We start from the raw sequence: 72,089 nt of genomic DNA, 5'->3' as shown, positions 1-72,089 counted from the left end.
CCCATTAAATATTCAGGATGAACTTTCATTCCTTGGAAGCTGGCAACTTTCTTATTGTTTTGTTGATTGTCCGGGATTTAGAAAGTGATGAGGAAAAAGTTAATGCTGCAAATTAAATATAAAAGTACGGGCTGTATGTATTTTCCTCCCAGAGAACTGATTGTTAAACATTTACCAACATATCCCTGCCCCAACTGAGTAAAGTAATACTCTAAAACTATGGTACCGGGACCTGAACACGATGCTTCATATGCCCATGGCAGATATAGAAGAAGGGGAAGGAAAGAGAATAAGCATTTATTAAGTGCCTGCTGTATACCAAGCATTTAACAAATATTCTCTCATTGGATCTTCACAATAACTCTAGTAAGGTATGCACTGTTATTATTTTCTATTTTATAGTTAAGGAAACAAGCAAACAACTGGTTTGCTCACTTGCTAAAAAGTATATCTGGTGGGATTTGCACTCAGGACTTCTAAGTCCAGGCCCACTGCTCTATCCACTGCACTACCCAGCTGCCCCTCACTGTGCAGACATTCTGTGGCTGGCTCTGGTCTGCCAAGCGAGTGACTGTCCTGGACTTCATAGGCAGAAGTGGGTCTAGTCAGCCAGGATCTCTGTCCAGTTTCTATACTGCATGGGGGCTAGAACGTGAGCTGCTAAGGGCCTTGGGGCAAGGGAGGGGTCCTCTCTCACCTAGAACCAGCATGAAGCTGTATGTGGATTTGCCCTTGTTTTTTTTCTGTCTGTCTTTCCTTGTGAAGGAGACTGGAAATAGCTGTGAGCTGCAAAGAGAAGGGAAACAAGTCCAGGAAGTCCAGGAAAGGCGTCCGTCCTGGGCTCTCACCTCTCCAGGACTGAGACCCCAAGAGATCACCTCTGGGACACAGTCCAGTAGCTGATCCTCAGTCTTAATTAGTAGTTGCACCATATCTGGATGCAAACCAAAGCTATGTAGCAATTGTGTTAAGTTGGATCCCATTCTCCCCTGGGACCAGGGTAATTTGGGGAGAATATACCCTTAGATTTTAGGGGAAGCTAATATATATGCTCTTCTTTTTCTCTTATCTTACTTGTAAATTTGTTGTTTATTTTTTAGTCATGTCTAACTCTTTGTGACCCTATTTGGGGTTTTCTTGGCAAAGACACTGGAGCAGTTTGCCAGTTCCTTCTCTAATTCATTTTACAGATTAGGAAACTGAAGCAAATAGGTTGAAATGACTTGTCCAGAATCACATCGCTTGTAAAAATGGGAGGCTGGATTTGAACTCATGAAGAGGAGTCCTCCTGATGCCAGGCCCAGGGTTCTATGCACTGTGCCACCTAGTTACCCTTGCTTGTAAATATTAGTTTTAATTAAACATTGATAATAGAATGAGGGCTCAGACTTTACAGAAAAGATATCTGAACCCTTCAGGGGCCTCCTAGAATTCTGAGGAAAAAGTATAGCCAATCCTCCTCTCAATGAATGAGAATTTGTTATTATTATTATGAATAACAAATATTTATTATTATAAACCATTATTTTTGTTGACCATCATTTTCATATTATTATTATTAACTATTATTACTAACATATTCTTATATGCTAGCAAATTATTATGTACAATATTAAATTATATTATTATTAACTATTACATAACATTATTACTTATACTTCAGAATTGTACAGGTATGACTTCCTGACAAAAGCCGCCCATCACTTCTCTTGAGGATCACCTGCTTGAGAATGTGATAGGTGGAAAAGGGCAACATAAAGACTTGGGGAATAGAAATGGATAGCTTGAAGTTAGTTTCAATTCAGTATAAGCTGTCCCTAGGCTCCCTTCCAAGCTGGGTAATTCTTATATACATCTTCTGAGTTTTATCCCTAAACCAGAAGGAAGCACCAGAATACTGGCTACTTAGGAAGAGATCGCTTCCTTACTTGGGACTTTTTAAAGCTTATTTCTTCTAGCCTAGAAGTGTGAGGGTTATTCACAAGCCCAATCCCACTCCCATTATCAATGAAAGTTTTACAACCTGGACTGGCTTGTCCCTCGTTAGACATCCCATTGTTCCTCACGATTATAACATCTTTTCAAGGGTTCACCACATCAGTGATTAGCTGGTCAGCTTAGCCCAGTGCAGCTCAGAAATCCTGAGGTCACGAGATCCACTAGCCTTACCTCTGGTGTCAGGGATTGCAGGTGAGTGCCACAATTCTCAGATCTAGGGGCTCTTATAAATAACTTTCCAAGGTGTTGTAGAAAGATACTGAATTAAAATGTCTGTGGCAGCCCTTTTTATAGTGGCAAGAAACTGGAAACTGAGTGGATGCCCATCAATTGGAGAATGGCTGAATAAGCTATGGTATATGAATATTATGGAATATTATTGTTCTGTAAGAAATGACCAACAGGATGATTTCAGAAAGGCCTGGAGAGACTTACAGGAACTGATGCTGAGTGAAATGAGCAGGACCATGAGATCATTATACACAGCAACAAGAAGATTATGTGATGATCATCTACGATGGACTAGGTTCTTCTCAACAATTAAGTGATTCAGGCCAATTCCAATAGACTTGTGACGGAAAGAGCCACCTGTGTCCAGAGAGAGGATTATGGGTACTACATGTGAATCACAACATATTTTCACCTTTTTGTTGTTTTTGCTTGTTTTTTCTCATTTTTTTGCCCTTTTTGATCTGATTTTTCTTATGCAGCAAGATAATTGTGGAAATAGATATAGAAGAAATTTCACCTGTCTAACATATATTAGATTACTTGCCATCTAGGGTAGGGAGTGGGAAAGAAAAAATTTGCAACACAAGGTTTTGGAAGGGTGAATGTTGAAAATTATCCTTGTGTATGTTTTGAAAATAAAAACTTTAATAAAAAGAAAAAGAAAGATACTGCAGGGGAAGTATCTGGGGGGAGACTTGAATTCAAATTCTAGTTTTATTGCTCATGTAGCATTAAGCAAGGAAGGCATCCTTCTTTTCTGAGCTTCATATTTTTCCTCTTTAAAATGAAAATCTTAGCTTTGATGATCTCTAAGGATTCTTCCAGATTTAAATTCAATGATTTGTCTTATTTTATTTTAAATACCAGCTCTTCCTACTTTCCCCCTTCAAACATCTCCCTAAGTAGCTCACAGCTCACTCTAGAGCATCCTAGGTCTTTGGGAGAGAAGGGAAGAAGGACTAGAGTTCAGTTTGGGATGCTTGGTCTCTTCATTCTCCATCTTCCAGGGCGACTGGGTACATGGGAAGATTTTAAATCTTGGACTGGAGATGTTCACAGGGACTCCCTCCTGCCTGTATCTGTGAGACTATCAGAAGTGAAAATCCAGCCCGCAGCCAGCCAGGCTGCCCATGGGGAGGATGCAGGTCATCTCTGGCTGGGGCTGAAGGAGAGCAGCCCAGCTGGATGGGGCTCAAAGCCCAGCTACGAGAGCCTCCAAGCAAGGAAGGAACTTCTCATTTTTTGGCTCGAGCAGCTCCTAGATTCTGAGGATTGGGGAGGGGGCAGTTCAGTAGCTGGGGAGGATGCAGATGGAGTGAGGGAGCAAGGAGCCAACAGCGGGGAGAGAGGCAGAGCTGGGAAAGGTTGGTGATCTGAATGAACTCTACTCATTAGAAGTGCATTATTCATCAGCGGCTTCTGCTGCTCGCCATCTGTTCCTGCCCATGCAGCTACGCAGGAGCCTCCTGGCAAATGGCGGTGGCAGCGGGACCAGGCAGCCTCAGCCAGAATCTCAGAGCCCAGGCTGTCGGGGAGGGGGAGGTAGACAGGGTGGGGCCCCAGGGATACCAGAGCCATGCCTGGCCTTCCAAGGAACAACACCAGGGGAGAGCAAGATGGAAGGCAGTCAGCTGGCCAAGAGTCTCAGGCCCTGGATCTCTGGGCTGAGCATTCGTGGGGTTATCAGGTCACCATAGAAGGAGAGCCTTCCAACCAAAATTAGCCCCTGAAGATTTGCCAGGGTACAGTGAAAAGCATTCCTGATTTGAATCAGAGAACCAGGATTCGAATCCCAGCTCTGATTCATCCAATAAAGATTTATTAAGCATTTTTATTTAAGTTTTGACAAATGGGCTCAATCAGACTTTAAGAGGAGTCTCTGATGTGATCAGGAGTCATAGAATAAATGAACAAATGAAAAAGCATTTAGTAAGCACTTAGGCTTAGTACTAGGAATATTGAAAAAAAAAGGCAAGAGAGTCCCTGCCTTCAGTGAGCTTACATTCTAATAGAGAAAGGCAGCCCATATAGCAAGTGGTGACTCGAGAAGTCACAGGGACGGTGAACAAAGCCATGGGATAAATAATCAGCGGATCCTTTCCATTAATGATATTGCTTATTTGATGATTATTATCAAAATGAGAGCTAAAAAGCAGAGGGTTAAGAAGGGAGGGATAGAGTGAAGGGGGTCTAAGAGTGATGAGATGGTCTGGTTTGGGCTGGATATGGATAACTCTCATTAATCAGGAGTCTCAAAGATGGAGCACCAGGTTTGAGGCAGAGATGGACGTGGACTGAAGAGGAAGTGGTATGGAATAAGTGACTGGGAACCACTTGAGTTAAATTGGTGCCAGAAAGAGGCAGCCTGTGGTGCAGTGGATAGAGCATTGAATCTAGACCTAGGAAGGTTGAAGTTCAAGTTTGATGTCCAATGCTTACTAGCTCTGTGACCTTGAGTTTAGTCTCTATTTACCTCAGTTTCCTTATCTATAAAATGGGAATAATAATAGCACCTACCTCCTAGGGCTATTTTGAGTATCAAATGAGATAATATTTATAAAGTGCCTGGCACATAGTATATAAAATCTCTTATTATTACTTGTCACTCACTGTCTCATTCTGGCACTGAAATGACACAGCAGAAGAATGATCTACCAATTAGGAAGATTAAAAAAAAATCAAAAGATGAGAAAGGAAATGGCAAAAGATAAAAGCAAAAGATCCTCAATGGGCTTAAGTCAGAAGGTTGGAATGGACTGTGTTCCTGAGCACTGAAAGAATGGACAGGTGTGATTGATGAGCCCTGTCAATGGTCTCTGAAAAAATGGTGATGAATGGAGGCTGGAGTTCTACAAGAAAGACATGTTTTCCCAATTTTTTAAAAAAAGGAGGGGAGAGGATAGCATCTTCAAATTATAGAGTGGCAAACTTCAATTCCCACCCAAAGTTTAGGAACTTTGTGGACATTTAGAGAGGGAAACAACACTCACCAAAAGCCAGGGACATGTAATTCTATTGTTCCTTCACTGATCTTAAACTCTATCCAAGGGTAAATTAATTCCTTTTATTCTCAGACTTCTTCCTTTTGGACGCAGCCTGGAATGATAAATAGAAATACTAGACCTGGAGTCAGGATAACTTGCATGTGAATCATCCCTCAAAATCCTTCTAGCCATGTGACTCCAGACAAATCCCCTCTCAACCTCAGTTTTCTAATCTGTAAAATGGACAATAGCACTTTCTTTCCAGGCTTCTTGTGGAGATCTAATGAGATAATATCTGTATGCAAATCTTAAAATGCTGGTTAAATACTACCATTTTTATTGTACTCATGGCTTCCCCTTGAAGACACTGCATCCCAGTATCTCCCCAGTAGAAGACAAGTTTCTTGAAGGCAGAAATTTTTATCTTTTTCATCCTCAGTCTCTGATGCAGTTTCTGGCACAAACATAATCAGCACATAATAAATGTTTATTGAGACTTGTGATCAAAAATGCCATCCGCATCCAGACAGAACTATGAAGACCGAATGTGGCTTAAAGCATAACATTTTTACCTTTGTTGCTGTTGTTTGCTTGTTTGTTTTTCCTTTCTTGTGTTTTTCCCTTTTGATCTTTTGCATAGCCTAACAAATATGGAAACATGTTGAGAAGAAATGCACATATTTAGCCTGTATCAGATTGTTTGCTTTCTTAGGGAAGGAGGAAGATAAAGAGAATAAAAAAGAAATAAAAGGTTTTGCAAAACTGAATGTTGAATAAAGAGTAGTATTTTAAGCAAATTAGAAGAAAAAAAGGATAGTTTATCTCTCAGATTTGTGGAGAAGAAAGGAATTTTTGGTCAAAGAAGAACTGGAATTCATTATAATTTTTCTTATTCATTTTCATATCATTTTCAATATAATTCATCATAAAATAGATACTTTTGATTATATTAAGTTAAAAAACTTTTTGTACAAACAAAATTAATGCAGACAAGATTATAAGGGAAGCAATAAAATGGGAAAAGATTTTTACACTCAAAGGTTCTGATAAAGGCCTCATTTCTAAAACATATAGAGAACTGACTCAAATTTATAAGAATTCAAGCCATTCTCCAATTGATAAATGTTCAAAGGATATGAACAGACAATTTTCAGATAAAGAAATTAAAACATTTCTAGTCATATTAAAAGGTGCTCCAAATCACTACTGATCAGAGAAATGCAAATTAAGACAACTCTGAGATATCACTACACACCTCTCAGATTGGCTAAGATGACAGGAAAAGATAATGATGAATGTTGGAGGGGATGTGGGAAAACTGGGACACTGATACATTGTTGGCGGAAATATGAACAGATCCAACCATTCTGGAGAGCAATTTGGAATTATGCCCAAAGAGTTATCAAACTGTGCATACCCTTTGAACCAGCAGGATGATTTCAGAACTGATGCTAAGTGAAATGAGCAGAGCTAGGAGATCATTGTAAACAGTAACAACCAAATTATACAATGATCAATTCTGATGGACACAGCTCTTTGATGATGACACAGCTGAATGAGATGATTCAGACCAGTTCCAATGATCTTGTGATGAAGAGAGCCATCTACACCCAGAGAGAGGACTGTGGGAACTGAGTGTGGATCACAACATATTTTCACTCTTTTTGTTGTTGTTTGCTTGCATTTTGCTTTCTTTCTCAATTTTTTTCTTTTTGATCTGATTTTTCTTATGCAGCAAGATGATTGTATAAATATGTATGCATATATTGGATTTAACATAGCTTTACCATGTTTAACATAGATTACTTGCCATTTAGTGGAGGGGCTGGGAGAATGGGGGAAATGGGAATACAAGGTTTTGCAAGGGTTAATGTTAAAAAATTATCCATGCATATGCTTTTTTTTTCCTGAGGCAATTGGAGTTAAGTGACTTGCCCAGAGCCACACAGAATGCATATGTTTTAAAAATTAAAAAGCTTTAATAAAAAAGTGAATGTTGAAACTATCTCTGCATGTATTTGGAAAAATTAAATACTATTAAAATTAAAAAGTGCTATTTGAATGTACAGCTATAGAAGGAATGAATGAATGAAAAACAAGGAAGACTACAGACTAGGGTAGCATATCCTAGCTCTCTTCAGTCTAGGACACATGGAATTTTCTTCCCTAAATCTAGCTTTTTATTAGGAAACAGCATGGTATAGACAAAAAATATTGAATCTGAACCCAGAATTTTATAATGCCATTTATTATGTGACTTTTGATAAACCATTTGTCTGTACTCTTTGAATTACTAATGATGAATGAATGAAAAAAGCATTTATTAACCATTATTATGTGGAAGCCACTATGCATGCACATAGGAAAATAATACAGTCCCTACTCTCAAGGGGCTCATTTTCTAATCTCTCAATTGCTCAGTCCAATGGCCTTTTCTTCAGCTTTCTCCTTCCTGATCTCTCTGTCATTTTTGACTCTGTCTACCATCCTCTCTTCCTGGATACCCACCCCTCTATCAAACAAACAGGCATTTCTTAATTGTCAACTATGTCCCTGACACTGCCCACTCACCAGACATCAATCGGTTCCTAGGATCTTTGGATTTAAAGCTGGAAGAGATCCTTAGAAAAAGATTTGATCTACCCCCTCAATGATTTATCCAATGTCACACAGGTACATAATCAACCCAAGTCTGTGACTCGTGATCACTTATTAGTTCTACCTTAAGCCTGTCATACTTTCTCATTCACATCAGGGAATGGGAGGGAGGCCTTTTTCAGACTCTGCACTAGACACTCTAGTCCCTGCTGCATAAATCAAGCTAGAGCGTGGAAGCCTCCTCACCTTTGGTCCAAACCCAGCAACCCCCTTTCTCTCCCTCTCTGGCCTTCCCTGGTCCAGGTCCTCCTCCCCCCATTTGCCTTTCCTTCTCTGCCCCTGCACTCCTGGGTCTGCCTTGAGTCACATTCCCAATCTCGGCAACAGCTGGCTTCGCTTAATTAAAGCCCTGGGTGCACAGTTCCACCTGGCAAAGAATTAACAACAATTATAAAATAGCAAACATTAGAGGAGGAGGTGTGACTACGCTAGTGTGGCCCGGCCTTTGCCATTTAGGGATGCTCCCATTTCTTCCACTTTGTGGGGCTTGGTAACACTGGTCCCTGAGGTCCTCTTGTCCACATATCTGCCTTTGTCACTGCTCCTGGTCCTAGAACCTGCTGGTAGGGAGAAGAGGTGGTGGCCAATTCTCCAGCCTCTGTGGTTCTCTTCAGAGAAGAAATAACAAAAAAGCGGACCCTGGACCACTTGTGCTGGTATGATGCAGTCGGGTATGTCAGAAGGGAGGGACCTTGGAGACCCTTTCATGTTGGCCTATGGAAGTTGAGACTGATCCCAAAGTCAATCAATTAGTGAGTAACCTTATTAGGGCTAGACTAGGTGCTGGGAAAAGAAGAGGAAAGACATGAGGGAACAACAGGCTTTTTACCTACTTCCCTGGGGAAGCTACAGCCAGTGCTGCATTTGAGATACAGAGGCAGAGGTCAATGAAGTCAGAAGGGATTTGAGAGAATAAGGATATATGGAGATAAGGACTCAAGGCTAGAAGTTCAAAGAATAAAAATAGTCAACAAACATTCATTAAGCGCCTACTATGTGCCAGGCACTGTGCTGAGCACTGGGAATCCAAAGAAAAGCAAAAGCATCCCCAGTCCTTAAGGACCTTACATTCTAATGAGGCTGAGGTGATAGGGAAGCATGATACAAAGCTTGGACATGGAGTCAAAGACCTGCATTTGTAGGTTTGGTTCCCCCATCTATTTGTTGTGTATCCTTTCCTTTCTCTGGACCTCATTCATTTCCTCTGCAAAATGAGGGGATTAGACTGGATGATGGCTAAATTCCTTCCAGCTGGGTTTCATGGGAGATCCAGCTTGAAATTCTCTTCAATTACTTAATAATTGTGTGGCTCAGGGCAAGTCACTCCTTCACCCTCAGTTTATTCATCCATAAAATGGAGATAATAATGGCACCTACTTTATAGGGTCACTACCTGGCTTAAATGAGATAAGGCACTTGGCAAATTGTAAAGGACCATATCCTAGCTCTTCCTTGGAGACTTCCAGTGTTCGGCAGAACTGGGAAGCATCTCAGGAAGATGGTTAATGTGGTGCAAGATGATGCTAGAGGATATGGTTGGACCGAATTAATAAAGCTGCAGTTAGGGGACCATTTTACAGAAGAGATTATGTGACCAGGGATGATCCAAACCAAAGTTATTAGGTGCTCAAGTCTTATACACATCCCGAGTTGTGCCTGGGGCTACATTCAAATCCCATTCTTGTTTATGCTATTTTTAGGGTATTTCCTGGACGACTATTTGGGATTGGTATCAAGTCCCCTCCTTGTGGGCAGGAATCAGGGACTCCAATTCCTTCTTTTGACAGATGAGGAAACTGAGGCACAGAAAGGTATTTGTCACAAATCACATGTTGACAAGCCAGCAACCAGTTGTATTCATCTGAGTCTCAAACTAAGGTTTTGAGGTCAGTGAGCATCCTTGGAGAAAAGGCAGTCACAGAATCTTAGAAGCTCATTCTGGATGGTACTTTACCTCACATTCAGTAACTAACCAGGGGTTCTTAATGTGTAGCCTTAGAATCCTGGGGATCCCCATGACCTTTTCAGGAGTTCCATGAAATCAACACTATTTTTATAATAGTATTAAGATGCTTTTATTTAAAATACAATAAATATCAATGGATATAATCCACCTAAACAAATGCTCTTTTTTTGGTAGGGAGGGGTTTCCTCAATAATTTAAGAATTGCTATTCAAATTCATATTGAAGAGAAATTTCTTCTACATCTCTGAGAAAATGTCATCTTTCCTCTGCCTGAAGACCTCCAGTGATGGGAAATCCAGCACCTCCTGAGGCAGCCCATTCCATATTTTGCCAGCTCTCATTGTGAGGGAGTTTCTCTTTATATTGAGCTGAAATCTGCTTTTTTTCAATTACATCCATTACTTTTAGTTCATCTCCCCGAGGCCAAACAGAACAAATCTCATTCTTCTTCTGTAAGACAGCCAGCTCTTCAAGCATTTGAAGACAGGAATCATGGCTCTCCTAGAGCTTTCCTCTAGGCCAAAAAACTGCCTCAGTTCTTTCAACCAATCTTCAAATGGCACTGAATGGAGGACATTAATAGTGGTGGTAATCACAGAGCCTGAAGAGGCTTTAAAGAGCCCTCTGGTTTGCTACCCTCTCCCTCTAACCCCAATTTTATAGAAGAGAAAAGCTGAGATCCAGAGAAGAGAAATAGTTTGATCCAAGATCCTTTGGGACAGAATCACAGTTTGAACACAGGTGGTGAGAGTCTCTATTCAGAGCTTTTGGACTCATTCAGGGCTGAGTTCAACCCCACTTTTATCTTTCTCATTGACAGACACTTAACTGAGTCTATTTCCTTGTCTATATGATTGGATATAACAACACTTATAATAATACCCTGATTTATAGGATTATCTAATAACTACAAAGTGCTTGCAAGCTTTTAAAGTGTTATCTCAAATGTTAGGGGTTTAATATTATCACTACTACTATTACTACTACTGCTCTGTGCCGATTTCCTGTCTTCTAAAATGATTTCTTCACATTTTTGAGACCCTTTTCTGGTTTATAATGCCTCAATTTCCTCTTAACAACTATGCAAGTTATCTAATACAAGTATTATTCTCATTTTACAAAAGGACAATCTGAAAGAGAATGGATTTGAAGCAAAGTACCAAACTGAGCAGGGTTCTTTCTGATGTACAATATTTCCTTCCACTGAGCCCTAATGTTGGAATGAGATTCAATCCCTCAACCAACAAATATATGAAAGATAAAGAAAAGTAAACTATATAGGGAGCTTACAGTTTAATTGGGTACTCAAGATATACACAAAACAACTAGAAAGCAATGCCTCCCCGAGTATCCCTGACAACATGTACATTTGTAACTCAGAGGAAGGAGAGATCAAAGCAGACTTTCTAAAAGAGGGGACTACAGAAGAGATGTAAGGACTTTGAAGGAAAAAGTTGTTCAATAAATCTGCTCCCAAGAACTCCAGCAGCAACTTAAAGCTGGTGGTCCTATTTCTTAAACTTCATGAAAAGTCTCAATATGATATTCAGCCCTAGAAATAACCAACATTTTCTGGTAGGTAGTCAAGCCTTCATCAGAAAAAGAGTTCTAAGAGTATGGATTTGAATTAGGAGTCAAACATAAAAGTCAAAAGACTAGATCAGCCCACATCAATAATTCTTGGGAATTCTAAAATCAAAAGACTAAAATGTGATGATTTAGGTTAGGAAGTCAATCAGTAGTCTAATACAGGGATGAATGGAAGAGATTTGACTTTTTGGCCAACTCAATCTGTTTCTACATTGTTTTGGACTCTTATGAATACTGAGTATTGTCTAATTAAATTTGGAATTTGAGGACCTGGATCTACATTTTTGGTTCAAAGATGAAAAAAACCTGTATAACTTTGGACAAATCAGTTATGTTGTATGAACATAAATAGCGGCATGAGCTAGGTTGTGTCCTGGGTTGCTCTGCTGTTGGAAGCCTAAATGGGCTATCCATCCACATTGAATGGAACATCTCCAGGTCCCATTTGAAGTACCAAAACTGAGCAGGGTTTAGAGCTGAAAGCAATCTTAGATTTTGTCTCATCCAGCCATCTCATTTTATAAATGTGGAAACTAAACCCCAGAGATAGAGAATGATTTGCCTAAAGTCATAAAGATAGTGTGTACAATATAGAGGGTCTTCATATAGTTTTAAGCTTTAATAGCCTTAAAATGATTTAAATAATAGCTTTAATGATTTATTATTTACAATAATTTACTGGTTACTTATACTTTAATAATAATATAAATATAGCCTTTAAAGCTATTAAAGCTTTAAAAGGCACTAAAACTTTTGGGATACATTATACAGAAAGTAGTAATACAAGGATCTGAACCCAGTGCCTCTGATTCCAAATGCAGTATCTTGGCTGAGCTTCCATTTCTGAGGGCACCCAAAGAATGTAAACAAGATTATTTGCACAACATTTAGTGCTTCTTAGAAATAAAGGTGGATCCACCAAAAAGACTTCTTTCTGGGTCTGTGGTGGGTGAGAGGAAGAAGAAGGGATTATAAAAGTTAGAGGAAAGATCAGGTTCTGGGAATGTGAGAGAACTCAGAAAGAATTGGGTGTAGGTCCTCAAAGTGAATTTTTTTTCTTGATTTCTCAAATATTTCCTTTTTTCCCAATTACATGTAAAAAAAATTTAAACATTTTTTTGAAGTTTTAAAATCTTTCCCCTTTTCCCCTTCTCCTTTCATTTAGATAGCAAATAATTTGATAAAGGTTATACATATGCAATCATGCAAAACACATTTCTATATTAGTCATGTTGTAAAAGAAAACACAGACCAAAACAAACAACTCAAGAAAGATAAACCAAATAAAGTATGCTTCAATCTGCAATCATATTCTATCAGTTTTTTCTTCGGAGAAAGATAGCATTTTAAAAAAATCATTCAATATTGTCTTGGATCATTGTATTGCTAAAGATAGTTAATGATCATTGTACAATAATGCTGTTTTCTTTAGTGTACTGTTTTCTTTGATTCACTTTACTTTGTATCAATTTATACAAGTCTTCCTAGATTTTTATGCATATAGATCCTTTTTCTTTTTTTGGTATACAGATATAATAATGATATTGTTGGGTTAAAGGATATGCACAGTTTTATAGTTCTTTGAGTATAATTCCAAATTGTTTTCCAGAATGGTTGGATCAGTTCACAACTCCACCAACAGTGCATTAGCGTCCCAATTTTCCCACACCATCACCACCATTTTTCATTTTTTTATGTCAAATAATACAATCTAATAAGTGTGATGTGGCACCTCAGTGTTGTTTTAATTTTCATTTATTTAATTAATGGGAGTTTAGAGCATTTTTACATGACTATAGATAGCTTTGATTTCTTTGTCTGAAAACTACCTCTGCATGTTATTTGACCACTTATCAATTGGGGAATGACTCATATTCTTGTCAATTTGACTCAGTTCTCTATATATTTGAGAAATTAGGCCATTATCAGAGAAATTTGTTATAAAAATTTCCCCCAGTTTTCTATTTTCTTTAAAACTTGGCTGCATGGATTTTGTTTGTGCAAAACCTGTTAAGTTGCTATCCATTTTACATCTATAATGCTATCTCTTGTTTGGTCATAAATTCTTTCCTTATTCACAAATCTAATAGGTAAACTATTCTATTTGCTTTTAGTATCATCCTTTAAATCTACATTAGAAATTATTGTTTAGGTCTAAGTTTAATTGTGTGAAAAGTGTTTTGTAAATGTGTTCATATAGTTCCTGGGTTTGTATTGGCAAATAGAAACCCAAGTATTTTATATTGTTGTATTGCCTATAGTTGCTTCAAATGAAATTTCTCTTTCAATCCCTTGCTGCTGAACTTTGTGGTAATACATAGAAATGCTGATGATTTGTGTGTATTTATTTTATATGTAATTTACTAAAGTTAATTGTCTTAACCAGTTTTTTAGTTGATTCTCTAGAATTCTCAAAGTATATCATCATATCACTTGCAAAGAGTAATAACGGTTTCCCCACTGCCTATTCTAATTCCCTCGATTTCTTTTCTTTTTTCTTCTCTTATTGCAATAGCTAGCATTTCTAGTACAATGTTGAATAATAGTGGAGAATATATTTTCCCTCAATGGAACTGAAAGCAACCTGAAAGCACAGTTGGGAGAAAAAACAGTCACTATATCTCCCCCCAATTCCCACTATATCTTCTCCTTCTTATGGTCCAGGGAAGGCATGGCGGCCTCCAGACAGAGGGGTCCAAGTACCATCTAAAGACAGGAAGAGATTATTCAATGGGTAGCAGGAAAGTGTCCTAGATAGAAAACTAAATTAGAAGACTGAGAATGTTTAGCATGGAGAAGAAAAAAAACTTAAGAGAAACATCATATGCTGTCATCAAGTATTTGATGGATTGTCACAGGAGAACATGAAAGTTGGATGGGTCCTCAATGACCATTAAAATGATCTAAATTCATGGTAATGTACCTGACAAGAGGTTCTCCACTTCACAGTGTGAAGACCTCCAAGGAGGAAGAAATTATCATCTCTCCAAGCAGCCCGTTGCATTTGAGGACAACTAATTATCAGGAAGTTTTTTTTCCCTTTCTCCTTGACTATCTAATTGAAGCCCTCTTCTTTACAATTTCTACCCTTTGCTTCTGGTTTGTCCTCTGGGGTCAGACAGAACAAGTATAAACTTTCTCCCACAAGACTCAAATATAGCTATCATGTTTTCAAATACTTGAAAACAGCTATTATGTCAACAAGCTTTTATTAAGCACCTGCTATATGGCAGACACTGAATTAAGCTCTGGAAATATAAATCCAAACAGAAAGATGGTCCCTGTCCTGGAGGAGCTTATATTCTAGTAAAAGCAAGGCAACACTTAAAGGAAGCAGAAAGGGAAGAGGGAAGAAGAAAGAAGGGGGCATGACAAAGAAAATCCAGAGAGTCAGGAATGGAACCTAAAGAGGAATGAGGATATGACTGGTCTGGGCGCTTTCCTTAAAATTAAAGTCCTGACAGGAAATCAGTCAGATAAAAAGGTCTGGGTGGCCTTTTGAGATGTTTAGGGATAGAGTGAAATTCCAGGGCAATAAGGCTTCTGTGGTTGTTGATTGTTTTTGAAGAGGACCAAGGACATCTTGTGATGATGTCTTGACTTGAGTGTGAATTGGATTTAAGTGAGGCACAGCTTTGCAATTGTCAGCCTCACTCTTTCTTCCATAGTCACAGAAATCCAGTGGTAAGACAAAAGTTAGGATAACTGACAATACCCCAGGATGCAGTGGATGATGGGATGCAGTGGAAGATATTGGTCTCTTCAATGCTTGATCAAGCTATAAGTGCTCCATAATGCCTTTCAGCTCTCTTCATGGCCATGAAACAAAATGTACTTCTCTGCCCATTCTCCTGGTAGGGGAAGTCTTCACATACTTAGGGTAAACACACTTCAACTCACTGACAGGTTTCGTGGCCTGTCAATATAGTTTAGCCCAATGCCAAGATGATTTACTGGGCTGTGGCCATTGCTCATGCTACAGTTTCTCAGAACCACAGATAAGAGTTGGGTACAGATGTACACCAAAGGTGGATGAGCAGCTCTGAAAAAGGCTCAGCTAACCATCACACCAGAGGTACTAGTCCTCCTTGAACACCCTTTCACACTGTGGCTTGATAGGGAAAGTCTAAAGAATCAGGGGTAGAACCTGTTCAAGAGAGTCCTCTCTGCAAGTTCTCTACAAACAAAATCTGTCTAGTATCTTCACTATTCTTTACTGGAACCTTTTCAGATTATCAATGTCCTTCTTAGACTGAGGTGCCCAGAAATGAATACAGTATTCAGATGAGGTCTGATGTGGGGAGAGAATATTCAAGTCATTGTCCTTCTGTTACCTGAAGCTCTGCCTCTCTTAATATAGCCCAAGATCCCATTAGCTTTTTTGGCTGCCACAACGCCTTGCTGACTTGTGTTAAACCTGCAGTCCACTAGAAATGCCAGATCTTTTTTCAGATTCACTATTAACAAGTCATATTCCTCCCATATTGTATTTTTTAGATTCATTTTTTCAACCCAAGTGTATGATTTTAGCTTTATCCTTACTGAATTTCACCCAATTTGATTCAATCCAATGATCGAGATCATTTTGAGTCTTGATTGCTATCCAGTATATTAGTTCTTCCACTAATCAATAAATGTTAAGTGCCTGCTATATGCTAGGCATTGTGCTAAACACTAAGCTCTCCCTCCTAGATCAGTGTCATGTGTGAATTTGTTAAATGTGCTTCTCTGCCAAATGCTAAACAGCCCCAGGCTAACTATAGATCCATGGGTGCTACTTCACTGGAGAATTTCTGCCATGTTGACACTGAAAATTATCTTCAATAATAAATAAGTCACTTCTTCTTTGAGTATGGCCTCATAATAAATTCTGAATCCATAAATTGTATTAACATATAATACACATCTTTATTTCTTCCACAAGAATAGTATGATTTTTATCTATCAAAATCTTTGCTAAAAACCTAGGTCAACAATACACAAAGCATTTCTTTCATCTAATAGTTTAGTAATCCTATCAAAGAAGGAAATAAGGCTAGTCTGGCATTATCTGGGTGTTTTTTGTTTTGTTTTGTCTTATAAAGTGAGTTGGTAATCACTACTTCTCTTTCTAATTATTCACTAACCAACCCTTTAATGATCCAATCCAAGATTTTCTAAGGAATCGAAGCCAAATTCACTGGAAGAAGGATCCAAATTCAGCTTGACTCCAGAGAATACAACTAGGAAAAATAGGTAGAAATTGTAAAAGGGGAGTTTGGCTCAATGTCAGAAAGAACTTTTTGCTAATGAAAGGTATTCAAAGATGAAAAGTACATCCTCAGAAAGGAAGGAGGGAGGGAAGTCCTCTCAGTGGAGGTCTTCAAGTAAAAGATGGATGACCACTTGCTGGGGTAAGTCTTCAGGGAATGCCTGCTTGGATATAGTTTTCTTTAAAGAATCTCTGAGGTAATTTCCAGCTTTGAGTTTATATAGGGAGGTAGCTGGGAAGTACCCAGTTCTGATGCTTACTACTTGGAGAAGTCACTAAAACTCTCCAAACCTCAGTTCCATGCTAAAAAAAAAAAAGAATCATAATTATGTGATGATCAACTCTGATGGACTGGCTCTTTTCAACAATGAGGTGATTCAGGCCAATTCCAATGGACTTGTGATGGAGAGAGCCATCTGCGTCCAGAAAGAGCACTGTGGGGATTGGATGTGGATCACAACATAGTGTTTTCATTTTTTTGTTGTTGTTGGCTCACTTGCCTTTTTTTCTTTCTTGTTTTTTTTAATCTCATTTTCTTGTGCCACATGATAAATATAGAAATATGTATAGAAGAATTACACATATTTAACCTATATCAGTACTTTCTGTCTGGGGAATGGAGTTGGGGAAGGAAGGTAGAAAAATTTGGAATACAAGGTTTTGCAATGGTGAATGTTGAAAACTTCCTTTGCATATATTTTGAAAATAAAAAAGCTATTATTTTATTTTTTAAAAAAGGAATCATAAGAGCTGACATTTATATGATGTGTTAAGGTTTGCAAAACACTTTACAAATACTGTATATCATTTTATCCTTGCAACTAACCTGGAAGTAGGTACTAATCTTATTCCCATTTCACAGATGAGGAAACGTGGGCAAACAGAGTTTAGATGAATTTCTCATTTAATTTATTCATGAATCTGTGCTCTTTTCTTGGAAGGAAAAAAATAGTGTTGCTTATTGCCAGGTTTTTTTATTTACTTTTTAGATTTGTGCTGTGAGGTTTAATAATAAAACAGGTTGGGGGTTTGGGGGAAGGGTGGGGAAAAGGATATGGTTTCTGATCCCAGTCCTGCCCCATACCAAGTTGTATGATTTCAAGGGAAACTTGGTTTTTCTCCTCATTAAAATGGAAGAGCTGGATTCCTTGTTCTCTAAGGTCCCTTCCAGCTCTAGGGTCATTTGCAGCTTTGGGTTAAGCCACTGAATGCAAGTAGTGACCAGCCACTAAATCAGGAGGCTCTGCTCAGCTCAGAGCTCCCCTCCTTGGAGACTTGCTCCCAGCATCAGGGAGAGGCGAATCCTATTGGGTGCTTAGAGCTTCTTCCATCTGCCTGCTTGTCTGCCTCTCCCTCCCTTCTTCCCTCTTTCTCCTTCCAATATTATTTCCCTCTTTCTTTCTTTCCTCAGACATATAGCCTCTCTGCAACAACAAAGAAAACAACGAGTGTCAGTCACCTCTTCTCCTCCCATCCCCAGGCTCTCTCTCTGACACACTGGCATCAAAACCTATTTAATAATCTGTCTCTCTCCCTCTCTTTTTCTTTCTTTGCTTCTTTTCTTTATTTCTAGCTTTATGCTCTTTCCTCTCCCCTTCCTCTTTCTTCTTTCTCGTTCCTCCTTCCCTCTTTTCTCCTTCTTTTGGCCTGTCTTTCTTTTTTCCTTTCTCTCCCCCTCCCTCCCACTCTCCCTCTTTCCCTCCCCTTCTCTTTCTCTCTTTCCACCCCACCCCCGCTCTCCTTCTCTCCCTCTCTCCCCTTTCTCTCTTTTCTCCTTCTCTCTATTTCTTTTCCCTTTCTCTCTCCTCCCTCCCACACTCTCTCTTTCCCTCCCCCTCTCTTTCTTTCTTTTTCCCTTTCTCTCCCCCTCTCTCTTCCTCCCCCTCTCTTTCTCTCTCTCCACCCCCACCCCCTCTCGCCTTCCCTCTCTCCCACCCACCCCTCTTTCTCTTTTGAAAGGCAGGAGAAATGGAAGTCAAGATCTTCTCTTGGCGATAATTATTGAAAAGTTCAGTGCAGAGACAGGCAGTGATACTGTGAGGAGGAGCGGAGGGGGAGAGAATATTAAAATGCATGTGCACAGCTTGGCTTTGCAGCAGATGTTGGCATAATTAGAGAGGAAAAAATTATGAAATTAATTTGTGGTTCAATGTAAATTTCAGCAATGGGGGGAAACTCGGCTCCAATCACCTCATGTGCACAGATAGGCAGGCCCACGCGCGCACACACGCACAAGCACACACCAGCTGCCGGAGAAGTGGTAATTGTCAGAAAGTATCCAGGGGGAGAGAGACTAGCAGGGAAAGAGGGAGGGGCAGGGAAGGGGTGCAGAAGCCCCCTTCTTAAAGACACAGGTGCTCACATCAAGTGCAAGGAGACAAATGGCCCAGAGGCTCGGGCTTCTGAAGGGGATGGGAGGCGAGGCGGAGGGAGGTACCCTGGACAGCTCCCTCAGACTCAGAGGCAGAAGCATCAGAGCAGTGGCAGGAGCCCAAGCTTCTGCAGTGTGGGGCCAGCCTCCTGAGGTCCTCCCCAGGATTGTGAGCTGGAGGGGGCCTCAGAGACCACCCTTTGGTCAAACCTATGAACCCCTTTGCAGAATCCTATTTTTAAATAGTTGAAAGACAGGCTAGTTTGTTTTCTTGCTCATTTTCCTCCTTTTTGATCTGATGTTTCTTGTGCAGCATAAGTATATATATATATGTGTGTGTGTGTGTGTAAGTATATATATATATATATATATATATATATATATATATATATATACACATATCCTGAATTTAACTATATTTTTCTTAACATGTTTATTGTGAAAATATGCATAGAAGAATTGCACATGTTTAACATATATTGGATTGTTTCCCATCTAGGGGAGGAGAAGGGGGGAGGGGGAAATTTGGAACACAAGGTTTTGCAAGGGTCAATGTTGAAAAATTATCCATGCATATGTTTTGAAAAAATAATTTTTTTATAAAATAAAATAATAAAAATTAAGAAACATTTTTTAAAAGAAAGGTATGCTAAATTTCAGTGAGGGGTAAGTAAACAAAAAGGTATGAGGTTTTTTCCCTCCTATCCAAGTTCATAACCCCCACTGAAATATATTCATGGATCCCAGGTTAAGAACCTTTGATCTAGGTCAATCCTTCATTTAACAGAGGCAGAAACTGTTTTCCCAAAGGAAGTTAGGTAGGAAATAGCCAAATGGATTCCAGCCTAGGCTTTCTCACTCCAAATTTAGGGCTTTTTCTGATTAAGCCACCCTCTGTCTGTTCTCCCCTATCATAGATATGAGGTTTTTTCCTTTTCTTTTTTTTTATTTCTCCCTTTTCCTTTCCTTTTTTTCCCCTGTTTTCAGCTTATACTGTTTGTTCCTTTCCTTCCCTCCCACGATGTCCTCAAGGTTAAAGAGATTGCTGAAACCTATCACTCAATCAATGAACAAGTATTTCCCAAGTATCTACTGTGTGCCCAGTCTTGGGCTGGACCCTGTGAAGGACAGGCATGTCCTGTCCTCATGAAGCTTACAATATCATCATGAGAGAAACAAGGTTTATGAATCCATGATTTCACTGATTTTGGAGTTTCTGCTCATAACAAGACTTTTAATTCATCCATGCTTGCTCACATTTACGGTTCTTGTCCATGTCTTCCCATACATGTGACCCAGGGCATCTAGAAATGTGCTAGAGCATTCTTTATCTTTTGTTGACATCACTAGCTATCTATCATCCTATCATCCCTCATTCTCACCACATGACCAAGTCAGGTCAAGTCAACAAGCATTAATTAAGGTCCTATTAGGTATCGGGCAGTGTACTTAGTTCTAGAAATACAAAGAAAGTAGGAAAAAACCGAGTCCCTGTTCTTAGGAGTTCAGTCTACTAGTGGAGACAGCATGCAAATAACTATGTATTGGAAATAATCGATAGAGGAAAGACCAACATTAAGGGAGATTGAGAATGGCTTCTTATAGAATATTGGATTTTAACTGGCCTTGAGGGATGCTAGGGAAACCAGGAAGCAGAAATGAGGAAGGAGATAATCCCAGATTTGGAAGGGACCCAATGAAAATGCCCAAAGACAGAGTATCATGTTCAAGGAAGACAAAGGATTTAATGCCAATGGATCACAGAATACATGGAGGGAATTAATTTATAAGAAGCCTGAAAAAGTAAAAGGGAAACAAATTGCAAAGTGCTTTAGTGAAACAGGATTTCATATTAGATCCTAGAAGTAGCTGGGAACTACTAGAGAATATCGAATAAAGAGGTGACATGGTCAGATCTGCTCTTTAGGAAGATCAGTTTTAAAGCTGAGTGGAGAATGGACTACAGTGGGGAGAGATTTTAGTAAACTATTAAAATAGCTCAGACATACTCTGCAACAGGATAATGACAGTATCAGAGGAAAGAAAGGGACAGATAGGGAGTTGTAACAACAGGGGGGGAAATGGAACTTGACACAGATTAAATAATGGTAGGATGAGAGTGAGGAACCAAGAGTGACATCTAGCTTATGATCCTGGGTAAATGGAGAATATTGGTGACCTCAACAATAATAGAGAAGTTAAGAATGTGGATGGAAAAGATAATGACTTCAGTTTTGGTTATATTAAATTTAAGATGTCCAGAAGATATCTAGTTTGATGTCTAATAGACAATCAGAGCTACAAGACTTATGATCAGGAGAGAAGTTAGGACTCAACAAGTAGATCTGAGAAATTTTGATGACAGAGATGATAATGAATTCATGAAGCCAAAAGATCACCAAACAAAATGGCAAGGAGAGGAAGAGAAGAGAGTCCAGAACCAAGTCCTAAGAGATACTCATTGTTAATGGGCACAACCTGAACTTTTGATACGAATGCTCTTAACAAAGTCATCAATAAAAAACAAAACAAAACTATAAAGTAACATGGTGTCAAACACTGAACCCTGGGATATTTCACTGTATTTTAACTATTTTCAAACTGATGTTATACCATTAGTGAGTATGAAGTCAAGCCATGAAACCAGTTGTAAACCTTTGTAAGTACATGATCATCTACATTACATCTTCCACAAGAATAGTATGAGAGACTATTTATTGCTTTGTTAAAACTGAGGTGATCAAATATATCAACAGCATGCCCTTCAGCTACTTAGTCAATAGTACCTCTGTCTAAAAAGGGAATACTGTAACTCTGCCATGAGATGTGGAGGCCATACTAGCTCTTGGTAAATACTGCTTCCTTTTCCCAACATTTCCTTCAAGATCCTTTCTAGGATTTTCCTAAGTCAAGCTCAGTGGTCTATAATATCCAGCTTCTATTCTCTTCCATTCTTTGGAATTCATGTGCTTTCCCCCAGTTTTGTAGTACCTCTCCTGTTCTCCAAAACCTTTTAGGTATCATTCACATTACCAATTCTTTTACATATAAATATATCAAGATGTAGTTTAAATATATAATATATAGTTTTAAATATATAAAGCCACAGTTTATTGGGACCAGGTAACTTGAATTTGTCAAGGACAGTTGAATATTCTCTTAATATCTCCTTACTTATCTTAACTTGCTTTTGTGGTTGAGATATTTCTGTTATGACCGACTCTGCATGACCCCATTTAGGGTTTTCTTGGCAAAGATACTGGAATGGTTTGCCATTTCTTTCTCCAGCTCATTTTATAGATGAGGAATGGAGAATTAAATGATTTGCCCAGGCTATTAAGTATAAGAGGTCACATGTGAACTCAGGTCTTCCTGACTTCAGATTTACCACTCTCTCCACTGCTCACACTTGCCTTAGCTATTCTATTAGCCATTTCTATGCTGTCCTTTCCAGTGCATATCATTACAAGCAGCGATCTTGTCCTTTCTTTGATTCTTTTCTTTCTCCAAAAATAGTTTCAAAAGCTGTTTTTTGTTATTCTTAGTTTTCCAACCATATTATGACACTCTCTCAGACTTGTGACCTATTTCCCAAACTATTTCCTAATATATTGCCTTTTTCTGTCCAGGTGGTCTGTACTTTACTCTGATGGCACCTTTCATCACTGATTTGCAATCAAATGCTGCCCACCATGCTTTCCCCTCTCTGGTTCCTGGATGTTGTCAAATGGGTCTTTGTAATACATAAGGCTATCTATTCATTCCTTTTTTCCTATCTTTTAAAAAAAATGAGGTCTGGCCATTCAGAACCATATTCTAGTGATTTTTTAAAGATTATAGTCTACTTATGGATCTTATCCTAACTAGTTTTAGTGATTCCAATCCAGTGAAATTTGCACATATAATAATAATACCTTATATTTATATAGTGCTGAAGATTTGCTAAGTGCTTTACCTGTATTTCTCATTTGATACTCACAAGAATCCTGAGAAGTGGGTGTTATTGTTATCCCCATTTTATGGATGAGAAAACTGAGGTTGAAAAATGTTAGATGACTTGCTCAGAGTCACACAAAGTAATAAGCATATCTAAGAATTCAAATTTTCTTGACTCCAAATCCAACAATTGTACCGGTTTACTGATCTTTCATTATTGAGTTAGGAATTTAAGACAGATGAGATTAGATTGTACAGTGAAAAGTTAAACTTAATGCCTTCCTCCCATCTCCCAGGATAAAAATATAAATGGATTCAAAGAAGATTGATCCATAGATGCTAGGCCATAGAACTATTATTTTATAGAAAAGGGAACTAAAGGCCAGATTTGTGAAATGACTCATCACTTGTCCAAAATAACACGGGAAATAAGGAGCAGAACCAGAATTTGAACTGTGTATCATGGATCATTAAGGAAAGTTAGCAAATTAGCAACCCTAACTTCTGAGTATTCCAAAAGTCAGTCTTTCTACACTTCCACAAATTTTTTCCATCAATGTAGGGATCTTGAGCCGGACAAGCTATGGATTGGACTCTAGGAGAACAATTGGCCCTCATCTATCAAATGGGGATATCACTTGAAAGGATATAATAACACCCAAGTAGGGGCACAGTAGATAGGCTTGAAGTCAGGAGATGTGAGTTCAAATCTTGCCTCAGACACTTACTAGTTGTATGATCCTGGCTAAGTCATTTAATCCTATTTGTCTCCGTTTCTCTATATGTAAAATGAGGATAATAATAGTATCCACTTCAAGGGACTATTGTGAGGATCAAATGAGGTAATGAATGACAAGTGCTTTGGAAATCCTAAAATAAGTACCTTATAAATACTAGCGATTATTATTGTTATTTCATCACAAAGATAATAGAATAATTCTGTGAGATAAAATTTAAGTATAGTTATAGACAGATGAAACTTCAAATGCCTAAATAAGCAAATAAATCAGAATTTGTTGCTACATTCCCAAGATTGTGCAGGTATTCTGATGCTGCTTCCATTCAAGATGCTCAAAACATTTTGGATACAAACACAGTTGTCCAGCTGCACAGAATAATTGATGTCAGTCCTTTTCTGAGAACAGATAATCAATATAAACCAAGGAGAGTTAGACAGACTGTCCACAGGGGTCAAGGGCTAGAATGCAGGTTTGAGACTAACCCAGCTGAAGCCATCCCATTGGTTTACAGACTTCACTGTGAGGAAATAACCCTAGTCCCTTGAAACTATGGCATGGTTCTTCACCATCTTGACTAATCTGGCTTTGAACCTGCTTCAATGTATCAAGGGCCTTCTTAAAGTATGGGTCCTGAAGACCGAGCACAATATTCTAGATGTGGTATGGTCAAGGAAAAGGACAGACAGCAGAATTATACCCTGTTGGTTTTTTCTGCCATGTTATACTAATTCATATTGAAATTGAAGACCACTATAATCTTCAGATTTTTTCCAACTAATAGTTGTCTAGTCATAGTTCCACTATTTTTCCCTAATAATTTGAATCCACTAAAAAGATTTTACATTTATCTCTATTAAATTTCAGTTTATTAGATGGGGTCATTGTTCTAGCCTGCCAAGATGTCTATCTTGAGTCTATCCTCCAGATCTAAACAGATGATCCTGCCAACCAATTGATATTAAGGGCCTACTCTGTGTCTAGAGCAGCTAGGTGGCAAAGTGGATAAAGTGCCAGCCAGGAAGACTCCTCTTCTTGAGTTCCAATCTGCCTTTTACTAGCTGTGTGACCCTAGACAAGTCACTTAGTCCTGTTTACCTCTATTTCCGCAGAAGAAAATGACAAACAATTCCAATATCTTTACCAAAAAAAAAAAAAAAAAAAAAAAACCCAGAGTGGGTCATGTACAGCTGGACATGATTGAAACAAGTGAACAATAACGTGCTAGATTTTGTGCTAAGTACTGGGATACAAAAGGAGGCCAAAGACAGATGCTACTGTCAAGGAACTCACTATGTAAGGATTCATTTTGCTAGCCATATCTCCTAGTTTTGTGGCAGATTTTAAAGCATATTATTTCTGGTTTTATCCAATATATTGATTGAAACATTTAAGAATGAGACCTCACTTTTTGCAAATGGAGTTCCAGGGTCCAATACAATCCATCTAAACCTCAATAAGAAGGCTGGAGATCCATCCTTCATGACACAAGAGAAGGGAATATGGATTTTTACAGCTCCTACTTTGTGTCAGGTACCATGTAAAATATTTTTTTAACAGATGTTGGTTTCTTTTGATCTTCACATCAACCCTGTGAAGTAGATGCTATTATTATTCCTATTTTACAGTTGAGGAAATTGGGATAAATAGAAGTTAAGTGATTTATAATGTCTTGAGGACAGATCAAATCTTCCTGATTCCAGGCCCAGTGCACAGTTGAACTACTTTGCTGTGTTTACATAGTGAAGGTTACAGCACAAACACAACAATCTGACATTTGTTTACTCTACACCACCCAACAATCAATGCATGCATTGCTCAGCTTTCTCTGGGTTTAGGCTCCTTTAACCTCATCCTTTATCCAATTGCTGGGATCCTAGCATTTTAGTACTCTATTCCAAGTTATCAAAGTGAAGAAGGTTATATAGTGTCATTAATGAACATAGAATTGGGGACCAGAGGACTGAACCTGAGTTTGCATCCTTGCCCTGCCAAATCCCCATGAGACCCTGAGATAGGTCTTGGACCAAGAACCTAATCTGTCTGGGCCTCAGTTTCTCCATTTATAAAATGAGAGCTTAGAGTAGATGACTTCTAAGGATTCCTTCCAATTCTAAATCTATCTCTAGCTTATGTCTAAGTCACCTTACTTCTGTGGGGCATCAGTGCCTATTATCACACTATTAGTAGGACTCAGAAACTCCAGTCGGCAAACCCCAGTGCTCTCTCCAGTAAGCCATTCTGCCCCCTACTATCCCTTTTAGATGATCCAAATCTTATCCATAAGCCAAATTCATGGGGTTGATAGAAAGAAGATGATAAAGTATTTGATATGACCCTACTTTTCTGTAAGCTCACCTCTCAAAGGGAAGTTCAATGTCAGCTCCATGAGGATGATTACTGTTAGGGTCACTGTCCCCCCTCTAGGGAGTCAAGAAAGAACCATCATTCTCTCTTTCCATTGCAGTAATCATATCCTTACTGTCCAGTGCAGATGACAGCAATTTGATTCAAGACTATTGAGAATGTTCTTTGAGTGGGAGTGGGCTGCTGTTCATACTATCTTACCCAATCTTTTTTCTAATCAAGAACACACATACACTGGTTGGGAGAAGGTTGAGAACAGTTGGGACTGTAAAGGACAGTGGAATGGGGGGCTGGAGGGAAACCAAGTAGTTTCTGAGATAATTAAACCCCCATACTTGCCCTCTTATCTACATGATTCCTTAATCAGACACGCTAATTGATGGGCATGTCCCCTCAGACTTCTCACTGCATGCTCTGTCTTGTCTCCTTAGACTGGCAGACCCTGAAATTGGTAAGACTTAAGGTTACCAAGCAGGAAAGAAGGGCTTAACCCATGTAGAATGTTAGAGTTGGGAGAGATCTTGTTGTTGTTCAGTTGATTTTCAATCATGGCTGACTGTTCCTGATCCTATTTGGGGGTTTTCTTGGCAAAGATACTGGAGTAGTTTGCCATTTCCTATTCCAGCTCATTTTATAGATGATGAAACTGAGGCACCAAGGTTAAGTGACTTGCCAGGGTCACACAGTTAATGTTTGAAGCCAGATTTGGATTCAGGAAGATGAAATAACTGACCCAAAGTCATACTGACAATAAATAGGAAATTGAAGGGTGGAGAGTGAGTGAATAGTTGGGGATGTTTAAATGTTCTGTCTTCTAAATGTATAAATATGTATACATATATTGGATTTAACATATACTTTAACATATTTAACATGTATGGGACTACCTGCCCTCTAGGGGAAGGGGTGGAGAGAAAGGGAAAAATTTGGAACAGAAGGTTTTGCAAGGGTCACTGTTGAAAAATTACCCATGCATATGTTTTGTAAATAAAAAGCTATAATAAAAATAATTTTAAAATGTTCTACCTTCAGTGAGGGGCTTGATATGAGAAGAACAGACAATCTGTTTTGAGATGCTCTAATGACTGAGGGAAGGGAAAGTTGTTATTGACATTCTATGCTCCCCTGATTTCTATCATCCTAAGTTGTCTTTGTTTCAGCACCAGGGACAGGATTTGAATCTAGATCTTTGACTTTAGGTCCAATGCTTTTTCTATTATACTGTGCTCTTGATGATGAGTTAGTTCTGAATAGAAGTGTGGTCACTCTTGGATAATAATAATATCAGATAGCACAAGTCCATGGGAGACTCACATGAAACTTGAGTCTGAGATAGAACTCACTCTGCTACCTTCTTATCCAGACTGGAGCCTGAGGATTCTTTCTCTTAGCCTTTTCCCCATCTGACCTTTTGGGCAGAGCCCTATCTTCAGCTGTTGTTCTAGCAAGAAGTGTCATGGGAACTGGGTGTCACCTGTCAATCCATAGCTGTCAGTACCTTGTAAGGGCCTTGTTATGCACAAACAAAGTGAGGGGCCACCACCCAACATGCTGACTTATGTCTGAAATCCCTGTGAAAAAGGACAGAGATAGCCTTTATTGTACACAGTGGAAACTTACACAAAGAAATAAATGACAAAAGTAAGATTCCCATTTCAACTTGTCCTGGCTTCCATCTTCCTAGCTTGGTCTCTGTCTCTGGAGATGAAGTCCAAAGCAATAGCCCCATCTTCTTGGAAGCCCAGCTACCCAATAAGGAGACCCAGGGGGAAGATTCCCATCTCCCTGTAGGGAAACAGTCACACTGGACAGGTCTTCCTTGTGCTCTCCTGACTCTCGTGCTGAAATTTGGACAACCTGGGATGGCAAAGGTCGGGAAAAGAGAATATTGGGGCTAAATGGGTGGGTCCTTCCCTGGGTCACGACAAAGGGCCAATTTGAATCAGATAATCCACTCTTCTCAAGTCCCTCACATCAAAGAGAGAAGATTTCAACGTCCCCAACCTTGCACTCAACACTCGACCAATTCACCCCTCCCCGGAACAGGAGAACAAGCATCTGAAATCAGGATTGTAGCATTGAGTTGATTTCTTTGTTTCGTTTCCATTAAGATGGGAATGGGGTTTTAACAAATCTGGAAGGACTAGTGTACCTAGATCTGTGTATATTTGTGGATCAGTTTGTGACTGTATGTATCATCCGTGTGTGTGAATGTTCTCAGCATGTACATGCTAATGCATGCATGTTTCTGCACACATATGTGTGTTCCTATGTATGTTTTTAAATGTGTGTGTGTGTGTGTGTGTGTTGGGGGTGGGGGCATTTCCAGCATCCCCTCCCTTCCTGGTTCCACTTCCCAGCTCATTAAGGCTCTCCCATTATTCTGACATTTGTGCGCGTCACGTACCGGGAAGAAGTAATTTACTTAGAAGAAATTAAAAGTTCATTTTAATTGAGCGCACACTGCAGTATGCAAATGAGGAGCGCATTATGTACACTGATGCAGAGACAAAGGCTGTAATCAGCGGTTAACCCCCTGTGTGCTGGCCCCCTCCTTGGCTGCTGCCTCAGCCCCAAGAGCCCAGAAGAGATTGCAGACCATAATGGAGATGGCTTCCACTGTGTGAAGAGGGAGGGAAGGCACTGTCGGCAATGGCCAAAAACTCCTCTCCCCTGAGATCATCCCTGGGGGAGCAGTGCCCATCATCTCTCCCCTCCCCTACCACGTAGCCTGAGTCTTGCTCCCAGCTGCCCCAGGAACGGGAGCCAAAGATTTCAAAGTCTGACAGCAGCCAGATGTGCCTGAACCCAGCCCCTGGAAAAAAGCACACACAGGGCCCAGGGAGCCAAGTCTCAGGAGGCCCCATGAATCTCGGAATTCTATTCCAAAGGAAGCAGGAGCAGCCAGGTAGCAGAGGAGTAGAAACTGCGAGAAAGGTCCCTGCATTGGGCCAGAGCTCCGTGGATCCGGGCTAAATACCTTCTCCAACGGTGAGTGGTGGGTCTGAGCACATTTTAGAGAAGCAATACAGGTCAGGAGACAGAAGCAGCAGCAGCTCCAAAGGTAGCAAACCACAAACTCCATAGCCCCAAGTGAGATCCTGATGAAGTCCGAGATAGAAAGAACCGTAAAAACCACATGCCCTCAGCCTAGCCAAGGACTTTACATGACTCCTTTAGCCCTTAGAATAGGAAGTGGCTTATCGTGCTTCTTAGGAATCTTGGAATCACCGGACTTGGTGTCCCCTATAGGTAGGATCCATAATGTTTCATCTGAGGCATCCTTTGAACGCCAGCTCTTCTTCTATCTCATGCTACCAGGTCACCCTGCAAAAAAAGAAGCAACAACATTGGATGCTACTGAGCACTGAAATAGGGTCACACAGCTTAGTGACCTAATCTGAACCCAGATCCTTATTATCCCTCCTCCATTACATCAGGATGCCATTACAGATCCTATGTGTAGGGACAGATGTTGGAATGGGTTTGACTGCAGGGAGAGAACATGCAAACCTCAGAGACTTAACTGGGAATTTTTACATCCCAAACCAAGTCCAGGACAAGTGGTATGAGTTTAGGGTAGGGAGTAAGACAGGCCATCCTAGAGGGACAAGCAGAAACCTGGGACCCAGGCAATATATCTCAACTGGGGAGATGGACATAAGGGATGGGGGAAGCAAGATAGGATAGGAGAAGGGATGTCCCACAAATACTGTCATCACCCTTTACATTTGGTACCCCACCCTAAATACAGCTCTGGTCAGCCCTAAGCCGTGGACCAGGAGAATTTGAAGGTTCCATCAAGAATGGCTTCGGAATTTTCCAACCTGTACCTTTGGTCTCCTTCAGGGAGAGAGCCAGCTTATCAGATTCAGGTCCATAGGCTGTTAGAATTGGAAGGGTCATTAGAAAACCTATCATTTAAAGTTAGAATGGACCTAAAAGTCATCTAATTCCTTGTATAAAGGGAAAAAAAACCTTAGGTACAAAAAGAAAAAAATAGATGTGCTCAAGATGATATAGATAATTAGTAATAGAGTCAGACTATAAATCCAAATTTGATGCCCTCTTTGCTACCCAAAAAGTATCACTTCATCCTTCTCAATTAATCAGCAAGAAGAGAGGGTCTCTATGAGACTGAGGTAAGGAGCGAGTGCATTCCAGGCATAGGAAGCAGACAATGCAAAACCATGGAAGTGACTTCTCCACGAGTAGGGCTGCCTAATGACAGTCACAATTCAAATCCAGATCTTCCAACTTCTCCCTGATGTGAATGTCAAAGTGAATGGCAAATTCAATCATCCTTTCAGGGCTCTCACTACCCCAACATGGGAGCTGGATGGGCTGGAAGCGAGTGAGGTTAACTGCTTCCAAGACTGACAGTGGGTAGCGAGAGTGGAGAGTGGCACTTTGTAAGGTAAAAAAATGGGGACACTGTTTTCTTTGGGATCTAGGATTCCCCCTCCCAGAGAAGAGTCCTACAAATGCCCCTAATGATAGAAAGGGAGATTAGGAGAAAATAAGCATGATGTCAAGCTCAGCTTCAGTATACATCCTCATCACCCTTACAGGGGACCTCTTGAAAGGATTTCTCTGTCCTCACCTCTCCCATGATCTGTTCCCCTCTATGTATAGAGTATAGAACAAATATTCCAACCCCTTCATTTGACAGGGAAGGAACTGAAGATCAAGGACAGACCTGACTTGTCCCAGTTTATTAAGCTATTAAATGTCAGAGTAAAGATTTGAACTCAGTTTCTCTTATGTCAAATCTAGTCTGCTTTTCACTTTATACTATACTGCCATTTCTCCTAAGTCTCCCTAACCCTATTGTCTCCTGAACCTGGGATCAATGCTTTTAGATGGATTGTTGTAGGTGCCAGAGTTGTTCTTAAGTTTGTGTGTGTGTGTGTGTGTGTGTGTGTGTGTGTGTGTGTGTGTGTGTGTGTTTACTACCTGTCAGACCTGGGATTTTTTAATGACCGTGAAAATGAAACTAGTTCGCAGATGTGAGATGACAGCCAGCTGCAGGAGACAGACAAATTACCTCCAAACCCAGTTCATGACGCCCACAGATTCCAAACAAAGGGAGTCATCTCAGCTCACTTGGATGAGCAGGAGACAGCGGGGAGCCCGGCAGCAAGCTGTTCAGAGCCCTCCTCGGGAGCAGCGAGGCAGCCGGCCTGGAACCAGGGGCGGGCCACAGAGCCACCACCCGCACCAAGGATCTCCAATAACTTCTTCCCCAATCTTGCCCCTTAACTCACTCCCAGAATTCCAAGCCAGCCTCAGCCATAGAGGGCCACCCACAGCACGCCCTCACATCTGGCCAGAAGTTTACACTTTTAAGAACACAGGATTTCTGGTTGGAAGGGACCTCAGAGTCCAAAGACCTCATTTGCAGATGAGGAAAATTAGACTCTGGAAAACAAACAGATTTGGTTTAGCCAAGGTCACTAGTAAGTAGCAAAGGCAGGATTTGAATTCCTGACCCATGCAGTGCTTTTAGCAGTCGGTTAGCCAAGATTTATTAATGTACCAGGCACTGTGCTACTCCCTGGAGATACAAAGAAAGGCAAAGCCAGTCCCTGCCCTGAAGGAGCTCCTGGGGAGCTAATGGGGAAACAACATGCAAACAATTATAAACAGACAAGATGTACACCAAAGGCACTGCCCCACTTTGGGGGCCATGTTCTAATCTTACTTTCCCAACAACCCATTGAGGTTGATGGCAGAAGCATTGTCATTTCCAGCATCTAGATTAGGGAACAGAAACATAGAAACCCGTCCAAGCCTTAGTCATGGCCAGAAAGTTGGCAGCATGGAGAGAGTGCTGAATTTGGATTTGGGAACTGAATTCAAATTCTGGCTCTGCTTCTCACTACCCAAGTGCTCCAGAGCTATCATTTGCCCCTTTTGTTCCATGCCATTGTTTCATCCATAAAATGAGGAGGTTAGACTGGATGACCTCTTAGTTCCCTTACAACTCTGGATCTCTGATCTTCCAACACAGGGTTCCAAATTCTGGTCCAATGAGTATTCTTAGTCACAGATTTTTTTTGTAAGGCAAAGCCTTTGTTCTATGGTCAAAAAAATACCCTGTGACTTATTGGTGCAAAAGAAAACCTTTATAGTGGCCCTCTATCTACCTCTCATATTTTTATTATCTCATTACAAGAGGACGGAAGACAAAGGAAGAGGCAAAGAGGGGGTTGGTCCAGACTAAGAATTTGGAGCTAGAGTTGGGGAAAAAAAGACAGAGGAAAAGAAGGAGCCACAGAGTCACAATGCCAAATATGGATTTCCTTGAGGTTTCCCTGGACTTCTCTCCCACCAATGCCTCCCCCCATGGCTTAAGACCAGCCCTGAGACACAGTGAGACACTCCAAGAGGAGCCTTCTAGGACAGCAGTATCATCTCTCTGTGTGTGTCTGGTGCTTCCTGGATCTGGTAAGCACTTTCCTGCAGCAGCAGCAGCAGCAGCAGCAGCATTCACTCAAGATCTACAAGCTTTTTGACTATCCCTGGTTTCTGGACACTCTGCACAGCCACCCTTCACCACAGCTGTGGATCCCTCAGAAATCACTCCAAGACTACCAGTGGTACTGTATTTTAAGACCACATTGATTTAAGGAAGAGAGGCAATCAATAGCTCCATTAATTAAAAAAAAAACCACCACCACTCCATCCCATCCCATCCTATCCCATCTAAATCAATCCTGAATTTAATAAACATCCCTTGTGAGTCACTGAGCACCACAAGTTGGTCACTGAAAAAAGTACCATATTTAAATAAGACAGTCCCTCTACAAAAACAAATACATAATAGGGTATGTAAATACCCTAAGAGAAGTGGGAAGATATAATTTCCTTCACCAACGCAGACTGCAAACCATCTGTGGCTGAGTAGATAAATCCTAAGAAGCTATATGATTGGTCATACATCTGGTGTCAGAAATGAGATTTGAACTCAGGTCTTTCTCCCTTGAAGCATTCCATCCATGATGTCTTATTTAACGTTCAAATTCTAACTATAATATATTAAGTGATAAATTCCTAATAGAGGTGCAAAGGATTTGCTATGTGAGGTGTCTGTAGAAAGAGACGTAGCAAAGTACCATGAGCAAAGAAGACTTGGAGGTTGGAAAACATAGAACAGGTATGGAAGATGGTGAGTTTTAACTGAATCAGAGAGCACATGTAAGAGAGTAATATGATAAAAGGCTGAAAAGGCTTAATGGAGAATTTTGAATGGCAAGCTCATATTTGAAATGTACTCATGGATAATAAAGACAATAGAATCATAAATTTGGAGCTGAGAAGCCATTAAGTCCTACCCCTTTACCCCATTATTCAGGTGAGGAAACTGAAGCACAGAAAAGCTAAATGATTTTGAAGCAGAATTTGAACGAAGCTAAATCAAGAAGTAAACATCAGATAAGGTAAGGTCAGCAACAGAAGAAACATCGGGTTATAAGAAGACATGGATAATGTGAGTGAAGGGTTCAAGTCCAAGAGCTATCCCCAAACTCCTGGCAAGGAAATTCATGGCATGAGTGCAAGGTTGTCCCTTTCTCTGTAACTTTGAGTTTTGGAGCATCATCTGGCAACCACATCCCTTGTATCAGCTTTCTTACTGCTTACTACTGAAACAGTAATGATAGTCTGGTCTATTAGGGCAGGGTTATAAGAGTTAGCTAATATGAAGAATAGACTTTCCTGTTGTTAGCCCAGCAAAAGTCCTCTCCAATTCTAAGGTATGCTGTATCTAACAGATCCTGTCGAAATAAAAACCTACAAAAACCTTTGGTTTTTGGTTCCTTTGGACAATCTATAATTGTGTGGGTGGGGTTCATAAAACCGCCATGGTTCCTAAATTCGTGGCATTGGTTTTGGATTGTGGCACTGACAAATTCCCTACAGTGGAAATATATTCCACAATTTCAACTTGTCTAGGATCACGAAGCCAGTATTAGAGATGAAACTTGAACACAGCTCTTCCTGGCTTCACTCTCTCAATTTTTTTTAACTGGGAGTCTTAAGATTTAATGAAACACAGCAATGGCCATTGGAAAAGAAGGAGTCCGGAGACCCACTTTCTAATTGTGATTGCCATGAATTTCCCATGTGATTACTTCCTTAACTCAATTCTCTTTTCAATAAAGTGAGGAAGTTAAAGACTTGGGCTGATCTCCAGGTCTTGGTACTTACTAGTTATGTTCCTTTGAGCAAATGGAAGAGGTAAAAGTCTACCTCAACAACTCTGTTTCCTCATCTGTGATACAAAGAATCCAGAATATATAGTATTACCAAGATAAAAATTGTACTAGCAATTGTTGCCTCAACTCTGTTGGAGTGAAAGCATTAAAATTGTATCCTCTCCAGGAAGTGGTGAGATGGTAGGAGCAGAATAGTGTATGATAAGATAGGGAGGAATTCAGCCACTGGGGAAATGAAAGGAATCATCTGGTAACTCCCAATTTAAATTTCATATTCTTGTAACTGGGTCTATGTTGTAGGAAGCCTACAAATATTATCAGTATCCTCTACATTTTGGCAAAGTACTGCTCACTGTGCTTTAGTTACACTCTAAAGTTTCTTCCAGCAATGGTATTCTATGTTGAAACGGCAATTCAACTCTAAAATGTCATGATTCTACTTGGCCTGATCCCTGGGGCTGTTTCCTCCTCTGGGTCTTTTTATGGTTCCTGTGGGATGTAGGTCTGTCTTTTTAGATCTAGGTGCTTGAGGAGAAATTGAAAACTGAGAGGCAGGAGTAGGAGAGTATAGGGGCAGGGGAGCAGCAGAAGCTCTGGACATTCCCAAGGATTTGGTCAGCATCAAAATAAGTCACTGTATCTTCAAAGAGACTTCATAGGCTGTCACCTTGTCCCAAAAGGAAATGTACCATCACCCCCAAATCCAGGTAAGCTTCATGCTTAGGACCTTTTCTCTGCTGAACATTCCCATGAAGCCTTTAGAGATGACCTGTATCGTAAAATCCCATTGTGGAAATTCCCTTACCTCATCATCAACGATTATGCAATTCATGATTTTAGAGGTGCCTGAAACACTGATTTGCCTAGAGTCACAGAGCCAGGGTATGTCAGAGGCAAGAATAGAAACCAATGTTTTGTGACTCCAAGGTTGACCCTCTATCTATGCTTTCTTAGTGAATTCACTTTACCTTCAAAACCTTCAAAAGTTCAAAATCTAGAGGTGGGCAAAACTTAGCTTTCAACTAATTTAAATCCCTCAATTTTACAGGTGGGTAAAATGAGGCCCAAGGTGATGAAGTTGTATGGATATATAAAATCTCAGTAAAACATTTTCAACTAAAAATACTTTAAAAGAGTCATGGTTCCATTGGCACTGGCACTCTCCATCCTGGGCCACAACCTTTCCAGGCCATAGTAGAAAATCTTCAGTTTGGGGGATTAAAACTAACTGGTCCCAACCTGCTAGTGATGAACTGCATCACCATATTTAGCTAGTCTGGTCCTCAGAGGACAAATAGACCATCTGATATTAATAGGAGTCTCTAAGTTTTTCCAGCCTCCAACCATACCTTCATCACTTCTGTCACTCACTGTAACTAGGGTGGACTTTGGCCCAGGACACCAAACTGTAGAGGGAAAACAAGGTTATTGCTTTTTCTCTACCGGCATAGCCTTTAAGACCCCAGAGTCACTTCCATGCTCATGATCAATCAATTAATAAGGACAATGGGAAAAAGTACCAGCCCTGAAATCCAGGGACATGAGTTCAAACCCTACCTGTATCATTTATATCTATATGATCTTAGGCACATAAATTAACGTCTCTGAAAATATCAGTTTCCTCATCTGCCAAGTGAGATGATGGGATTACATGGCCTCCAGCACTAGCTCTTATGATCTTAGACATGTGCCAGACATTGTATGGGTGCAGCAGAGGATCTTCATGGAGGCTGCCATTGTATTTGACTAAACTCGATACTTCTAGCAAAAGCTCTATCAGGAGCCCCTTGCCCACCCAATATAACACGGATTCTCTGAGAAAGACATGTTTCCCAGTTCTTTTCTTTCCCTTCCCCTCAGGCTCCCACCCAGAGCTTTCTTTCTAAGAATACCTTCCATTCACATTGTATAGATCTTCAATGAACACCATTTTCTGAGTGTTGTCTTCCTCCATTAGAACGTCAACTCTCTGAAGACAAGAATCGTTCTTGCCTTTCCTTTGCCTGGGAAATAGCAAGACCCTAACAAAGGCTTGTTGACTGACTGACATCCATCATTCCAATTTGCTGTCTTTCCCAGGAAAAGTACTCATCATCAATTCACAGAATAACTTTACAGAAACCGTGGGCTCATCCTTTTAAAATTGGAAGGACATTCATCTAGTCCAGTCCACTTACTTTACAAACAAGGAAACTCTAGGGTCTTTTCCAGCTCTGGCCTTCTGTTTTCTAGGATATTACCAGACCCTAACAACCTGTATTTTGACAGAATCTTGCATGGAGTTCATTACCTCAACTCCATCCCCTTCAGTCCTCTCAGGAGGCAGTATTGTCCTTGAGTCACACTAGTGTCTAGAGAATGCAAGGGAAGGCAGTTGGGATGGGACCTAGAAGTGTGGGGTGGGGGTGGGGGAAGGGCAGACAGACGATCACAGACAAAGCCTTTGGGGGCCAAACAAAGAGAATTTTGGAATTGGGCCCTTCCCCCACCTCTCTATCCATCAAAATCCAAGCTATTCTTCAAAGCCCAGCTTAGACACCACCTCTTCTATGAAGTCTTCTCTGATTCTCCCAGATTCTTCTCTCCCTGATTCTTCTGTGCTCCAAATTACCATAGCATTCACATGGTTCTGATTCAGAGAGGATCTGTGATTTCATCAGGTGGGTAAGCCAGGCAGTAAGTTCAATGTGTGGGAACTCTGTCCATCAGGGCAGAAGTGGGACTGAGAGGCTGCTTCTAGTACAGACAGGTTAAGGGTCCGAGTCTCATCTGAACCCAGGTATTCCCGAATTGAAGCTTATCACTCTTCCCCTCGGTTTGATGCTGCTTTTTCAGAGAATCACATAGATCTGGGGCTGGAAGGGAACTTAAATATTGCCTCCAATCTCCTCGTTTTACAGATGAGGAAACTGAGATCCGGTGAGGTTTAAATGATTTTCTCAAAGTCACACAAGTATTTAGAGAGACAGACCAACAGATAGATACATATATAGACATATCATGTGTACATAGATTTATATGTGTACATAATGCTGCCTTATGTGGGTACATATTTTATCTGTCCCAAAACTAAGGACTGATTCCTGGGTATATTTCAATTTACTGACAGTACCAAGGACAGATGTTAATGAGGAGCCACTGAATAAATATTTGTAGAATGAAAAATAAAACTAATGTGGCACTAGAACCCAACGTCTGGCCTCTAGGTGTGCGAGACCAGTTCTGGTCTCGTCCTCTTCAAGCTCACACTCACGAATACTTTTGATTTGGGTCACATATTTCAGAGGAGTCGATGTCTGCTAGAATCGAAGCCGACTGTTGCATCCCTCAGCACTGGCTGCCAGCCAGCGGGGCTCATCACCTCACTGTCCGGCACCGTGGGTGGTCCCCGGCCAAGGCCACAGCTTGGACACTGGCTGAGTCCTAGGGCCAGGGTCAGGGCAGACCACTCAAAGGCCTGCTGGGCGGAGGCGCCATTTCCCATGCCATGCCCAGCTCCCGAGCCACACACAGCTCCAGATGGCGGGCCTGAAAGAGTTAAGTCCTCTGTGATCAACAGCAAGAAGCGAGTGGTAAACAATTTTTCTCTCCCTCTGCTAAATTAATATGCAAATTCCTAAGCCCCCCTCCACTCTTTTCCCCTGCCTTGAAATTAGCGAGGTAGAATGCTTGGGCTAATTATGCATTCAAACGAGCAGGCTTCGTTAATGTGGCACTAAGAGGATGCTGAAAATGATTGTGAGGAGATGAAATTGAAATTCGAGCGTGGCACTCCTGATGCATCTGGAACTGCTCTTGCATGGCCTAGCAGATGTAACCCGACAGTGACCGCCAAGCCTCGAGCCAGCGCCGGGGGCGGAGCTAATCTGGCTGCACAGAACCGAGACCCTGCTAGAACCCTGACCTGACGGGGCTGGGAGAAGCCGAGACCTGCCATAACCCAACCCTGTTAAAGAATGGGCAGCAGGCTCCCCCTAAGAAGAGCCCCCTGAGAAGACCTTGGGTGGGCTCCCAATCACCCCCTTGAAGAAGGGAGACCCCACTCCCTGCTGCTGCTACCCTGTAAAGTCTCAAAGGTTTGCATGGGGAGCAGCCATCACTCATTAGTTCTTGGGTGGGGTAAGTGGGCAGTGGTGATGGCGAAGCACACAATGGCTGCCTGGATGGCACAGGTGATGGCAAGCCAGTCACCAAGAGAAGAAAGAAATTCCAGGAAAATTTAAAGAACCAAAGAAAGGAAATCAACCTAGGCACCTTAGCTTTCTCTTTCCAAACAATCCCATTTCCCTTGATATAAAAGACCAAGTCAAAGGATTTCAGAGGTGGAAATAATATTAGAGATGGCTTAATCAAATCTCCTTTTATAGGTGAGGAAACTGAGCCCCAAGAGAAGGGGAGCGGCTTGGACTCCTTCCTTTCTTCATTCGGCTATATGGTGCCCCCTAAAATTATACCATATTTATTTTGAATATGGATTTTGTAATTGGAGGATTAGTAGAGAGGAGGAAGAGCTGGCTTTGTAGCCAGGAAAATCTGGATTTTACTCTTTGACCCAGCTTGGCTGTGGGACCCTAGGCTGCTAAATTGCAGAAGAGATGCTGTTTTCTATACCAACAAAATCTACAGATTCAGTTTAAAAAAAAAAAAAAAGGTATTGTTTTTGGTATTAACTGGTTTTCTACCTCTCCCTTGACTCAGTAGAATAAAACATCTTAGAGAGAAGCAACTCTTTTCCTTTGGTTTTATCATTGTTGGTGACACAGTAAATGCCAGACCTGGATTCATAAAGATTTATTTTCTGGAGTTTAATCTGAGTTTGTATCTTGGCTTAATCCCTATCTGATCTTGAATGGAGCCTTTCTGCTCTTCCAGCCTCACTTTCCTCAATTGTAAAATGAGATTAGACTCTATGATTCCTTCCAAGTCACTTAATCCTGTTTGCCTCAGTTTCCTCATCTGTAAAATGAACTGGAAAAGGAAATGGAAAGCTACTCCCATATTTTTGCCAAGAATTCAAATTCATTATATACCTACTACTTGCATGGAGTGATAGTAGGTCCTAGTCAACTGAACAATAACAATAGCTAGGACCTACTATCATGTCAGGCACATAGTAGGTATTTAATGAATTGGAATTGAGGTGCCTGTTATCACACAGAAATCAACCTTGTGCAAATGATGTTCTTTTTATTCCATGCCAAAACACCTTAGTCTGACATTCCGAGCCATTTATAATGAGGCCCCCAACTTTCATTTCCAACCTTATCTGCTTCCCTAGCTGACCTCTCTCCTTCAGTTTTTCTTTGTGGCCCCTTCATTGCCATGGTGCCTTTGCTCATAGCATTCTCTCTATCAGACATACTCTCCCACTTCCTCATCTTGAGTTAATTCCTACTCACTACTTAAGACTGATTTACTTCCTTCGTGTTCTTCTCCTGATATCTCAAACCCTCAGAAAAATCTTTCTCTCCCATGAATTCATGCATCCTCTAACATCTGAATCTTCAGCAGCTTTGGAGCACTTGGAGCTTGGTCTGACATCAACAAACCCCAGGCCATCCACTGAATCCTGGGCCAACACCAGTTCTCTTGACTTTTGTCTTGCCACGGGACTTCAAGGACCTTTCAAGGGAAAATGAGGCTGACAACTTTGTGCAACCCTGTCTCTCTCTCTAAGTCTAATTCACACACAAGTCAAGATAGCACCTGTTATGTCACTGGTCCTCTTTGTAATGAAGGATGAACAACAATAATATCTGGGCTTCTCATTTGACACTGCATGTACCTGGCTTCCCCGGCGTCTACTACATTGATAATTAGTTACTGTGTACATAGTTCATTTCTTCCACTCGATTTCAAACTTCCTGAGAGCAAGGAATTGTGTCCCACACTTTTATCCTCCCCATGATATGGGGCTGAGCATTTAGTAGATGCTTAATACACATTTACTAAATAAATGGTCGGCAGACATCCTTGGGCAGCTGCTATCTTGCTTGAAACTTGAATGTCGCTATCAAAAGGCAACAGGGAGGCTGCCTGAAATGTTTGTGGAAGGGTCTGTTCTAGGAGCTAAGCAAACACCTCTGGGGAAAGGAGTTAGGAGAGGGAACAATCTCCTAGTTTGGCCCAACAGTGCAGAACACTGGATCTGTGATCAGAAACTGGGTGTGAATCTTGGCTCAGCTTCCTATCTGAGCTTGAGTAAATCTTTTCCTCTTGAGCCTCATTTTTCCACATTTGTAAAGTGAGATTAGACTACATGATCTATATGATTCCTTCCAGCTCTAAATACTTTTCCCACTGGTGCTGACTGATATGGCTTCCTGGATCTGAGCCACACAATAGAGTCCAGACCGCCGGTAAAGTGTCAGAAAGCAGGGGAGAGGGCCGCCTCTTCCAAGTAGAGGGCTTGGACCATGGAAGAAGTAACTCTTAAAGGATGGGTAAGAATTAAATTAAGAAGAGGAAGTGGGGGCATATGTCTCATACTATGAGCAAAAGTACCATGGCAATAATGAGGTAGACATCTACAGGGGCCCCAAAGAAAAACTGAGTAGAGAAGTCAGCTGGGGAAACAGATAAGATTGGAAATGGAAGTTGGAGTCCCATTATAGATGGCTCTGAAAGTCAGACTGAGGTGTTTGGGCATGGAATGATATAGAAAGAACACTAGTTGCCCAGGGTTGATTTCTGTGTGCCTGCCATCTATTTCCTCTCTTTCCATTCTTACCCAGTTCAACCCAAACCAATTCAGTATGGGCTTATATTCAGTGCTCCACGATCATTCTGTGTTCTAAGGTCCCTTCCAGCACTGATGGGCTTATATTCACTGCTCCACGATCCTTCTGTGTTCTAAGGTCCCTTCCAGCACTGATGGGCTTATAATGTCTCTGATTCTCCCAGTCTAGATATTAATTAGCTCCTCTTGCTTCAGATTGTTCTGAAATATAATGGCAGCCGAGGCTGGTGGAGAATACTTGTTCAACCTGGGAAAGATTTGGAAAGTGAATGCCTTCTCTGTGCCCAGTCCCATACTCTTGACCAGGAGAGGCAAGAGTTCTTTTCCTCTGCTCCTCTACTTCTAGCATCTTCCATATCCATTGTATGGGTTCTGTATGGATATACCTTATTGATTGTCTTATTTCCCCCTTTAGAATATAAATTGCTCAAAATCAGGGACAATATTTTTGTCTTTCTTTGTTCCTCTCAGTAGTTAATGCTTAAATAAATGCTTATTGATTAACTAATTTTACCCAGAAATAGAAATAGGGCTAAAGTCTGAGTAAAGTGAGCCACAGAATTCCATGTTCTTGGGGTTCCATTGTTTGGAGCCTTGTCCCAAGTGTCGCTGGATCAATAAGAGGAACCTCCCGATCCCTTCTAGGTAGAAGACCACAGAGGTGAGAAAATCATTAGAAGGCCAAGGCTTTGCTTTCCAGAGCCTGGGGTGAATCCTGCCCAAGGAAACCTACCTCCATGCTATGGATTCTATAAAATGGCAGAAAGATGACTTCTCCCTCCCTTCCCCCTTCACCCTGCAAAGCTGATAGTTGAGCAGCTACGTGGGACAAAACAAGATTTTGATGTTGCTTTTTTAAAATGTGTGTGTTTAAAGTGCCATAAAATCCCACTCTCCACAGAACAGATGTGTTTCTCAAGTCACAGGCGTTCTAGTGAAGGCTCAAAGTCCCCACTTTCCAAATCTTGCCCAGGTTACACAGGTATTTTTCACCAGCTTCTGCTGCCGTTATATTTCAGAACACTAATCTGAGCCAAAAAGAGCTAATATCTACCCTGGGCAAATCATGGAACTGAGAAGACAGAATATTATGCTGGAAGAGACTTTAGAACACAGAATATCAGCTCCAGGAGGATCCTTAGAGTATTGAATATAAGCCCAGGAAGGGACCTTAGGACACAGAATGTCAGTTCTAGAATCCTTAGAACATTGAATGTTAGCCCAAAAAGGAATCTTAAAGCACAGAGTGCCCAAACCTACAGAGAATCTTGACTATAGAATATTAAAACTGTGACCTTAGAGAATATGTCAGAGATGAAATGGACCCAAGAAAATAGAATGAATATAGACTATCAGAGCTGGAAAGGACCTTAAGTGAACATCCACAAAGTCCGCCCTCCTTCCTTTACAGATGAAGAATCTGTGGCTCAGAAAGAGCTGGTTTCTTACAGTAAAAATGTCATGAGACTAGGAGACAAGAGAAATGGCTTCCACTCTTGAATCTGCCATTAATTGGCAAAGCCTCTTCTCCAGGCTTTATTCTGTCCTTTTTTTTTTTCTTTTTTCTTTTTTTGCTGCAATAATTGGGGTTAAATGACTTTCCCAGGATCACACAGACAGGAAGTGTTAAGTGTCTGAGAACAGATTTGAACTCAGGTCTTTCTGATTTCAGGGCTGGTGCTCTATTCAATGGGCCACCTAGCTGCCCTCATTTTGTCCTTAATAAAAAGAGGAGGTTAGATTAGGAAGATCTGTGAGGTCCTTTCTAGCTCTAAACTTAGGGAATTCCTCATTCTAGGGGAGTGACTTGACCCAAGATATTTAAATAGTAACAAATCTGAGACTAAACCGCCAAGCTCCCTCCTCCTTCCCTCTCCCAGGACCCCTTTATCACATGGTGGGAATTCAAGAACGAGAGGGGGCAGTGGGGGATGAGTGACCATTATGGACATGAGGTTATTTAGGGGCCATCAATGCACTTCTGCCTCTGGTTTGGGGGAAGGGACTAGCAGCACTTTCTTCCCCTTTATCAGTCTTGAATGTATTGGATTCTGGCTTATCCAGGCAGCTGTGTGTGAATGCAGAGCACCAGCCCCAGGCAGGGGCTTCGCTGAGCCCTGGCTGGCCCTGACCGTGGCAGTGATGGCTCGAGGGCAGAAGGAAGCCTTCTGGAATTCCCAGGGCATGGGGGTGGGGTAGGCCCGAACTGCTGTGGCCAGCTGTACAGACATCTCCCTGGTGGTTCTTGTAAGTCAGTCATGAGATCCACTTCCTTTCTCAAGAAAAAGAAAACATGGATATTTCAAGGAACTTATAGCCCTTTTCACACCAGATTCTCTTGCATAGTAATGTGACCAGCTGTTTCCCATGTCCAGTGAGACCAGAGCAAGATGGAATGGACTTAAGTTACATACAAGCCAGAGGAATGAGGCTGGAGAGTCTTAGACTGGGCTAAAATCAAGGAAGCTGCTGAAGAGTTCTCTTCATTAAACAATTGGAGGAAAATGGATGATAATTTAGATGACCATGTGTATGGTCATGTGTAACTGCAAAGTTTTTACATGAACAAAATCAATGCAGCTAAGAGAACCTTACATGGGGGGGGGGAATATCTTTGCTTCAAAGGTATCTAAATAAGAATCTAATAGCCCAGATAGTATAATTATCACAAATATAAGTCTGAGAGCTATTATTCAATGCACAAATTGTCAAGTTCTCAAAAGACATGCAAACTATTAACAATCATATAAATGATTGTGCCAAATAACAGAAATTCAGAGATATTGAAATCAGAACAACTAAGTTTTCACCTTGACCCTAGCAAATTAATAAAGTTTACATTGATTCCTTGAAGCTAGAGGCTGTCTTTTGCTTTTTGGTGTGTCCTAAGTGTTTAGCACAGGGCACATCACATAGTAAGTACTTAATAAATGTTTTTGTAGAATTGTTTGGAAATATTCTATGTTGGAAGAGTTGCAAGAAGAAAGATACACTAAGGCAGTGCCCAGAACACTTAATCAATGCTTGTTGGCTGACTGATATGGGTCCTGCCCTACTATCTCAAAATCTGCTGCTTGTACACACTTTGTCATTATCCTCATCTCTCCAGCCTCTGAAATCTTGGACTCTTCCCCTAGGAATAGGAGGAAAGATGGTCATGACTTTATCTTGACTAGAACCAGTCCCTTAAAGTACTTCTTGTCACCTCTACACCAAACCCTGCCTTCCTTCCTTATTTCCAGTTTCATATCCCTGTTTATATGTTGAATTCCCCAATAAAATGTAAGCTCTTTGAGGGCAGGATCTATTTTTTTTTTTGCTTGTATTTGTATTCCTAATACCTGACACCTGGTCAAATCAATACCTTTTCTCTCTCTCTCTCTCTCTCTCTCTCTCTCTCTCTCTCTCTCTCTCTCTCTCTCTCTCTCTCTCTCTCTCTCTCTCTCTCTGTCTCTACATTCCATGGTTCGATCCATAATCCATCACTGGGGGCCCACAGCGAACATTTTCCAGACACGGGCCTCAGTTTCCTAATCTGTAAAATGGGAGGCTTGGAATAAATCACCTTTTAGGTCCCTTCCAGCTTGAAATTCTTCAAGTCCTGCTCTAGAGCCCATTTCAAAGAAAGGGAAATTGAGGTACAGAAAAAAATCTAATTCTTACAGAAAGGCAGGGCAGAAGCAGAGGCTAGGGGCAAAACTTCTAGTTTGATTCAGCAGGCACAATATTTCTTCCAAGCCTCTGGCAACTGAGCTTAAGATGTATCACAGGATTTTGAAGCATTCTGCAGCTTCTGGGAACCTTTCTGAATTAGGATGTGAGGGCTCTTTGGCCATTCATCCCTTCCTCTCCCCTCTCTACACCCATTCTCACACTAGTTGAGAACAAGGGAGACAAATCACACCACACCTGCTCTCCTAGAAGCCCACCCAGGCAACCCCTACCCCTCAGCCAGGAAGGAAAAGAGTCCAGCTTTCCAAAAGGAAAAGGGTCAAGAGGTCAAGTGGAAGCAAACAAACCCAAAGCCTAGCAACCGTTGACATAGATGGATGGGTTATGTTAAATATTCATCAGACAGGAGGAATTTACTGGAATGGTCCATAAAGATGTAATGTGTAATTTGAAGCATTCTCCTAGCACCTAGGGCATGGAGTTGTCAGCTGAACGGATGGAAGGCAGCAGAAGGAAGATGGATCGCCCCAGAGAAGCGGGAGATCTAGAAGCCACCAATGTCTACTGATCAATATGGATCCACAGACTCTGAGCGGCTCGATAGTCAGTAATAAATAGAAGAAATAAGTAGACAGGCAGATTAATTAGCCTCTGCGTGGAGAGCTTTAGCTTTGAGAGAGGCCAAGGATGATGACCAGAAGGAGGGATTGATAGAACTGGAGGTCAAGAGGAACGATCAAGTCCAGACAGGGGTTCAAAACGAAATCTAGGGGGAAAGTCATACAGTTCCACCCACTGAAGCCAAGCAGATACAGTGTCCAACTGGCCAGGACAAGGAGTAGGGGTCCAGGAAAGAGTCCCTGTCACAGCCACAGGTCCTTCTTGTCCCATAGCCAAGGACGACCGATGAAATGGCGACTACCTCGCCCTTCCTTCCCACAAGAAATAGCAAGAGCCTTGGATTTCCAGGCGGGGGACCTGGCTTCAAATCCCACCTCTGCCATTTACTACCTGTGGGACTCTGGACGAGTCACCTCCGTTCTCTGTGCCTCAATTTCCTCCGAGGAGATGGAGGTAGATTCCTTTCCGCTCTAAAACGGGTGATTCTATGCGAGTGGCCATAGGGCAGAGACACCTGGCAGATCCCAGAGGTGAGATCCGAGCCCCGAACCTGGTAGTGTGTGGGGGAGGGGGAGGTGCATGAGAAGGGATAGCCATTCTTTCCTGAGCCAGCCCTCTTCCCGACCCCCCCCACCCGCTGGGAGACACCCAGCTCCCCGAGTTTCAGGTTCCATGGGTTCTCTCCCCCCCACGCCCCCACCCCCACCTCCCCCTCCGCCGCGAAGTGTTTTTGTCTCTCTGACTATGATGCATGGCGGTGCTAATTCGCCGTGTGCTGCCATTAATTCTAGCACAGCTGCTGCTCGCTCCCTCAAGGCATTTCGCTAATACTCGGCTTCAGAGCTGCTCGGCAAATTAACACCATTTGTTCTGCAGAACATGTTTTATTTCTACACTACATGCATAGCTTATTATTCTGCGAGCAGCGCGGGGAGAGAGGGAAGAGAGGCTGCTGGGACCCGGGGAGCTGGCTCCCAGGCCGGGGACGGAGGGGCGGCGGTGGAGACGCGCCCCACTCATTGTGCGGGCTCCAGCCGCGGTCCGACCCCGGCCTGAGCCCGAGCTGAAGGAGGACGACGGGAAGATGGAGCCGTTCAGCTGGCGGGTCTCCCTTTATACCGCCTGCCGAGTTCTTTAGACATTAGCCTAAAAGGCTCCTGTCTACTGGCCATCTCCTTGGGATTGATCATAGTGAGCACCGGCTTCCGGCCCTTATTCCCTGCTCCAATGGCCTCCCAAATGGTCTCCTTCCCTTCATCTCATCCCTCTCCAATCCATCCCCCACCAGATTGCTGCCCTAAAAACCCCTATCTGACCAGTCACCCTCATCTCCCATTGAAAAATCTTCAGGGGCTCCCCATTGCTCAGTATTTAAAGTCCTCCCTATTCTGGCTCTCGGCTACCTTTCTTGTCTTATTTATGTTTTTCCCCTTCATGCACCTGCTGTTCTAATCAATCTAGCCGGCTAACTTTTCCCCTGCAGGACATTCCATGACCTGCCTCTGTGCTTTGCAGAAATGGTCCCCAAAGTCTGGAATACTCCTTCACCACGGAGCAGAATCCCCAGCTTCCTTAGAAACACAGCTCAGATGCCATATCCATAAGTCCTGTAAATGTCTCTCTTTTAAGTTGCTTTGGACGGCCTTTGTATACTTTGAATTTAGTTACCCATAAACATGACCAGCACAGAATGTAAATTTCTCAAAAATGGGAATTTTGTTGTCCCTGTTGTTCCCTCAGCATCCAGTACAGTTCTTTGCCCATAGCAAGCTCTTAATACAAGTTGGTTGGATTGAATTGATCAGTGGAACAGGTTGCCAGGCAGATGCCAGGACTGATAGAGGAAGCAGTAGTTAGCATTATTGTGAAGAGTTTCTGGGTCTACTATGATTGGATTAGATTAGTTCTGATGTTTCTTCCAACTCTAAGTACCCTGTGATTCTAAAGAGGGCTGTGTCTCATCTGGGAGTCTCTTCCATGATAGTGGTGGGGAGTGGGAGCTGGGGAAGATAGTATAGGAAGGAAAAACCCCAGGGCAAGAGTGGGTCTGACTCTGAAGAACTGGGAATAGGGTGACCTCACTTAGGAGCTAAGGAAAGACACTCCAAGAGGGTAGTGGAAAGCACAAGGCAGGGAATTCATTCAAGTCTTAATAATTGAGATGAGTTTTGCCCAAGAGAGCAAACACATGATCACTTTTCCTCCTCTATGTTTTGTGTTCAGAACTTTGGTCCTGTCTACAGCTAAGGACTATTTCCAGCTGATGCTCATGAGAGGCTTTCTATACTATATTCTTCCATTATTCACTTCTCTCAGTCTCCACTGAACATTATACCTTTTCTCTTCATTCCATTCAGTCTTTGTTTTTATGGTCTTCCCTTCCATCTTGATTAACTCTTCTCTATCCCTTACTATCTAACCGAATTCTCCTCCATCCTCCAATATCATTCAACCTCTTCTCCATCTCCACAATAGTCCAGCCTCCCTTCTATTTCCCACTGTCCAAAAATCTCTTCTCCATTGTCCACCCAAACTTTCCTCTACATTTACCCAACTTTCTGTCAATTTTTTTTTGTAAGGTAATTGAGGTTAAATGACTTGCCCAGGATCACACAGCTAAAGTGTTAAGTGTCTGAGTCCTGGATTTGAACTCAGGTCCTTCCGATTCCAGAGAAGATAGTCTATTCACTCCACTATCTAGCTGCCCCCTTCAGTTGCCCTTTCTTCATTTCACACTGTTTGCCCTAGTCTTAAGTGAGAACAAGAGGAACAAATGATGAGCAGTTAAAAATGCCCATTCCCTGGAAGGGATGTACTATCATAAGGAAAAGGATACCATTCATCACCGATAGACTAAATCTGTCCTTCCTTCCTTCCCTTTTCCTTTCCTTTCTTTCCTTCCTCTTTTCCTTCCTCCCTTACTCTCTACTTTTCTTCCATCCTTTTTTCTTCCTCATTTCCTTCCTTCTCTTCCTCATTTCCTTCTTCCCTCCTTCCTTCACTCTTTCTCTCCTCCTTCCTTCTCTTCTTTCCTTCCCTCCCTCTTTTCTTGCCTTCTTGCCTTTTTCCTCCCTTCCTTCCCTTCTTCCCTTTCTCCTCCTTTTCCTTTCTCCCTCCTTCTTTCCCTTCCCTTCCTCCTTCTTTCTCCTTCCTTTCTTCTTTCCTTCATTCCTTCACCCCTCTTTGCTTCCTCCCTTCCTTATTGTCTTCTTTTCTTCCTTCTTTCTTGTCTTCTCTTCTTTTCATTTTCCCATTTATACAATATACCATTTGTTCATCTAACAATAAGTTGGAATCAAGCCAATCTCCAATTGATAAATGGTCAAAGGATATGAATAGATAATTCTCAGATAAAGAAATTGAAACTATTTCTAGCCATATGAAAAGATGCTCCAAATCATTAATAATCAGAGAAATGCAAATTAAGACAACTCCGAGATACCACTACACACTTGTCAGATTGGCTAGAATGACAGGGAAAGGTAATGCAGAATATTGGAGGGGATGTGGGAAAACAGGGACACTGATACATTGTTGGTGGAACTGAGAATACATCCAGCCATTCTGGAGAGCAATTTGGAATTATGCTCAAAAAGTTATCAAACTGTGCATACCCTTTGATCCAGCAGTGTTGCTACTGGGCTTATATCCCAAAGAGATCTTAAAGAAGGGAAAGGGACCTCTATATGCAAGAATGTTTGTGGCAGCTCTCTTTGTAGCGGCCAGAAACTGGAAACTATCAGGATGCCCATCAATTGGAGATTGGCTGAATAAATTGTGGCATATGAATATTATGGAATATTATTGTTCTGTAAGAAATGACCAACAGGATGATTTCAGAAAGGCCTGGAGAGACTTACATGAACTGATGCTGAGTGAAATGAGCAGGACCAGGAGATCATTATATACCTCAACAACAATACTATATGATGATCAATTCTGATGGACGCGGCCCTCTCCAACAATGAGATGAACCAAATCAGTTCCAATAGAGCAGTAATGAACTGAACCAGCTACACCCAGCGAAAGAATTCTGGGAGATGACTATGAACCACTACATAGAATTCCCAATCCCTCTAATTTTGTCCGCCTGCATTTTGGATTTCCTTCACAGGCTAATTGTACACTATTTCAAAGTCCGATTCTTTTTGATCAGCAAAACAACTGTCAGGTCATGTATACATATATTGTATTTAATTTATACTCTAACATATTTAACATGTATTGGTCAATCTGCCATGGGGGGGAGGGGAAAAATTGGAACAAATGGTTTGGCAACTGTCAATGCTGTAAAATTACCCATGCAAATATCTGGCAAATAAAAACTATTTTAAAAAAACCAATAAGTTGGTACTATGTGCCTAGCTCTGTTCTGGGTCCAAGGAGGATCACAGAATCATAGATCCAGAGCTGGAATTGATTTTAAAAAGCCACCCAGTCCAATCCTCTCAATTTTATAGACAATAAAGATACAGGAACACATAATAAATAGAACTTGCCTTTTCAGAGATCATAACTGGTTGGGAAGGTTGGGATAGAAAAATAACCTGCAATTTAAAATAGCCCAAGATAAAGACCAAATTGGATGGAACAAGTAGTCCTAACCTACAGGTTCACATGACAACTACAGCTGTTATCTTCAGCAGCCACAGACCCAAAGGGGAGGCTTCTTCGTCAGGTTCTAGAAGCATTCAAGGCAAGCTGTAATGATTCACTCTTGGGGAGGGAAGACCATAGTTTTTGATTCCATTGTCCTGCCCCCTGGGATGGCTGAACAAATGAAAATGAGATGTTGCTTGGTGTTGGGAAGGGAAGAGGTTGTCTGTCCCAAGGCAGTTATCCACAGTCTCCACATACCCTCAGATCACTCCTTGGTAGCAGCTTAGCAAGTGAAATTGTGAAATGAGGAAGAAAAATCCATCCTAAATCAAGAGAATATATGGACACAAAAAGGAAGGCCATTCAGGTTCTTTAAAAAAAAAAAAAGGGTAGATCTTCTTCCATTGCTGTTGGTGCCCTACCCATGACAGGATTCTCCAACCCAAGGTCACCACAATTGCAAAATCAAGGGGGCTAGTGTTAGCTTTCATTCACTATTGATTTCCTGATCCAATAGGCAGGGTTAAGTTCAAATCATCTGGAAAGGGAAATTGCTCTCCATGCTTCTCTGCCTGAGATTGATAAGAGTCATGGGCAAAACCAGTTGGGGTTTTCCCTGTGACTTCCTCTCAGAGACCTTTCAAAGAATCAAAGCAGTCAGACTCCTTGAAGCTAGGGTAAGAATTAAATTCAATAAAAAATAAATGATACAATCCAATTCAAGAAAATTAATGGGTGTTGTGGAATTCAAAAATGGAAGAGATGGGAGAGATCACCTTTTCTGCTCTCCTCCTTTATTTGATAAGCAAGGAAATAGTGGACTGGAAAAGTTAATAATTTGCTCACATAGGTTTTAAGCATTTGAGGTGGGTTTTAAACCAAGATCCTTAACTTGGAGAGGAAATGCACTGAACCAAGACCTAGACTTTAATTCAAGCCCCAAATAGGGCACTGTACTATTGTTGTATGACCTTGGCCAAGCAATTTCCCTTCTCTAGGTGTGAATTTCCTCATACATCAAATGATCTCTGGAGTCTCTTTCAGTTGTGTTAGTGATCTTCAGTAAATCACTTTATCTTACTGGGCCTCAGTTTCCTCATCTGCACAAATAAGGAGATTGGACTAGACAGTCTCTGAGTTATCTTTAAGCCCTACATCTCCATCGTATGCCTCTATGATTCCAAATCCATTACCCAATTATTATCTAATATATTATATCTTTATCTGTCAAATGGTCACTGTGTACTAGACACTAAGCTAGGTACAGATATGGCAAGCTTCCCCTCTTCCATCCCACACACAATCAGCTACTTTCGCCTCAGCACAATCTGTTATTTAAAACACTCTTGCAAATAAAACAATCAACCTTCTCAAAGCAATGGGAAGATGAATGAGTATCTTTACTTGTTGTTGGGTATAGATTGTCCTTCATCCTAAGCAAGTAAGCAAGTGACTTACTTGGGTAAATAGGTCAATTCTCCATTGCCTCTAATTAAGGGTGTAATACTGGCAGGGCCCCAGCCCAATATGTTGACACCAGTATCCTCACTATTAATAGGTAACTTGAACCAATGAGAGAATGACCAGATCTCAGAGGATAAAGGAGTTTTATATATATATATATATGTGTGTGTGTGTGTGTATACATGTAACATACATACATATACATATAGAAATATATAGACACATATGTATACATACACATATAGAAATATACATTATATATATATATATATATATATATATATGAAATAGCAAATGTGAGATTTAAGAGGGATATCAGAGATCACTTAATCCATCTCTCACATCACTAAAAATCCTTTATTTAGCATCTCCCCCAAAATGGTCATTTAGCCCATACTTGGAAACTTCCAGTAATAGGGAACTCACTACCTCCCAAGACAGGCCATTTTGGACCACTTTCATTGTGAAGAATCTTTGTTTCTAGAAGATCTCCCCAGTCTTGCATTTCTAACTACCTATTGATATCTTGAACCAAATGTCTCTCAGACATCTTAACTGAACATGTCCAAACAACTCATTCCCATGAGTTCCCTTTTCTTGATTTTCTTATTACTACTGAGGGTACCACTATCCTCCTCATCACATGGGCTGTCAACCTAGAAATAACTCATTTCTTTATCCCTCCCTCCTCCATTTGTATCCAATCATTTGGCAAGCGCTATTGTTTTTATGTAGCAGCATCCCTCAAATTTTCATGCATTTCCCCTCATGCCAAAACTACTGCAACAATTGATTGTCTTCCCAATCAAGTCTCTCCAATCCCAGTCCATCTTCCACTCAGCTGATAAACTGTAAAAACACAACCACACCATGCCCCTATTCAGTAAATATCAGTGGGTCCCTATTATATCCAGGATCAAATGTAAAATCCTTTGCATAGTTTTTCTTTTTCTTTTTCTGAGGCTGGGGTTAAGTGACTTAACCAGGATCACATAGCTAGGAAGTGTTAAGTGTGCTCTATCCACTGCGCCACCTAGCTGCCCCCTTTGCATAGTTTTTAATGCCCTTCATACCCTGGTCTCTCCCTACCTTTCTGGTCTTTTTACACTTTAAATCCCATATGTACTCTGAAATCCAGAAACATCAGACTCCTTTCTGTTCCTCGAACATGATAACCCCTCTCCCATCTCTGGGTATTTTCGCCAAATTTCCTCCATCCCTAGGACCTCCTCCCTTTCCATTTGGGTATCTTGACTTCCTTTGGTTTCCTTCTGGTCTCAGTTAGTCTCACCTTTTGCAGTAAACCTTTCCCAACCTGAATATGTCTTGCTTGTCCATACATGTTTGCCTGTTGTCTTCCTCCATTCGACAGTGAGCTTCTTGAGGACAAAAGCTCTCTTTTTGTCCTCCTTTGTATTTCTAGTGCTTAGCATACAGTAGGCATTTAATAAATGCTTATTGATCAAATAACAACTTTCCTATATTTGGAAACATTTACTATGTCTAAGTCTTCTCTTCTCCAGTTTAAACATTGTCCAAGAAAGTCTTGCCCAACACCTTGTTCACCCTATCTTGGACATACCCTAATATCTTAATGTCTTTTCTAAAATATGATGTCTAGCTCTGAAAATAATATTGCACATGGGATCTGATCAGGGTAGAGGACACCTATTTCACCATCTCTCTAATTTTTAGTTGACGTTCTTCACTGTAAATTGATTTTGAAACTTTTTTCAATGCCCCCAAAATTCAGATCTTTTGCACATGAACTATTCTCTAATCACACATTCCCATGTTGTACTTATGAAGTTGATTTTCTGTACCTATACAGAGGACTTTACAAGCATCTATATTAAATTTCAATTAATTAGATTTGGCTCATCATTCTAGTCAATTGAGAAATATTTGGCTTCCTAGGAAGCTAACCCTCCTAGTTTTGTGTCATCAGTTAATCTGATAAACAAGCTATCAGTGCCTTCACAAAAGATCCTTTTAAACAAACTTCAATTAATAGACGTAGTAAACTGAGGCAAAGGGAGCAGGGCAGTCTCTCTGTACCTTAATTAATAAGTATGTGGATTCTGTCCTATAATATATATCATGTCTATATAATATAAATACTACAATATTTGATTCACTCCATATAATAATAAATTAAGTGGCTAGGAATCCTTGTCCCTGGCCAGTTCAGTTTCACTTATCCATTCTTCTGTTCTTTTAATTATTAAAAAATCCAGCTGTGTTGGTTCCCCATTGAAGTCAAGAAGGAAGGATGAGCAAGGAGAGCCATATGGCCCATTGGAAAAAGATCTGGCCCTTGAGTCAAAGAACGTGAGTTTTTAGTTTTTGCCATCTATAATTTCATGTGACATTGGGAAAGTTACATCATCCCTCTAGCCTTGGTTTTCTCATCTTTAAAATGAAGGGATTCTACTATCCGCATCTTAAAATTTTATGATTTGGCCAATATTGAAGCGTTGGTTCCTAGTAAATTCCCAATATATGTTTGCTGAGTAACTGATTAGAAGAAATGCATTGTTTCAGGAGTCACAGGTTGTTGGTCTTATTGTTTGGTTGCTTTTAGTCATGTCCAATTCTATGTGATCCCATTTGGAATTTTCTTGGCAAAGATATAGAAGTGGTTTATCATTTCCTTCTCCAGCTCCTTACACATGAGAAAATTGAGGCAAACAGGTATAAGTAACTTGCACAGGATCTCATAGCTAGGAAATGTCTGAGGCTAGATTTGAACTGTATCCACTACAGCTCCATCTGAATTCTTGAATTCAAATCCTAGCCTTCCTGCTTTTTTGCTATCTGTGTTGTGAGTTCTTGAATAAATCACTTAATTTCCCTGGGCCTCAGTCTCCTCATCTGTAAAAAGAGTGGATTAGAATGTATGGTCCATTTTATCCTTATGATTCATAGATTCTATGGTCAAGGGTCCAAGAATTGTCACCTGTGAATCAACCCTATGATCACATAGGATTTAGAGTTAATGGGGACCTAGAAGATCATTTAGTCAGTCATTTACAGAGGGAAAATCTGAGACCCAAAAGGGTAAGAAACTGGATCCCAGCCTCCACATCCAAAGTTCGCTCTACTACACACCATGTCTTAGCTCCAGAATTTCCTGCTGACTTTTCTCTTTGAGTGTTCTGGCCTAACAATCTTGTCTTGTTTCAGATAACCTCAGAATCTCAGGTAGTTGAATTAAACTAGTGTGTGTGTGTGTGTGTGTGTGTGTGTGTGTGTGTGTGTGTATGTGTGTGTGTGTGTGTGTTTATGTGTATGTGTGTGTATGTAGAGGAAAGGAGGAGAGGGGGGGAGACAAAGAAACAGAGACACAGAGATAGATACAAAAACAGAAAGAGAGGGAAGAAGGAGGGAGAAGGAAAAGGAGGTAAGAAGGAAGGAAGGAAGAGGAAAAAGAGGAGAAGCAGAAGAGGAGGAGGAGTGGAGAAGAGAGAGAAGAGGAGAAGAGAAGAAAAGAGAAGAGAAGGAGAAGAGAGAAGAAAGGAATAATGAAGAAAGGAGAGCAGAGGGGAGGGAAGGGGAGGGAATAGAAGAAAAGGAAGGAGAAGGGAGAGAAAGAAATAAGAGGGAAATAGAGGGGAGGGGAAGGGAAAGAAGGAGAGGGAAGGAGAAGGGCAGCAGAGAGGAGGAAGGACAGAAGAGGGAGGGAACAGGAAGAGAGGGAAAAGGGGAGAAGAGAGGGATAGGGAAAAGAAAGTAGGAGAGGAAGAAGGAAAGGGAGAGGAGGAGAGTAAAAGAAGAAGAAGGAAAGAGAGAGGAGAGTGGAGAGCAGGAAAGGGGAGCGAAATGGAGAAGAGAAGAGGGGAGGAAAGGAGAGGAGTGGAGAAAAGAGGAGGGAAGTCAGATTTTTATTGCTGAAACTTTTCCCAGGGTAGTGGCAGGTAAGGAAGGTGCAGGGAAGGTAAGGGCGGGCAGTGGATTCCAGGACTCTCCTGCAGCTGGAAGGAGGGAAAGGTGGGCTAAAGCAGGTCCAGGTCAAGGATAAGACTTAGGAGTCAGGCAGTTCCTGGGGCTTTGTCAGAGTGCTGGGCACCCGGGCCTGGTTTCCATGGTTTAGAAAGCTGCAGAAGGCTTTCATGTCAAAAGGCAGAAAGACTCTATGAATATTTCATTAGGAAAGCAATGTGCTGTGCTGCGGGGAACATCTGGCTGGAGTCTCCAGGGACCTCTGGCTCAGTGCAGGAAGCAAGGACTGTGAAATGTGGAAAGAGAAGAGAAGAGGAGGAGAAAGAGCAGGAAAAGGAGGAAGAGAGAGACAGACAAATGGAGACAGAGAGATAAACAGAGAGGGGAGGGAAGAGAGAGGAAGGGAAGGAGAGAAAAGAGAGAGGGAGGGAGGGAAAGAGAGGAGAGAGGAAGAAGGAAGGGAGGGAGAAAGGAGGAAGAGAAAGAGAGAGGGGGAGGAGGAGAGGGAAGGAGAGGGAGGAAGAAAGAGAGAGAGGGAAAGAAGGAGAGAGAGGGAGGGAGCCAGAAAGAGAAGGAAGGAGGGATAGGGGGAGGAAGGGAGGGAAGATGGAGGGAGAGAGAAAGAAAGAGAGAGAGAGGAGAGAGAGTGAGTTAAGAGATGTACATGGAGAAGGAAAGGCCCTATGCATAGGAACCGCATCTCCTGCTGCTTGGACACAATACTATTGCTCTCAATTCAATTCACTTACATTCAATAAGCATTAATTAAGTGCCTACTGTGTGCCAGGCCCTGGTGATACAGAGACAAACACACAACCCACTAATTCTATCTGTCCCCATGGAACTAACAGTATGCATAGAGTGGGAGGGACATTCTCTGACAGTGCACCAGTCAAGCACCAGACTCTGGCAGCACAATGGGATCATGGGGATAAGGCCGCTATCAATGACTCTAGAGGAAGATTACTTCTGTTGAGAGACGTAGGGAAGCACTGGCCAGGAAGCTGGCATCCGAACTAGGAAGACCTGGATTCAAGTTCCATTTCGCACTCTATCTGGATGACCTGAGGAGGGTACTTGACTCCTCAGGATTCTAGGTCCCATAGTCTAGGCAGCTCTAATTCATACATTGTAGAGAAAATACCAAGCCCAATCAGAAGAAGGTCCCAACACCAATGAAATCTCAGCTCCTGTCTATCTTCTGTCACATGATTTTCTCTGGGTAGGACTCCTGCAGGACTCTAGGGAGCACAGGCCCACTGAAGAGAATGAGAGAGAGCGTGGGGGTAGAACACAGATGGGGGCACCCATAGGAGGACCCCAAAATGGCAGCATAACAATGGTGTACATCACTATAGAGCTTTATGGTTTACAGCATTTTTCTCACAATGCATGCATGCGCGCGTGCACGCACACACACACACACACACACACACACACACACACACCCCGCTTGGCAGCCTGGATTTGGCAAAGGATGACTGCATTGTTCTCTTCATTTTCTTGTAAGGGCAGACAAGGAAGAAAGAGATAAGAGATAAGAGGAGAAGAGGAGAGGAGGGGGTCAGACAGGTGATTTGCCCAGTCATACTGCAAATGAATAGTTATAGGGAAAGGAAAGAAGGAAGGAAGGAAGGAAGGAAGGAAGGAAGGAAGGAAGGAAGGAAGGAAGGAAGGAAGGAAGGAAGGAAGGAAGGAAGGAAGGAAGGAAGGAAGGAAGGAAGGAAGGAAGGAAGGAAGGAAGGAAGGAAGGAAGGAAAAGAGAAGGACAAAGGGAAAAAGGAAAGGGAAAGGAGAAAGGAAAGGGGAAAGGAAAGGAAAGGGATGGGGAGGATGGAAGGGAGAAAGGGAAGAGAAAAGGGAAGGGGAGAAAGAAAAAAGAAAGGGAAACAGAAAGAAAGAAGAAAGAGAGAAAGAGACAGAGAGAGAAAGAAAGACAGAAAGAGAGAAAGAAAGAAAGAAAGAAAGAAAGAAAGAAAGAAAGAAAGAAAGAAAGAAAGAAAGAAAGAAAGAAAGAAAGAAAGAAAGAAAGAAAGAAAGAAAGAAAAGAAAAGAAAAGAAAAAGAAGAAAGGCAGAGGAAGGGAGGGAGAAATCATCATGGTTTAATGGAAAGGATGGTGATTCTGCTGTCAGAGGCATGAGGTTCAGATCCTAGACCCATCACTGGGCTGTATGATCTCAAGCAAGGAACTGTTCTAAAATTTCATTTTCTTTTCTTTTCTTTTCTTTCTTTTTCTTTTTCTTTTTCTTTCTTTTTTTCTTTTTCTTTTTTTTTTTTTACTGAATTTACACAGTATATAGAGGGCTAAATTTTAAATAAGAAAATCCTGAATTCAAATCTGACCTCAGACACTTACTAACTGCATGATCCTGGGAAAGTCATTTAACTTTGCCTTAGTTTCCTCATCTGTAAAATGAGGATCCTAACAGCACCCACCTCCCAGGGTCGTTTATTGTGAGGATCAGTGAGAAAACATAAATAAAATGCTTTGACAATCTTAAAGAGCTAAATAAATGTTGGTTATAATTATTCCCCCCCACGAAAAAAAGGGCACTTGCATATACATGGAACAGGAAAAGAAATTGCAGATTCATTCCACAAAGCAATAACATAGTCACCCAGTAACCTTCAAAACTCTCCTGCTTGTCTATGCTTATTTGGGGCACTCTAGACCTCGGTTTCTCCATCTGTAAAGTGAGCTGTTGGACTAGATGCCTTTAAGTTCAATTCCATGTGTAAAATTCTCTGGAATGGGCAGCCTTGGTCAGGCAGCAGGATAGCAGAAGGGAGAATGGGGAGGCTGGAAGTTTGACTCCTAGCTGCTCTTTCTAATTTGCCCCCTGTTCTTTTCCAGGTCCCCCAACCTCTCCTGGGTTCCTTATCATTTTTTCTGAAGCCTCCAGGGTAGAGGATGAGGCAGGAATCAGGACCAGACCAGAGATGTAAAAACTACTGGACTCTAGAGTGAGCAAGTGGGATCTGCTCTAGAGACATCCACAGAAAGTAAGTGAGGAAGCAAAGTTGGCAGTGAGCTCCTTAGCGGAAGCCTTACTCACCCTGGACCAGCAAAGTCGAGGGTACCTGTTGCTTCCTGCTGAACTCTGGGTAGGTGGGGTGCCCAGGAAGCTCATTGTCAGGGCTTTTAAATCTCGCAGGGCTGGAGCAGTGAGCATCTTGTGTGAGCTGCAGTTTTCATTAAATTTAAGGTTCCCAATCCTTGTTGACAGAGTACCATAGTTTTCCTCTACCTCCTTCCTCCCCCATCCCTTCCAAATCCCTCTTGGAGTTAGGGGCTAGTCTGCCAGGGGCTTATACCTGATCCAGAAAGTCCCATAGCCAGACTTGACATGGATCGAGGTACTTCCATCAACCTATCTATCCCACTGGAGGCCTGACAGATGGGCACAACCAGGCTATCCAAAGTGTTGTACTGGGGGCTCAGGTTTTCCTATCAAGAATGCCCCACTGGAGATATAACAGGAGACAAAAACAGAAGGTGCAGAGAACCAGATACTTCACAAAGTTATGTATGGAAAGAGATGAAGATTGTCCGGTGATCAAAAGGCAGAGGTGGAGTCTGGGGGAGGCTAAAACTCAAGCTTCGAGGTAGTGCTGTAGATAGAGTGCTGGACCTGAGTTCAAATCACCACAATGAAAACCAGGGAGGATGCTTATCATGGGCTTTTCCTGCTAGATGGAGCCTAGTAGCACATACTGAAAGCAAAGGATCCTGGTTTTCAAGAGAGGAATCTGAAGTTCAGGCTTCCTGAAGTCAGGAAGGGGATTTGGAATGAGCTTGAGGTCACACCTCCCCCCCCTCACACACACACACAGCTTCCATGTTCCTTCCATTCTGGAATCCATCAGCCCCCATACCCACAGGGCTATCTTTGTCCCATCCCATAAGCTTTCTCATGTGCGCCATCTTGAATGAGAGCAGCGAGAGGTTATATGGTCTCAGAGAAGGAGCTTTGAGATCAAATGAAATCAGGGTTCAAATGTCCCGACTGACACTTACCAGTTGGATGGCCTCAGACAATTTGCTTATATCCTGTCTCTAAAATGAGGATAATGATATTTGTAACGGTCGCCTTCCAAGGTTGTGTTAAGGATCGAGATAATACATATGCAATATAGACACATTTGACCTATTCTCATAGACCCCAGACAACGACGCACTGTTCCTGTATATGAAACCTCTGACGTTCTTTCTGTGTCTTTTCTACCCAAAAGAACTCTGGAACCTTTGTCTGATTGAGTATCTGCTCAATGCCCGTCTCCCAGCTAGGTCTCCCTCTTTCCTTCTCTTCCAGTCTTGGATTTCCAAGTTAGAGTCCCTTATCTCTCCCTCCCCATTGAGGTTCTGCTCAGAGGACCTTGGGGGCTGTATGAGAAATCGGTACCCCAGTAAGCCTCTATAATCCCATCTACCTCTAAAGCGACAATCCTATGATCTCTGGGATCCCTTTTCCCCCTTTCCCACTGTGAGCATGGTCATAGTTCTGCTCCAAATTCCGCCTGCTAGGCTGAAAGAGCACATCCCAGCTCCTTCCTGGCACAGCTACCCACACGGGCCACGCTCCTCCCGACTTCCCATTGGAACGCAGGTCCCTACCTGAGGCAGATGAGGTAGGGCCTCTGTTGATGCTTTTTTACCAGTTCTTGGCCCCAATCTGAAATGCAATCCGGCTTCTCTAGAAAAGAGTTGACTATCCTTTGAAACTAACAGGGGCAAAGGGAAAACCTTATTTCCAATCTGTCCTTGCATCCTCCCTCAGGGAAGGGCATATCAATGTCAACCTGGCGAATAGTCTGTTCCATTCATTTCAGCAGCTTCTAGGCTTGTCCTTCATAATCTGTCTTGACTATAGCATAAGGACCTTTGTCAAAATCCTGCCTTGGCTAGCGGCAGTGAGTCCACAGGATTTGTGGGTTTGGTTGAGGATTCCCTTTGGAGGAAAGTGCCTCAATGTACCCCCAGCCCATCAGAAGCCACATACTCGCTAGCGGAGAGATGATGACTTGGACACCTGGTCCCCAAGCCAAAGTCTGGACCAGTAATACTAGTTTGGGATCCCTTCTCTTCTATAGCCACTAAAAAAAAAAAACATGTTATCTGCGGGATTCACGCTTCTGCGGCAAAGGAGAGCCCGCATCCTGTGGCCCCAGCCCCAGTCTTGCCTGCTGTACCACTTCCCACTTGCAGAACAGCCTCAGCCCCAGAAGGATGATGCCCAGTTCGTTCCAGCTGCCCCTGGCGGGGTTGGGGTGGGGGGGAAGGATACATTATCCTCAGAGCAAAAGGGATGGCCTGCCAAGTCAGAGACTAGTCCCTTCCTAAGCAGCAGCCTGGCTCCTGGGCACACCGATATTTGAGATTTGTTCCTTTGCCCGCAATACTTGGCTGTGATCCCATCACTTTGCACATAGGGACCCCCAGTGCAGAACCAGGGCTGAGAGGAGGAGACATGGGGTAGGGGGTGAAGGGAAGGAATCATGTCATGGGGTCTGACTTCCCAGACCTTCCAGGCTCCTCTCAGACCCCTCCTCTCCCAATACATACACTTCCCAGGCTTGGCAACCTGTCCTTGGCAGGCAGAGGCAGTGGGAAGGAATAGACTGGCATTCAAGGAAGGCTTTGCAGGAAGTCCCCAAAGAGAAGGGAGAACAGACTTCAATGTCTGGGAAGTAGGGAAGGGGCTAAAAATGATGAACTGATGGGGAAAACAAGGAAGGACATCTGTTTAGGAGGGGTGATGCCCAAGAACTGATTCTTCCTAAGATGGGTGGGGCACTCGGCAGATGGAGCTGAAGATGGTCGCCATGCTAGGGTCTGCAGAGCCAATTCATGCGCTTGGTCTCGGGCTCCTGTCTGCTCAATCCCCGCACCCCTCCCCCTATTTCTCGCCTTCTGCCTCTGCCTGGGCAGTGCCAGCTCCCAGAGCCTTGACATATCCCAGTGGGAATGGATAGGGTCAGCACCCTGCCACCTGGAGTCCTCACACCTCTCAGCCAAGTTTGGCCCCAATCAAGAGGCCCCAACAGCACAGGGCTGATTCCATGCACGGGAGCTGATGCCAGCCGATACACCCAGGAGGTCAGGAGGGCACCCCCACACGCGGGCAGAGGCACGGGCACGGTCAATCATGCTCATGGACCTCACCTCTCCCCGCCAATTTGCCAGTCCCATTCAGCCCTGGCACTATCTCCCCAACCCTCCCAACCCCATTCATTGGGTCCCCAACATGGAAGTGCCAGAGACCAGCCGGCCACCCATTACCTGCACTGCATATGTCGCCACATCTCTCCCCGGCTTGCTTGCTCACTCTCCGGGTTCGCCTGCATGCTGCAGCCTTGTCCTCCATGGCACCTCTGCCAACTCAGACGCCGCCTGCTTCAGGAGGAGTTGCCAGCTATTTGTTGTGGGTTTTGTTTTGTTGGTTTTTTTTTTTTTTTTTGGCCCCATGCTGCCTGCTGGCACTTTGGCAGCAAGAGCCTTGTCGCTCCATCGATGGCATGTGTCCATTTCTCCTCCCTTCCCAAATCACCCTCCCTCACCTCTTCCTTCTCTATGCCTCTGGAGTCCCCTGCAGTGCCAGCTCCGAGGGAAATTGGCAGGAACTAAACCGGAGAGATCCTCTCAGCAGCTGATTGTAGCCACGTTTTTTTTTTTTTTTTTTTTTTGGTTTTTTTTTTTTTTTTTGGTATTTAAAACACACACACACATACACACACACACACACACGCACATACAACCCCCCCCCCCCCAACAAACAGGCAGTCCTTCTGTCAGGAACAGACCCTAGCCAAGTGAGCCAAGAAGAGGGGCATGCAGCAGGGAGAGAGAGATGGGCTCCTTTGAGTGGGCTAGTAACTCTCTCCAGCCAATGACTCCATTTCTTCCTCTCTCCCCATCTCTCTCTCTCTTACGCAAACCAACGAAAAAAAAAAAAAAAAGGAAACTCAAATTCATGTCACATTTCTGAGCTTCCTGATTGGTTACACCTTTTTTTACTAGCCTGGTCCTTAAAAGCTCAGTTCTACTTCTCCCTACCACGCCATTTCCACTTTACAGTCTGCTTCTCTACTACCCTCCTGATGGGCTCTTGGGTTTGGTGGGCTCTTGGGAACCTTCTACATGCAGCCAATTTTGTCATCCAGACCCCCACTCCACTCAGACCCACTTTTCCACTCACCAGAGACAGATCTTTTCTTGGAAAGCCTCCTCCTACAAGGACTGTTTCTTGGATCCCTTGGCTACCATTATGACCCATTCCTAAAGGTGGAGATCAGATTACTAGGGTCTTGAAATTCAAGCTGTGGTCCTCCTTAGTTTCCACAACCTCCCTTCCAGGACTCCATGGTCATGACATCAAAAATGCCCACGTCATTACAGCCAAAACTGATTCTTGGGACTCAAGCACAAGACCTTCCATTGCTCTCATAGCATCATTGAGTGAGCTGAAAGAGCTTCTGGGAGGGAGGGGAGGGGAGGCCATCTATTTCAGCACCTCCCTTCTACATCGGCAGACACCTCAAAGACGTGGAATGATTTGTCCAATGTCAAACAAGGAACAATAGCAGGTCTTCACTCAGCACTCTTTCCAATAGACCATCCTGTCTCTCAATTTGGAATTAAAAAAAGGTTTAGGAAATTTCTAATCCAATATCCTTATTTAACAGATAAGGGAAAAAAACTAGGGATACGATGTGATTTGCTTAAAGGATGCATAGGTGATGGGCTGGATTCAAACCTAGTGTTGTTTCCATTACTCCATGCAATATTTTCACATCAGTCCCTACTTTTTACCATTATCTCCTTTTCCCTTCCCTCTTTCCCCCTCCCCTACTCCATTCCTTCTTTGCCTTGCATAATTCCCTGTTAAAGGTTAACTTTTGTATTCTAATTCTGTTTCAACAATACTCGATGGCATATGACTTTGAACAAGATTTTTTCCATTTAATTTGAATCTGCAGTTTTCCTATCTACAAAATGAGGATTTTGGATCAGAGCTGGAGTTCTTGACTATTAATGGTATCCTAGACATCTTGAGGAGCCTATGGAGCCACCCTCAGAACCATGTTTTTAAATGCACAAAATAAAATTGATGGGAGCAAAGGAAACGAATTTAATTGAAATACAGTTATCAAAATGTTTTTTAAACCAGTTTCAGGCACTCTGGGGTTAAGAACCGAGATTAGATGAATTCTTTTTTCTTTACCGAACTCATTTCTTATGACCTTTCTCCTCCTCCCCCTCTTAACTAGACACAGAGAAGGCCATACTTTTGATTTTTTTAAACTCAAAAGTATTTCATGTCCATATTCAAGAACTCTAGTGTTCCTTTATCCAATCATAATCTGTTATCATTCCTTTCTCTCTGCCTAATAACCATAACCCTGTTTTTAATCCTTCTGATGACCTCCCATTCCTCTGAAGGGAATTTTACAACCCTTGCATGGATTACACTCTAATGCCTTTCCTATCTTGACTCCTTGAGAAAACAACTCAACTTCATGTTTTCCTTTTCTCTTGGGTCCTATTGCTAATCTTGCCATATCAAGACCCAACTCCCATCATCTACTCCCAACATCTACTGCTTCTACTTTCAAAATACTAAATGAAGCTGAAGAAAATCACAAAACCTTTCTAACCAGATCTCCTACAATATGTTTCTTAATCTCAACTGAGTCCTTGCTGTGTCATGGCAATTCTTTCACACCTTCCTTATTGATTCACTCTCCCACTCACCAGAACATCTTTTTAAAAATCTCTTTCTCCCCCCTCAAACTTTCCATGGTTCCCCTTCCTCTCTTACAGAACCTTCCTCACATTTACTGAAAAATAATGAAGGCTGTTTGCATATTTCAGCAAAATCTGGAAAGACTCAAATGAACCAATGCTGAGAGAAGTATGCAGAACCAGAAGAACATTGTATATAGTAACAGCAACATTGTGCAATGATCAACTGTGATAAGACTTAGCTCTTCCCAGCAATGCAATGATTCAAGACAATTCTAAAGGACTTGTGATGGGAAATGCTATCCACATCCAGATTCTGAGTGCAGATCAAAGCATACTAGTTTTACTTTTTTCCCTTTCTTGTGTTTTTTTTTCCTTTTGTTCTGAATCTTCATTCACAAGATGGCTTATGTGGAAATATGTTTAACATGATTGAACATGTATAATCTGTATCAGATGCCTTGGTGGGGGAAGAGAGGGAGAAAAATTTGGAGCTCAAAATCTTACAAAGATGAATGTTGAAAACTATTTTTATAGGTAATTGGAAAAAATAAAATATTACTAAGAAAAAAATAAATAAATTTACAGCAAGCAATGAGAGTCTGAATTAGTCTGAATCTAAAGATAAATAAAGGCCATTTGACAAATGCTTTCTTTTTCCCTCCTCATCTTCTGTCATTCAAATGCCTTTCCCCATATTCACCTTCTTCATCTGTGATCACATGAAGAGATAGTCCTTCTTGGCAAGGTAAACATCTCGACATGCCGAAGGGCTCCCATCACATTCCATCTTCTCTAGCACATTGACTTCTCCATCATCTTTACCCTCTCACTAATCTTTATTTTCTCATCTAAGCTATTTTTCTACAGCCTACAAAAAAGCCTATGTCTCCCAGTCCTCAAAAACCCCTTATTGGAACAGTCTTTTCCCACTAGCTATCATCCCCATATCTCTCCTCTTCTTTGTGACTAAACTCCTCAAGAGAGCCATCTACAATCAATGTTGTCATTTCTTTTCTTCTCTATCTCTTCTTAATTTTTTGGCTTCTGACCTCATCATTCAATTGAAACTGTTCTCTCCAAAGTTACTGATGATCTCTGAATTGTCAAACCTTAATGGTCTTTTCTTAATCTCATCCTTTTTGACTTCCCCGAATACTTATGCTTTTCTCTCTAGATTTTCATGACACTGCTCTTTCCTTGTTCTCTTTCTCACTCGTCTGATTGCCCCTTCTCTTTTGTTTGATCTTAAGCCAGGTCACTCCAGTTAAAGTGGTTAAAAATTATTCCCACCAAGTTCTGTACTATGCCGCCTTCTTCTTCTTCTTCTTCTTCTTCTTCTTCTTCTTCTTCTTCTTCTTCTTCTTCTTCTTCTTCTTCTTCTTCTTCTTCTTTCTCTCTCTCTCTCTCTCTCTCTCTCTCTCTCTCTCTCTCTCTCTCTCTCTCTCTCTCTCTCTCTCTCTCTCTTCTCTTCTTCTCCCTTCTTCTTCTTCTTCATCTTTTTTGTAGATGACTCATAGATCTAATTATTCCATTCCTAACTCTCAACTTCCAGGCTCATGTTTTCAACTGCTTATTGGACATTTCAGATATCTTAAGCACAAAATGTCCAAAACTCAACTCTTTCTCTTTCCTCTCAAACTTCTCCTTTTCCTCGTGAAAGTACGCCCATGCCCTGAGACACCCAGCTTCTTACTCACTTCTCTTGTGCAATCTATTGACAAGTCCTGTCAATTCCACCTTCAAAACCTTCTCAAAAGCATATCTCCTAGCTTCTCTCTTAAGACAGAATACTCCTATGAGAGAACTCAGGAACACTGAGTTGACAAGTCCCATGGCTTATGAGGAAGGCTCAAAGTCCCCAGTGGACAGAATTTCAAAGTATGTCTTGGTACAAAGCCCTCATCACCTATACCTCAACTATTACAATAACCTACTGATGGTATCTCAAGTCTCTTTTCCACTCCATTACATACTCTTAACTGTCAAAGTAATATCCCTAAAGTGTAGACCTGACCATGTCACACACATGCACACCTACACACATACACACACACACGCACACACATACACACACGCATGCCCTTTCAATAAACTCCAGTGGCTCCCTATTAGCTCCAAGATCAAATACAAATTCTTCTGTTTGTCTTTTAAAACCCTTCATAATCTGACTCCCTCCCACTTTTCCAGTTTTTTCACTCCTTATTCAAGTTCATATACTCTTCAGTCCCATAATTATGACTCTCTGTTGATCCTTAAACAAGGCATATCATTTGCAGACTTCATGCATTTTCACCAGTTGTTCCCCATGCCTGGGAAGTCCCTTAATCTTCAACAACATTTCTAGGCTTCTCTAGCTGCTTTAATGCCCAGTTCTGCCTTTTGGAAGAAGCCCTTTCTTAGGGACCCACATGTGCAAAAATGTTTATGGCAGCCCTCTTTGTAGTGGCAAGAAACGGGAAATTGAATGAATGAATAAATTATGATATATGAATATTATGGAATATTATTGTTCTGTAAGAAATGACCAGCAGGATGATTTCAGAAAGGCCTAGAGAGACTTACATGAACTGCTGCTAAGTGAAGTGAGCAGTACCAGGAAATCATTGTACACAGCAACAACAATGTTAAACGATGATCAACTCTGATGAACGTGGCTCTCTTCAACAATGAGATGATTCAGTCCAGTTTCAATGATCTTGTGATAAAGAGAGCCATTTCCACCCAGAGAGAGGACTGTGGAAACTGAGTGTGGATCACGCATAGCATTTTCACTTTTTTTGTTATTGTTTCTTTGCATTTTGTTTTCTTATTCATTTTCTTTCCTTTTTGATCTGTTCTTTCTTGTGCAGCAAGATAATTGTACAAATATGTTTACAAATATTGGATTTAACATATATTTTAACATGCGTAACATATTTTGGATTACCTGCCATCTAGGGGAGGGAGTGGGAGGAAGGAGGAGAAAATTTGGAACACAAAGTTTTGCAAGGATCAATGTTGAAAAATTATCTGTGCATATGTTTTGAAAATAAAAGCTTTAATAATAAAAAGAAGCCGTTTCCCAATCCCCCTTACCACTAATTATATCCTCTGTGATTATCTTCCATTTATCCTGTCTATTCATGTTGCCTTTTCCATTAGATTGTGAACTCCTCGAGGACAGGGACTCTTTTTGCCATTCTTGCTTTCCTACCATGTCATGATATCACCTCCTTATGTCATGATCCTTTTCGAGAACAAAGAACAAAGAAGAAAAATCCCTACCATTTACCACAGACATAGTAAGCACTTAATAGATGCTTATTGTCTTGAGTTAATTTTCTATGTTGTGTCCTACAATCTCTTTACCCTGAAAGAATCCGTATTTTGAGGTTTCTTCCATCTGGGACATTCTCCATTCTTAAGTTTGTCCTAGCTCAGATATTCTATTTTCTAAGACATACAGAAGATTATAACAATACAAGGCAACATATAATAAGTTCTAGAGGAAAAACACATAGTTAGAACTGTGATTTATTCCTAGATTTCACTATCAACTAATCCCAGGGAACAGAAAAGGGGTTTTTCAAGACCCAGGAAGGACCAGTAAACACTCCTTTAAATCTCTCCCTTTTCCTCCTAGCCTTTTCAGTGTCTCTCCTCTCCACCCCTCCCCTCCCACCTCGTTCCCAGGCTCCACTTAGGACTTCACCTGTCATCTCTGATAGATCGTCAGAGTCAAGGGACACCCAGCTGGGGTCACCTCCCTGCTGCCTTAGGGGAATGTACATCTCATCTATCACCTTGGGGCGGCAGACAGGGTCAGCTGGAGGCAGCTCCCTGGAGCCAACCCACTGACACATACCTTCAGAAGCCACTAGCCCGGAATGTTAAGTACCTCCCTGCTGCCCCTCCCCCTTCTCTGCCCCTCCTGAGGTGGGGGAGGGGAGAAGAAAGAGTGAGGAGGAAGGAGGAAACCCTTCTCTCTGCTACTAGGAAGGGGCAAAGTCACCCCTTGCCTGACCCAAGGAATTTGGGCTCTTACCCAATAAACATTTACAGTGTTCCAGGTACCAACTTCCCATCCTAGAGTTCTAGCCCCTCAGCCTAAATAATTTCCCACTGAGGGCTACCTTCTTCCTTTAGAAGGGTGCCTTTGCTGCTTTCTGGTGTGATTGGCTGCTTGGGGTTTCCCACAAGCCCAGAGGGAAGGAGACTCAAAAAAAATGGAGAGGATATAGAGTTAATGGAAGCCATTCCTCTCATCCATCCATATCTACAGTAAACAGCAGTGTTGGACTATGTGAGTGTATGGACAGTGTGAGTGAAAAACAGTGGAAGGAATACTGAGTTGACAAGTCCCATGGGCTATGAGGAAGGCTCAAGTACCCATGGACAGAATTTCAAAGTGTCTTGGTCAGAAGTCTGTTACATCAGAGAGGAGGCTGGTTTTGGAAGGGATTAGCTTTGAATCCTGGCTTTGTTATTTATTACATCCATGAGGTAAATCAACTCCACCTTTCTGGCCTCAGTTTCCTCATTTGTAAAATCAGGATCTTGGACTTAAAAGTTGCTTCCAGCTATGAATCTTGATCCTATGAATCCTTGCTCTTCACTCGTCTGGACTCTATTAACTTCCTCGTGACTTTAAACAAATCACTGTAGCTCTGTTTGGACTAGATCAGTGGTTCTCAAAGTGTGCTCTGGGAACTCCTGGGAGGTTCCCAAGACCCTTGCAGGGAATCCAAGCAGTCAAAACTTTTCACATTAATAGTGATGTTTTTATTTCTCATATGGTAAATATCAATAGCTATAACCCCCATAAACAAAAGTACTTGGGGTGGGGATGGGAGATGGGGGTCCTCCACAATTTGTAAGAGGGTATTTTGGTATTGAGATCAGAAGGTCTAAAACCCCTTGATCTCCAAGACCTCCCACTGTTTCTTCTTCTGTCAAATAAGGATGTTAGACTTCATCAAATCATTTCATAATTTTAATTATATAATTAATAATATAAACAATTATATAATTAATAAATAAATGATTTCATTTTACTATTCTGTGTGTGCATGTACCATTCTGCATTAGAGTGTAAGCTTCTTGAAAATAGGGATTTTGTTCTCTGCACATATTTCTCTAGAGTCTAGCATGGACAATGGCATTTAAGAATCCCTTCATAAATAGTTACTGATTGATTGCTGGGTACCTCCTTCACTGGATCCTGGATTCAGAGTGAAAAGGGAACTTTGGAAGATGTCTAGCCCAAGGAAACTGAAGCTCAGTAAAACTGAGGGACCTGCCAAAATGGAGCAGAAAATGGAGGTAGGACTGGAGTTTAAATCCAGGTGCTCTGATTTACATTGAGGGTCTGGTCTCTTGCACTGCACATGCTGCCTCTCGACTAGAGGGAAGGAGAGGGGTGACCCTAGAGGATGAAAAGAGCCATCTTTCCTCTGTATGAGGAACAGAACCATGAATGTTAGAATTGGATGAGCTTCAGAGGATGTGTATTCCAACCCCCTCTCTTTACAGAAGAGGAAAAAGACGAAACAAAGGTTATGTCACTGACCCCCCAACCACACAATGAGCAGCAATGCTGGCACCTCAAGCCAGTTCTCCATGTGGCAATCTTGGTGCCTTTTGCTTTCACCATATTGGTTTTTTTTTAATTTTGTTTTTATTAATTTTTATAATTATAACATTTTCTTTGACAGTACATATGCATAGGTAAATTTTTTTTTACAACATTATCCCTTGTACTCCCTTCTGTTCCGAGTTTTTCCTCTCCTTCCCTCCACCCCCTCCCTTAGATGTCAGGCATTCCCATACATATTAAATATGTTATAATATATCCTAGGTACAATATATATGCTTTCACCATATTGTAAAGCAAATAGAGGAATGGAGTCAGGAGGACCTGAGTTCAAATCTAGACTTAGATACTTACTAACTGTATGACCTTGGGCAAGGCTTAGTTCTCTTACTGTAAAATGGGTATCATAAGAGCAAATGCTCCAGGATTGTGAGGATTAAAAGAGATAATATTTTAAGTACTTTGTAAACCTTATTTGCTATGAAAATACTAGTTATTTTGTAAACCTTAAAGTGTTGAGGTATGCATTATTATATATCTAATGTGTGCGTGTGTAAGTATACAAAAACTCCGCTCTATTAGCATTCTGGGAAAACCTCTTCAGTCCCTTTCATAAGACCTAGGTCCTTCGATTACTTAAAAGGATGTTGACTACCCTTTTTATTGTGACAAAAGGCTAAAACGAAGTAGCTGTCCACTGATCAGAGAATAAATAAATTGTGGCACTTGATTGTAATAAATTGTTTCTTTAGTGTAAGAAATAATCACTATGAAGAATTCAAAGCATCAGAAAATGGATTTGAGCAGATACAGAATGAAGGAACCATACCCAGGAAAAAGACCTACACAATAACTGTAATAGGATTGATATATGGAATGACATCATATCATATCATTTATGATATCATGATATAACACCATATTATATAATATAATTCATTTCATGGCATGAAATCTTATCACATGATATGACATGACAAAATAATATGATATAATATACCTTACACTATAATATAATTAAAATATCATATCATATCATATGACTTGATATAATACCATATGCTATATAAAATTAATAGATGACATGTCATAATATCATATCATGATATAGTGACTTAATATAATAGGATATATATAATGATTACTAAAGGACATCATGTCATATGACATTACAATATAATATAGAATAATATAAATATACATATGAAAAGAATAAACACCAAATCACTCCTACCTCCCTACCCACCAACCTTGAAGTTGATAATATGTAACCATAATGTTCAAGTCTGACCCTGAAGAAGAAAGGAGAAAACAGATCTCCTTTCTTTCTTTGCAGTGGTGGGGAACTGTGGGTGAGGAACACTATACATAAAATCAGACTCAGTTGATTTGTTGGTTAGTTTTGTGGTTGTTTTCTTTTCTCAGTGCTTTATTTGTTTTATTTTTATTTATATTTATAGTATTACATTTGTTTATAAAGTGCTTTATAAAAGTTAGCTCATTTGATCATCACAACAGCCCTGGGAGGTAAGTATTATGATACAAACTAACGTTTCAGGAGTCTTAAGACACTTGCCCAGTGAATGTCTGACATAGGATTTGAATTCGGGTCTGCTTGAGTTTAACACAATACCCTGCAAATACTAGGCGCTTAATAATTGCCTGTCAACTTCATTTACTGATTCTAAGACCTGCACTGAAGAAAAGTCCTGAATACCACTTTCAAAGCTCTTACTCTGGTCCTTTATCTCACACAGAAAACATCTCCGACCAAAGTGGTCCTCTGTGCTCCAGGTTAAATGGCCTTTCCTCCAGGAAGCCAAACAATGATTTCTCCAGAAGACAATTATCTCCCTTTTGTCAGAATTTGTAGCCTATTTTTTATCTGTAGTACATTTGAGGGAAGATCTGAAGAGGGAGGTCAAAGTTCTGGTTCTTTGATTTTATTTATATGGAAATTGAGAAAAAAATTTAAAATTAAAAAAAGAAATTGAGAGACATGACTTGTCTATGATTCATTAACTTAGATAGTTACCTGGGGCACTCCAAGAGTTAAGTAATTTGGTCATGTTTGCACAGCTAGTACGCGTCAGAGGCAGCACTCGAATCTAGGTCCTGATTCTAGGGTCAGGAAGGAAAAAAGAATTTATTAAGCACTTACTATGTGCCAGGCACTGTGCTAAGCACTTTATAATTATTATTTCATTTGTTCCTCTCACAACAACTCAGAGCGATGATCTAAATGATCTTCATTTTTCTTTTAAGAAAACTGAAGCAGGCTAATATTAAGTGACTTGTCCAGGATCATATAAGAAGGGAGTATTTGAGGATGATCTTTCTGAAGCCAGGCCCAGAGTGTTATCAGCTACATTACTTAGTTGCCTGATCAGGGATGAGAGTTTTATCCATCACAGTACAGTTCCT

General features: G+C 41.5%; 1 long non-coding RNA gene across 1 annotated transcript; it reads right to left on the bottom strand.

The window, feature by feature from the left end:
- Positions 1-27,558: 27,558 nt before the first annotated feature.
- LOC141554372 (uncharacterized) lies at positions 27,559-62,772 on the bottom strand. The gene is made up of 3 exons (XR_012485853.1): positions 62,544-62,772; positions 61,628-61,741; positions 27,559-29,416 (listed from the first exon to the last, which is right to left on the bottom strand). It is a non-coding gene; the product is annotated as an uncharacterized LOC141554372 (long non-coding RNA).
- Between the last annotated feature and the right edge of the window lie 9,317 nt (positions 62,773-72,089).

This window comes from Sminthopsis crassicaudata, chromosome 2 (assembly GCF_048593235.1).
Source record: "Sminthopsis crassicaudata isolate SCR6 chromosome 2, ASM4859323v1, whole genome shotgun sequence".
Lineage (NCBI taxonomy): Eukaryota > Metazoa > Chordata > Mammalia > Dasyuromorphia > Dasyuridae > Sminthopsis > Sminthopsis crassicaudata.
Note: the sequence above shows the minus strand (reverse complement) of the source record. Positions and strands in the feature narration are given on the sequence as shown.